We start from the raw sequence: 63,044 nt of genomic DNA, 5'->3' as shown, positions 1-63,044 counted from the left end.
ACATACATACACACGAACATGGACATACACATACAAACATGGACACACACACTTACACAAAGACAAAGACACACATTACGATGCAAGCGCTACAGCCGCAGCCATCACTGACCCTGAATTTGAAAGGTTGCAACTTTTAGTCGCATCTGCGGGTGTTCGTGTGTCAAAGCGTCGCAGCGCTGGGGAGCATCAGGAGGCCCATGGGAAGAAGAAGTTCGCCTCCGCAAGTCAACTTTATCGATCGAGAAGGCATTCAGAATTTTCTGCGTGCTGTCAGACGCTTCAGTCTCACCCTCTCGCAGGGAGCTAGCGGTAAACCCCAGCTCTTCCAGAGACGCTATCAGAGACTCCTCAGTTACCTGCATGCTCGCAAATGCGCGCGATCCCAGCAAAGTCTGTTTGTGCCTCTACCCCCCCCCCCCGTTTCTCGCCTCATTCGCGGCGCAGGCGGGCAGTGCAGTGTCCAACGGAGGAGCTGCAACGCCAGCCATCAAGTGTACGTACCTCCGGAGCGCAGTAAACAGAGACCTTATGCTCATCCAAGGCTACACGCGCCGAATAGACCCCCTCACGCTGCCCAAGTGCCTTTTCGATGGTGTCCACGCACCCGCCACACGTTATTCCCTCCACTCGCAGCACCACAAAATGCGTCATGCTTGGTAACTGTGTTACTGCTCAGGACTACTGGGAAGGAACGGCGGGGAGAGGCAGCGGGCAAGAAAGGTGGGACCTGCGAACCTGCACACGGAGTGTTCTCGGCTGTATATCCACTCCCGTGCACCGCGAAACAGGACGACAGCAAAGCCTATTAAAGGAAGCCTGGCGCGGGTGCCTCATAGGTGTTTCCCACTATATGCGCGGCAAATGTGGCAGAAAATCCCGACCTCTACAGAGCAGGCGATCTGCGCATGAGGAAGAAGAATACACGTGCACGCGCGCGCGAGAAAAATATGTCCCGCCGAAAGCGGCTCTTCTTCTGCCTTTCTAGTAGCCAAGAGACACGTTCTCATGTTTTATATGGGAAATTTCGGTGAAGTGCGCGAGAAAGAAGGCGAAGGCTGCAAGTCCTCGCAGCGGCGGCTGCTGAGCGGACACCCTCTATACACACCACACCGCCTCACAGCCACTGTTGCACTGCTCTGTTCAACAGCGCAGCGGCGCAGTCGAGCCGCTGTTGCACTAATGCAAGATCGCTTCTACTCCAGGCAACAGAAAGAAAATGTCAATAAGAATTTTTCTCTAGTTTTTCTAGCAGCAGAACACCGAGATCTAGACCCCGAACCACGCGCTTCCATCATGGACGCGTGCCCCACTGCAGCCGGCAGTCTGCAAGTCGTGTACCCTAAACCAGTGTTAACGCAACAGGCATCCTGCTGTTTGTCTTTGTTTTTCTGTTTAAAATCAACGCCCAGATATGCACACATGGCGCTTCGAGAGAAGTGCCGCTAGCAGCAACGTCTGAACCACAATTCAACACTAGCCTAGCAAAAAGACAGCCCCTCACCAGGTGCCTCGAACCCCAGCAGGCGGAAACAGTTCAATGCACAGTCCACAGCTCTTGAAACACAGAAGATAACCCGCTTCCTTTCTCCAAACCGGCTCCGTTACTTCAACTCGCAGAGCCTTCCTTGCTCATGGACCAGCACATGGAAAGGACTGCGCCGGGAGAGGCTTGCTGACCGCCTCTCTTCTTGCCTTAGGCTCCCTTCTCCGCCCTTATCAGCATCGGCGCTTTCACTGGCGGAGAATAATCCTCCATCCAGAATTACGGCAACCACACGAATAGACGACCTCCAAGGCAGTAGCTGCAGCAGCGGCTACTGCTGCCCCCAGGCGTCGATGCAGGCTGCATACTTGCATGGACTCTCTCCGTTCATTCTACGCCGTGCACTTTTGAAATGCTGTACTTCCAATGAATAACGAAAGGCTTGGAGGTCTTGAAGGGCCTCTTCGGGAGTTCCTGCGACACTGGAATCTCTACAAGAAGACACAGCAAGAAATCAACGAATTCGTGCAGAGCCTCGTTAGCCAGGTTGCTGACCGCAAGTGAGCTGCAAGCAGTCATATCCCACCCCTCCCCATGTGCGCACTTGTGGAAATCCGATCTCGGAGGTGCTGGGAAAGCACTACTCGGCAGTCGTAGGATGGCGGAGGAGTCTGCCTCAACTCGTGCTGCTGTCTGCTCCGCATCAGCATCTGCATGCATGTGTGCAGCAAGCCGATTGCGGTGCTTGCTGCCCTCAGATACTTGGAGGGAGAGTACATACAGACGCTTCTGCAAGATGCAGAGGTATGCATCGCATTGCCGCTGGAGCGTCGTGACGCAGCTGCCGATCCTGCTGCTGCTGGGAAGGCATGCAAGGCACACTGGGAGCTGGGGGGGCATGCCCGCCCTTCTTGTTGGCAGTGCATGCGTGTACAGCGTTTCGCTTCACACCTTCCTCTCGGAAGCTCTTGCCTTAATGCGTTTTCATTGCAGCAGAAACAACTCGCACTTAACAACACGACTGCCGCAGCTTGCTCCAGCTGCAGCCGCTGCTGAAGGCATTGCCCACTCTCCCCATGTGTCTTCTACCTTCTTCTGCCGGTGGCTGCTTGTGTTGCTGCAGCTGCACACGCGCTGTCTGACGGCCTACAACTGCCGTCTTCTTCAGCAGCAAGCGACTTTGGAGCGCATGCACATGCAGCTGGTGCGTTGACGCTGCAAGAAAAGCAGCGGGGACTGTTCTCTTTCCTAGTAAACTTCATCATCAAGGCTCAGAGCCGCATCTTCTCGCTGCTTTCGTGTCGTTGTTGCGTTCAGGAGAGCCTTGTTTCAGGGATGTATGAAGCTGCCCTGACGTGTAGAGCTTTTTCCTCTAGCAGGGGAAGTGCTGCAAGTGCTTGTGTTGCTGCCAACACAACATCGAGGGGGGAGCAGGATCTCTATGAGGCTGCTATGGCAGCAGCAGACGCAGGTTCTTAATCCCTCTTCTTACCCTCACCCCTCCAAAGCAGCCTCCACTGAACCTGCAGTCGCGCGCCGTGGCTGGAAAAGCAGAGATGTCTTGCGCGAACAAAGCGAAAAAGCGGTATCGACCCCCTCCCTTCCCCCCAATCATCCAATTCCCCCTTCTCACACACTGCATGCTGCTGCTCTGCCGATGTTGTTGTCTCTTCAGCTGGACTCCTGGAGATGGTTTCTACTGCATGCAAGCGGCAACTTGCGCTGCAGCAACGGCTTTTGTCAATTCTGGTAGGCCTGAAGCCTGCATCTGCAACCTTAGACTCTGAGAATTCTTCGGTTCGCTTCTTAGCCGCTGCCGCTAAGGCAGCTGTTTTTGTTTGCTTGCTGTCGCTGTGCAGCACGATCTGAAGCCTACAGACACCCGAGAAATGCAACGCTTCCTGCTACTCTTCAACACGCGACCTTGCGAGTATCCTCTCCAAAAAACAGGTGCGCTTCGTCTTTGTTCCAAGTCTTCAAGCTTTACGCATGTCATGACTTTTGCACACCCCTAAGACGCCTGCACACAGCCTCTCAGAATCCGCAGAGAGCTTTCTGGCATGGGATTTACGTTTTACTACGCCTTGGGAAAGGGTCAGCGTAATACGGAGTTGTTTCTACTCGTAAAAACACCTTCGCGTTTGCCGCTGCGGGATCTAAAACGGTACTGATAATGCTGCTGCGCTTGCTTATTTGCAGGGATGATTGCAGCCGCGGAGTCTTCCCTCAAGCTGCTCCTCGAGAAGCGGAAATAAGACCAACACCCCTTCACTCTTCCCCCTTCTTCTCCCGCTTTCCTCACGAGCAGCCGTCCCTCCGTCCACTAACTGCACTGCCAATGTGTTGCCCTTTTTTGCGTAATGTCGCTTTGCGACATCTCCGCTGCACTGCGGCCGTCCGAGACGCTGCATTTGCGATCTCAACGCTTGCCGCTTCCCTTTTGCCTTCGCTTCTTGATGCATGCATGCGCTCACCGTGCGATTATCTAGCTTTAATTCTGGCTTCTGTCCCTCTGAGGCATCTCTTTTGGGATAACGGGCAGCAGTAGACACTGATGTAGTCCGCAGAGCGCCGGCCCCTAGGCTCACCCTGATGCGCAGCTTGGGTGTCTGTACACTCCAGAGCTGCTGCGGATGCGACCCGCTTTACTGCTGTTTTGCACCTTCAAGCCCACTCACAGGGGGAACGCAATAGTTTTAAATGGACGCTTTTCTCCCTGGCAAACCTTGCGCTTTCGGTAGCTAGGCTAGCAAGTAGAACTGGGAATTCTTGCCGAGGCAGGAGAACCAGCTGCCTGGCCGTTCCAGAGGCCTCTTGCCGCGTTATGCGAAGTCTCTACCGTATCGCGCTGGTGATGCCGCACTCAAAGCGCGCCTCGACGTCGAGCAGCCGGTGTCTTCACATCGAAAAAAATGCCGCTCAAGAGTTTGCTTGTGCGAGACTACATGGGGGCTGGAGGAACTATGTTGCATCGTAGCCACGCTAATGGCACCACGCAGCAACAGCAGAGGCCATCAGGTGTGCCTTTACAGGACGGCAGCAGCTGCAAGCAGTGGGGAGGCTAATGGCGCGTAGTACCCTTTAAGAGGGATATCATGGTCTTACGGCGAGAGGTAGGCTCCTGGGAAAAACTTTATAACGCCCTTAGGCCCTGCCTACGTGAGTTGGACCAAAGCGCACCCTCGTTTGACTGTTTCAATCGCTATTGGTTGCAGTGTACAGCTCGTTTGACGCCGTGAGCACCAATGTCAAGTGCCAACCAGTATGGAATAAACCGTCATGGTGTGCAGCTGGCTGCGAAAGCTCGCAAGGTGTACCGAGCATGCAGCAGCGCGCACGCCGGCCGATCCTCTCCCCCGTGTTGAAGCCCTCAAGGGTGACAGCCGAAAGCAAGGGAAAGGAGTTCTAGGGGACAGGCACTTCCTCTACTAAATTAGTGTAATGAACTCTCTATTTAGTGTCGTCCCCTCCGGATAAAGACCCTAAATTGAGACTTCCAAGTGAGCTGGAGCGCAAATCCTCTCTATAGCTATATATAGATATATATCTCTCAACATACGCACGCGCATGTGTGTGTGTATGTGTATCTTTGCGTGTGTGCAGCACACACCAGGTCATCAGCATTTGAATAGCTCGACGCAAATGCCGATCTCGGCTTTAGGCTGCCGGCTGGAGGTGCAGAGGAACCTTTGGCAGGAGCCACTATGTACCCAGAGAGACGCTTTTCGCAATCCTTCTTTCCTTGCGCAGCGCCCTAGGGTAACAAAGGTTATGCGCCAGGAATCGATACAGACATTTGAGCACCTGATTGTGTATACTTGCATCCATGATGTTCACAGCGTCAACACGGCACATAGGCACATGATTGATAGGAGGCAGCTGCTGACAGGGTAGGTATGCGCGCAGACTGACGCCTCTGCAAAGGAAAACGCAGCAGCTCTGCATGCATGCAAGGGCAGCCACGACCAGATACTCTGCAGCCCATTTAAAAGGCACTCGATGAGGCGAGCCGATGCTACATGAAGGCTGCAGCTGCACAGAAAAACAGCTGTCTCGCTGCAGCCTTCCAAGTAGCAGCCTCATATATGCGACGCCACTCTATTCAGAGCGGGCCGAACGAACGTCCCCTACTGCCAGAAGCGAAATTCCCATACTCTGAGCTTTTTTTCCTATAAACTGCTCCCAAATAACTTTCGTGGCCGCCTGCAGCACACCCACATTCATACACAAACCAACACACTCGCAAACACACACAAACACATCATCGCACAATCACAGATAATCAAACATACAGACGCACAATTACATGCATACACACACAACTACATATAGACACACACACAATCACACACAATCACACACAATCACACACAATCACACATATGCACACATATGCACACAATCACACACAATCACACATGCACACAATCACACATATGCACACAATCACACATATGCACACAATCACACACAATCACAATCACACACACACAATCACAATCACACACAATCACACATATGCACACATTCACTTTAACAATCACACACTCTCCGAAACACACCTACGCACACACAAGTACACACATACACTCTAACACAAAAACATACCCAAAGACAGATGCACACCTTCCCGCCCAGTCACGTGGAAATGGGAAGGGAGTGTTTTGGTGCGCTGTGAGCGAGAGAAAGCAAAAGCACGGGGTAGTTGTTGAAGCGGATGGTGCAGTGGCTGTAATTAGTTACATCCGTATCCTGTAATAGCGAGCACAGAAACGTTGAGGAGTTAGGGAATGTAGGAAGTTTTTTCCAACTCACTTCCGTGAAAGACTGCCCAGGCTGAATTCTGGATCTCAGGATGGGCTTGTCTTTCCTTCCATCGAGCTCTAAGACGAAGCCTCTCCATGGGAGAAGGCATGTAAAATGCGTATCGGTATGTTCTGCAGCTGTGGCATCTGTTTCTCCTGCCTCCTGCTGCCGCAAGTGCAAGGATGTCAGCTTCTCTGAAGCTTCAAGCGCAGCACCTCGACTGTCTGGATCCATCATGCGAGTCTCCCCTAAACGTGCAAAGATACACATACATATACACACACATACATATATATATATACACTTGCATGCCCCTACATACACATACACATATATATATACACATATATATGTACACTTGCATGCCCCTACATACACATACACATATATATATATATATATATATATATATATATATATATATATATATATATACACTTGCATGCCCCTACATACACATACACATATATATATACATATATATATACACATATATATATACACCTGCATGCACATACATATACATACATATACACATGTATATTTATACCCACATACATTCCCTTGCATACCCATACATCCATATACATATACACACACATGTACATGCACATGCGTACATACGTACCCATACCCATGCATATACATGAGTCCTCTCAGCCTGAAAAAAAAGGCCTTGTCTGTACCGAAGCACATCAAGGTTCTCTGAATAAATCCTAGAGCTATAGATATTTTGTGGCGCCGATGTCTGTCTCAACGGGGAAGCAGAATGCTGCCTTGAGCTCTCGCTACAACTCCTGACTTCGAGGTCGCTTTTTACCTTCTCCCCTCAGGCAGCCTGCAGCATAGCCGCAATTTTGCGTGGCGTTCCGCATGCTGTGCCCTCTATCATGAACTAAGTCAGGCAGTCTTCACCTACTGAAGAAGCTGTCGAGAACGCCTTCTGGAGGGAGGGGAAAACGGTCCCTGGGGAGGTTGGCAGTGCAATGCAGGAGTGCCACAGTGCCGCAAGCGTTGGCGATCGTCTGCGGAAGAAGGCGCGCATAGCAGAATATCAGAAAGCAGCAGTGACCTCCTGCCTTTCGAGGAGGATCACAGCGAACTTGAGGAGGCAAAGCTGCATACGTCGGAGGACGGATAACTCGCGGCAGCGACAAGAATCGGCTCTAGGCACAGAGAACGAGGGGACCAGAAGATCGCATAGCAGGAGAGAGAGCACAACGCGTCAGAGAGGCTTTGCAGTTTTGAAAATAAAGAGAGCAATTGCAGGCTCCGGGGTTGCCTGCTGCAGCTTGCTGCTGGTCCTTGTGAGGCAAGTGAAGGGAAGCGCGTGGCTTGCGGGTAAGCTGAAACGGCGATTTTCGTCTTGCCTGTTTCATGAACCAGACTTCCTGACGGATGGCTTCGGCGTGCCGTAGCTGCTCCTCAGGCAAGGGCTCCAGGGATCGCTCCTCGGTGTCTGTCTCGCTCACGGAGAAAAGGAAGAGAAGCGCTACGGTGTCTGTACACTGCAGCATGTCGAATGCCCAAGGCTCGAGCGCAACAACGTACTCAAACTGCAGGAGAGAAGCTCCCTGAAAAGGGCCCCCCAAATCCGTCAGGTACGGTCCCAACACCTCCGGAGTGCCTTCAAGGGGCAGCCACCTCCTTGGCTTGTCAGACTGCGTCATGTTGCTGTTGCTGCTGTTGCTGCTGCTGCTGCTGTAGGGAGGAATTCGCGCTCTCTCTCTCTTTATGCGGCCCTACAAGTGCCCTAGATCAGGAGGGGAAGATAACAGGCTTTCCACGCGAACAAAGGACCTCCTCCTTCGGCTGAATACCGTTCAAGATTCGGGGAGCGCTCTCAAAGAAGCATGCATTCACGTGCACACCTACACATACACAGTTGCATGCGCACCTACACACACACATTTGCATGCACACATACGCGAAAAATTGCGCATGTCTTGCTGCAGACGCGAGGACTGGCACGCTGTCTCGAAGGACGGAGGATGACGCCATTCTCTTGAGAGGAGGAGGCGGAGGTTCCATCCAGCAAGGGCTGGAAGCCACATGGGGGTAATGTTATTACGGCACTTTTTGGCTTGAAACGCCTTCTCCTGCGAAGATAACAGCGTTTCCTGCAAGTTTTATCGGCTTCGTGCCTCGCAGCAGCAACAACACCGCGCGGGAGAGGAGGGAGGCGCTGTCAAGCGCGGGTGTCTGTACAGCGCGAGTGACAACCATCAGCACTCCCTCCGTGCCAAGAGGCCGCACCGGCAACGCGCACAGCAGCAAAAATAACGCTTCAATGCGGATTTTCGTGCGATTCTGCTGCTGCAGTGGTCCCCCGCTAGCCGCACCGGACGAAGGGGGAGCAAGCGGCTGTTGCCACAGCAGCTCTGGATGCCGTCCCTTCACAGCGGCAGCGGCTGCGGCTCAAAACAGCTGCTTGCACGTTGACGAGCAGCGGCAGCAGACGGTAGGCCACTTGAAACAGCATCTGCTGCGCTTGCTGCATAGAGGAGTCTTCAGCGGTAATGCGCCTGCCATCGCCAGCAACTGCCCCCCCCGCGAGCCGGTTGAGGGAGAAGATGGAAGCGCGAAGAGATGCAGCCTGCTGCAGCTACGTCTGCAAGGATTCATGCTCCCCGATGAGCAGCCTCTCGCAGTCATTCGTGACGGAGACGTTGTGACTGCCTGTCTGCACAACCTCAACGTCACCACTCACGGCACTCCACGGCAGGCTGACCTCCTCCAGCAAGAAGAGCTGACTCCTTCCAAACACAAGCTCGTCGGGAGGGCGTCTGATGTACAGCGCAAGAGGCAGAGATCTGCTGCTGCAGAAAAATCACCGGCTGTGCCTTCTGGAGAAGGCTCTAGAACTGCTGCGAACGCGACAGCCGCTACCAGCAGAAGAAGCAGCAGCAGTAGCAGCAGCAGTAGCAGCAGCGATGATGAAGGCAGAAATACTTTTTTTGTCTCTCCTTCGAAGCCTGTCCGCAAGGAAGCAGCAGCGGCATCAACAGGCAAGCATGTGCAGTATTTGCGTCCTGGGCATATTATCCTCGGCAGCAGCAGCAGCAGCAGCAGCAGCAGTGAGACGGAGAGTGAAGGAATTGAAGGATGCGGGAGACTTAATTTGCGGCGAGAGCAGAAACAGCCGCCACTCTCCTCAAAGCAGCAGCAGCAGCAGCAGCACCGCCTATGTGCTGGACCTCTCCCGTTGCCGCTGCAGCGTCTACAGCGCCAGCAGCAACAAAAGCAAGTCGTAGCGGCTTCTGCAGCAGACGCTGCAGCAGACACCACTGGAGCAGCAGCAGACACCACTGGAGCAGCAGCAGACACCACTGGAGTTGCCACAGCGGCTGCGCAAGGCGCTACGACTGTCGCAGAAGCTTTTCGTGCGTGGCAGGGGCCCCTCTGTGCTTCTTTAGAGGGGAAGTGGCTCAAGGCGCAGCTGCTCCTGCTGCAGCAGGGAGTGCCACAGCTCTCACCGCAGCAGATCTTCCGCGTGCTGCAGGTGGACGTACAGCGCAGCCGAGTGCTCCTGCAGCCAGCTGCATCGGGAGATTTTTCTCAGGGCGGAAAGGGCAGACACGGCAGGCAGCAGCAGCAGCAGCGCCGCTGGAGAGACTGGACTGAACTCACTGCCACCCACCTCCTGCCTCATGACGCAGAAGACCTCGAGCAGCAGCAGCAGCAGCAGCAGCAGCAGCAGCAGCAGCAGCAAAGCAGGCAGCTCGATCAGAGGCCGCCACTGGACCCCACACCACCCAGTGGAGAGAGCAGCAGCAACAGCAGCAGTGGAGAGAGCAGCAGCAACAAGGGTAAGGCTACTCCTACGACAAATGGGAAAAACGGCGGCACAAGTGCTGCCCAGTATAGGCCTCTACGGGAGCTGCGTGCTGCGGCAGCTGCTGCAGCAACTGGTTCTGCAACAGAGAAATCTTCCCGAGGCATCAAAGAACCGTCGAGAAACGGGGTGAAGGACGGCAGCACCGTCGCTGGAGGTACAGTATCGGAAGGGGGGGTGTCTTTGGGGGGAGGAGGAGCAGCAGCAGCAGCACAGACAGCAGCACAAACAGCAGCAGAAACAGCAGCACAGACAGCAACACAAACAGCAGCACAAACAGCAACACAAACAGCAACACAGACAGCAGCACAAACAGCTCCAAAGGAGGGGACCCCTGCAACTCCCATTACTAGCATCGACGCTAAGTCGGGAGGCGCAACAGCATGTAAGGCGGAAATTCGCGCGTGGGTGTCTACAGCCTTGCTGCATATGGAGGGGGGGGAGAGGCTTCAGCGGCAGCTATTAGTGACAACAGGTCCTTTAGGAACGCTGCAGCTCCCTGGCAGCGATCTGTGGCTGCAAGAAAAGCCACAGCATGTCGCACGTTGGCGAGAGGCAGTGCAGCAAGAGCAGCAGCAGAAGAAGCGGCAGAAGGGGGGCGTTGATCAGGTGGACGTACAGCAGCAGCCGGGGTCGGTGGAAGCTGCAGCAGCAGCCGCTGCAGCGGCTGCTGCTGGGGATGCAGCACAGGATGCCCTCCCTTTGTCTGCATGCAGTGACGTGCTCCCCCCGGAGCTTGTGACAGCTGCCGAGAAGCTGCTTCAGCAGCGGCTGTCTCAGCTGCGCGCGGCAGTGCGACGTCAGGTAGATTGGTATTTCTCTCCTAGCAACTGGAAGCAAGATCACTACTTGCGAGATCAGGCTGTGGTGTATCCCCCCTCCACGGAAGGCAGAGAAGGAGGCGGAAGAGGGCGAGAGGGCTCGCAGCCTCTCGGCGAGAAAAAATTGGCAGTTCCTCTGCAGCTAGTGCTAGGATTTCCTAGACTGCAGCGGCTCACTCGAGATGCTGCATTTGTGGTCGCGTGTTTGCAAGGGGGCGGGGGGGGGCTGAAACACGTGGAGGTCAGTGGTCCCTCAAACGACCTTCTCTTGCGGAAGGAGGGAGAGAGGGGAGCGTGACACGTCGATCAACGAGCCAGCCACCCTTTAGAGGGCTGGTCGTGCTTCGCTAGCCTCTAGCGAGGTAGCGCGCTTCTTTCTCGTCTCCCCAGCAGTCGTTTTCGCTCGCAAACGCGAGCTCAGGGATCAAACTCACTGGCTAGCTACAGTCTGGCCCCCAGATAGCCACGGCGAAGAGTGTGTGAGGAGCTGCCGCGGTTTGTGAGCGGCAGCCGCGGATACAGCGAAGCAGGCACCAAGTGGTCGTCTGCTTGCGTCGTAACTTGTTCACTTGGTCTGAGAGAAACGTCTAGGCACGTTCCGAAGTCTCGCCTGCGTGAGGCTTCTAGGGTGTATGAGGCTGTACATGCTCCACGGCGTGTTGCTCTGCGATGGCGAGTAGAGAGGCAGTCTTGAGCGCCTGCAGTGGGAATAGGCTAAGCAGGGGCCTTCCCCGACACTCACTGGCTCTGCTATGCTGACACTGTCTCGCCTTGCTCGGCTGTGCTGACACTGTCTCGCCTTGCTCGGCTGTGCTGACACTGTCTCGCCTTGCTCTGCTGTGCTGACACTGTCTCGCCTTGCTCTGCTGTGCTGACACCCTCTCGCCTTGCTCGGCTGTGCTGTGGGGGGTGAGGGAGCGGTGTTGTCTGACAGGTTCGAGTTAGTTGTGTGGCTGTTTAGTCATGCAATTGGCTATGGAGTTCCTTCACTTTGCAAATAGTCGTGTGAGGTATCTTGATTTTGCAACTAGGTGCACAGTTCCTCAGTCTTGCGGAGTCTGGAGAAGGGCCCCCCGCAGTTTCTGGCAAAGCGTAGTGGGCACCTCCTTTCGAGGTTTTTGTTGCCCCCCGCAATGAATCCTCCGAGCTGTCAGTAACGCATGCATGCATTTTTTCTGCCTCTAGGCCCCTTCTTTGCGCATTTTTTTAAAGCCGTAAGAAGCGCCGCCCTAGAGACAGCTCACGGGGAGGGGTTTTCTTCGAGGGGCAAACTCCTGTGCCCAGCTCCCTGGTATCCCAAGGCTGCTAAGGGCCCCCTTTCTAGCAATTGCTATGAGAGGCTTACACGGATCTTCAGGGAAAGTCTCTAAGGCCTTAGCTTTCCTCGGGTTAGGGTCGACTGCTGCTTTGCTGCCCCTATGCTAAGTGAGCTGCGACAAAAGACGACATCCGCAACAGTTGCCGCTCGCAACGCACACCCCTTCGTTCGCCGCTGTATAAAGGCACGACCGAACACCTGGATATTCTACACCAGAAGGCGCTGTAATAGAAGAAATTACAATCGAATCAGCGTCGATTTACGCTGGAGGGGGCCTTCTACGCAGTCCGCTGGTTCATGGCAGACGTCGTGTCGCCCCACAGTGTACAGGCACACCGGGCAGGAAGGCAGGGGGCCCCCCTTCCTGCGTGCACCGCAAGGGACTTTTTCTGCAGTGCATGCGCTGAAAATATATTCCATTTTCCTAGAAAAAACCTTTAAGTGTTTTTAATTCCAAAAAGGGGCGGATCTGTCCCTTTTGTGCCGAAGTGCCCCCCTGCTTACGTATATACATATATATTCGTACGCGCCTCTGCGGAAAGGACTGGATTTCTTGGGGGGCTCATCACTTGGCACTCGACCGCGGAAGCCTTACCTCTCGACTTTGCGTGTGTTTTTGCGAGTTTCTTTTTGGTGAAAGCACGCAAGCAATGAGCGCCTAACCAGCGGAGGGCCGTTTAGCTGCTGCATGCTGCCCGCTTCGGCTGTGACTCGACGAGCGCACTGCGCAGCGGTGTGCAGCTTTGCATCGTAGGATTTTCAAAGGCGACGAGAAGGAGAATGCGGGCAAGCAGAAAGGCTAAGTGGAGGAAGACGCCGATCTCAGCCGCTGAGAAGCTGCTAGATGAGGCCCCCCTTCGGGAGAGGGCTCAAGAGCTCGACCGTAACAATCAGCTTTTTCAGATTGATACGCAGGGTACGTCAGCCACATCTGCGTCCGATGGATAATGCCTCTAATGCGCGTCCCTTCGCCCTTGGCTTGCCAACTGGAAGCCGACGATGATTTGCTGAGTCGTGCTCAGAAGCACGCGAGGCGCCTCCTACCCTCCTTGCACAGAAGAGAGCAGGCATTCTTCGAGAGCAGCCATTCTTCGAGAGCAGCCATTCTTCGAGAGCAGCCATTCTTCTTGCAGCGTGCTGCTGTTGTTACCCTCGCGAATGCTCTTTATTGCAGGAACGGAAGAGACCCTTCATCTCTCCCAGGCAGCGCGGCGGCTGCTGCAGCGACGCCAGCTCCTCGTTGGTAGTGACGGCAAAAGCGGCAGCAGCAAGAAAGTGCTGCTTGATGTAGCTACACAGGCGCACAAGCAGCAGCTTCTGCGGGTTCTAAAGGGGCGCAAGCAGAGGCTAGAGGCTGAAGCAGCCAAGCGCAAGGTACCTACCGTCTCCTTGGAAGCCCTCTATGCTTCAGACGCTCTATCTTGCTACTTTCGAAAGCTCTGCCTTTCTTTCTCTCGATATATGCATATCATATGTGCATCTAGCGAGCGAGGGTAGAGAAGGCGGCGACGACCCTGTTTCGCAGGAGCAGTCTACGTTGCGAGCTCGAGCAGCAAGCGTGAAGCCTTTTGGCTGGCGTCGAATGCGATGCGATGCAGCGTGCGGCAGCGGCAGAAGGGGTGACAGATATTTGGGAAGATACACCGCTCGAGCTCCCGTCAAGTGGTGAGCAAGGGGTCCCCAGTTTGTTGCAAGACGGTATCAAACTTTCGCGCATGGGGGCATCCTAGAAGAGCATTCTTGGTTTCCCGTGCGTTATAGATTTACTTGTGTATATAAATGTGCGTACATACACCACTCGCCGGATATGTATGGCTGGCTGCTGCGTTCCTGCACAGCCTGCCTTTCTTCTCATGCCTGCCTTTCTTCTCATGCCTGCCTTTCTGCTTCAGGAGAAGGCTTGTCGAAAGCAGAGAGACAGAGGGAAAAGAAACGCCGCCGCTGCACACTCGAGACTCTTCGCTCGCTTGTTCCTGCAGTGGTGCTGCCAGAAGCGGGCATTTCTTACAACCCCTCTTCAGAAACTCAGCAAAAACAGCTGATTGCTGCTGCGGCGACGGCAGTGTTGCAGCAGCATGAAGGGCGCTCTCTGCAGGCAGTGCTGCGCAGCCACGCGCAGACTGAAGTCGAGCAGTTGCAGCAGCAAGAGCAGCTGTTGTTGAGCGAACAGGATCCGTTGAAGGCTCTGAAGCGTAAGCAGCCAGTGACAGCTGCACTGCTGCAACATGTGAGTCATGAGGCTTTAGAAGGCCTCTCGGAGCTCGACAAGCAGCGGGTACGTCGCCGCCTCTTAGAGTCTTCTCGCCTCCTGTTTGCATGCATCTTGATCTTCTTGCTTGGAGGGAAACAGCTGTCAGACGTGCTGACTCTGAGCGCGAGGCTCAAAGGAGCTGCCGAAAAGAAGGCCACACCTAAAATAAAAAGGCGGAGAAAAATCGACGTGGCTGTGCGCGCGTCAGCAGCAGGCCCTTTATTTTATTTCCAACGGTGTGCTGACATAATATGCTGCGTGTGTGCTGCTGCTATAATGCTGCCTGTGTGCGTGTGTAGATGTTTATGGAATTAGCTGTGAAGGGCAGGCTGTCTGCGCAGGAGGAGGGCGAGGCAACAGCAGCAGCAGAAGAAGGAGACGAGCTCTCGGATAATGATCTGGGAAAGGAAGCTGCTTCGAAGCGTGCGTTGTTAGTCCTCTGATGGTGACGCTTCGGGTGTAGCCTTGAGCATTCAGAACGGAGGTTCAGGGTGCACATGGCCGTATTGGCACGTTGTTGCTTTCAGAGTCGAAGAAAAAGACGCGCACGGAACGCAATCGCCAGCGGCGGCACCAACAACAACTGCGCTCTGTGAGTCGTCGCATGCTACAAAGACGAGATTTTTTCGGAGGAAGGAAGGGAAGGGGAGAGAGAGGAGGACAGAACGCTTTGTTTGGCGTAGAAGGAGATTTTTTCCAGGCGTCTTTTGGTGCTGCGTGTGTGATCCTGTGCAGGCTGCAGTGAAGCAGCAGGGAAAGGCGCTAAGGAAGTCTATTGATGCGTTGCCGCAGCTGCTGCAGCAGCTGCAAGAGCAGAGCCTCCAGCAGAAAGAGGCGCGAGCTAAAAGGTGGGTGTTTCATCTCGTTGTTCTCTGGGATTGTCGGCTTCTCGCGTGCTCGACAGGATGTTGAGAGGGCAGTCTCCTAGAGGCGTCTCTGAGCATTCTGCACTGTTGTCTTTGGCAAGGCGACCCTTGCAGAGATGTCTCTCTCTTTCTACAAGGCACGCGGCAGAGGAGCACGCAGGCAAAGACGCGCGAGTTGTTTGACCATTAGACGCATGCCGTATATATCTCGAACGGCGTTGTGGCAGCTGCAGCAGAGATTTCATAGCGACGCGCAGCGTTCCGAGTCTCTCTCTCTCTGCTTCAGGGAGGCGGGAGTAGAAGCCAAGAAGGCTGCTGCGAGGAAAGGAGTCGTTGCTTTCAAGATCGGACGAGTCAGCGAAGTTGCAGAGCTTTCCCCTTGTATCCTGTGGTCTTGCGGCCTTTTTGCGTGTGCGACACGGAGTAAAACCTGCAGTTAGTGGCATGTTGTTTTGCGATTTTCGCGATGCAGAAACGGTTTGTAGGAGGATCTGCTGACGCAGCTGTGCCTGGGGAGGTGACGGGCTCTCTGCGCACCACTCTGGTGAGCAAGCCCGCACGCTGAGTGCTGCAGCCTCTGTGGGTGTCTGTCTTTTGGCTGTATCTTTTCTGTCTGCTCTGCGCACCCAACAGCAGCGCTGTCTGTTGAAGACGCTTCCGTGTTGTTGTGTGGGGGGAGGCAGTCACATACGTTGCTTTTTTTTGAAAAAAATGCAGTGTTTGCAGCGGATATCCCTTGCTTCTGCTGCTCCCGCAGGTACACGGCGCTGCAGCGGCTGCAGCAGATCGCCTTGCCTCCTTCCATCGCAGAGCTATGCTAGAGCTTCCTGCAGAGCTAACTGCAGCGCATGCGACTAGGATCAAGAAACAGGTGCGCAGGGTTGCAAATAGTCGGCGGATTGTCAAAGCAAAGGAGAAGGGAATACACGCTGTATAGACACTTCAAAGGGCGGTCCGGGATGAGGAGGGCCTTTTCGAACGCACCCGCGATGACTCTGGGAAGCGCATTGAGGGGGCCCACTCACTAGTCTGCATGCATACCCGACGAGTCTTACACATAACTCGCTGCTTCTGGCACTGCATCACGCGGAGCTTCTGAGACAGCAGTGCCGGGGTGTATCCTGCATCGAGAGCCCTCGATATGGCATGGGGTGCCACCACGGACTGAGGCAAAAGCTGAGTAGTATGAAGCAGGGAGAAGCCTCAAAAACTGTACATGTCTGAACTCGCCGAGCCCTCTCTTCTCCGTATTTCGGGATACCCCTACGGCATAAAGGGAGAAAGAGAGGAAGAGACAGACTGCAGAAGGCGCCGAGGCAGCCTAGAGCAAGAGGCGCCACCAGGAAGCAGAACCCCACTTAGCTAGCAGCGCAGCGAGCATTCCCAGAAAGTAAGGGGGCAAGCAGAATACGTTAGCCGTAGAGGGTGCAACAAGGTGGATAGCCATGGCACAAAGGCACTCTACAAAAGGGGACGAATGAGTGGAGCCGCCACATTGTGCAACTTTCGGCTATTCTTCAGCCTGACAAGGCATTTCGGCTTCCAGGAGTGGGGAGGCGGGGGGAGAAGACGAGCAACGTAACGAGTCTTCAGTATGCATGTAAGAGGCTTGAGAGGCGAGTACTCTATGCATAGCTGTCAGAGGGTTGTGTGCATACAGCTAAAGAGGCCTTCCTCGTAGCGCTGCAGCCTTCGGTCTCGAGGTTCTTGTAATGCTGTCCTCTAGGCTTCCCCAGGGAGGCGCCAAGCGGCACACATACACACCACAAAACTTCATAGCAAGTTAGTCAACGCCCTCTTACCATAGACACTCCCCACGCTCCATGCGCTAGCTGGGACCTCGAGCTGTCGTGACAGGAGGGGAGCTGCTAGAAAGAGTCACAAGGTGCACTTTCTGGGAACGCTGACCGTTCCCCGCTGGGTGTGCAGCACACCCCGCATCTAGCGCATGTGTCTGTAACATTTATTGCATGCGAGTGAGTTCAACGTTGCTGTGCGGTAAAACCACTTGCAGGACCGAGACGCTTGGTCAGTTCTCTATTTTTGTTTCTTTGTGAAGTGTGACTTGTGTGGCAGAAACTGTCTATTCCGTCGAGTGGCTTTTGTTCCGTTTCACGAATCAACTGCCCTTGCTGCCAATAGGGAGCCTAGGAAATTGTTTAAGACCTGCCTGACTGCCTTCCCCCCATCCAGCACCAGCCACAACAGGGGCAGTAGCACAAGTTACAGTAGCTAGAGAAACAGTACCTACGGTTCGTCGGGCATGCACCCGAAAAAAGTGCGCTGGTACAGCTGGAGGTTCTCGTTGTCGCGGCATTGGTGAGATGTGCTCTCCGAGTGTGTCGGAGCCAGTCTTGGATACAGCCCGTTTCAGGGTGCTGCCGCACCTTCCCAACGGGCCTAAAGGAACAGTCTCCTCACTTTGAGATCAATTGTTCGGTAGCTATCCCTCCGTAGAGACACCCCAGCACGCTAGGCAATGCAGACTACAGGCAGGCACCGCCTTTTGGCTTTGCACACTGTGTGCGCCCAGGCGCTCTCAGAGATGCGTATCAGGGTCTTATGGGCCCAAGGGGGGATTCAGAAGCGTTGAGAAGAGCATTTGATCCAAGATTTCAAGTTTATAAATGCCAGATTCCCCGCAGAACTCGCTTCTTCCGGCCCGAGTTGAAGCCTCGCTGGGGGGCCCCTTGGTTGTGGCAACCCCGCGGGGGGCCCCCCCGCCGTCCTCCCCCCCGACCATCGCCTGGCGTGCCTTGCTTGGTGCCTCGCACGGCGAATACTACATAGGAAAACTCCAAATTAACATCAAGTAATATGGTAGGAAGCAGAGAAGCAGAGCACTTTGCGTGCCTGTCTGTACACCCCGGCTGCAGTCGAAGGCGCTTGGTCTCGAAGGGTGATAAACCCGCTGGCTTTGACGCCTTAGTTCCTCCTTTTTGCATTTTCCTCGGGGTACCCTCTGCCTAAACAGCTCCGAATGGATCTTCTTCTCCCTGTAGAGGACCCCAAAGCTTACACAGGGGTTCCTTGATCTCTCTTTCTTGCCGCTGACCCCCTTCCTGCGCGCCGTTTTCGCACGAGAAACATGGAGTCACCGGCGTCGGCAAAGATCCCTGACAAGGGGCAATGCGTAGCGCAGTGTAGCGACGCTTCGGCGAGCCGCTTTGATGCTGCCAGCACCCTGGAGAAGGGATCTTCACGCATCCCCGCAGCCTTTCTCCCCCTACACCCTAGTACCACCACTCCTGCGTCTATCCCCTCCCCCCCCTCCGCGGAGAGCTACCTGCAGTCTCTCTTTAGGAAGAACATGTGCTGCAAGCTCTGGTTCACTGCTACCAGGAGGCATACACTGCCCCTGCTGCACACTGTCACGGAGCTGCTGCGACTGGCACTTACGGAGCAGAGGGAGGAACTCAACGCGCACATCCCTACAGACATCCTCGAGATGCTTGCAGCGCATGCCCGTCGCTCCTGCTGCGTTGCAAATCATAAGCTCTTCTGGCCATATCCCCCGACACTCATCAAAGCCAATGCCAACCTACGAGTCAGCCACCTCCCCTCGCTGCCTTCCTGCTGCTAAATCACCACAATCTTCCCGTAATAACACGCAAAGTCGCACTGTCGAACGAGGGGGCCTTTCCCCTTCTCACACACACAAGGCGCCCCTTATGAGACCAGTGTTCATCCGGATGCCAACAGTACCCACCTCGAGCCGCGTGATGCAACTGAGCATAAAAAGCTGCCACTGCTCAAGAAGGCGAGGCGAGAGATGGAATAGGATAGGGTAGCATACCCCTCGAGTAGCGAATATAACACCTCTGGCTGCATAAGTTCGAGAGAAAGAGATAGATAAATAGATAGATAAATAGAGACAGATTTACATATATATATATATATATATATATATATATATATATATATACATAGAGAGAGAGAACGTTTAGGGGCAAGGGAAGCTAGAGCTTGGGGTGTGAACTGATTTTTCTGCAATATGTTCTGTCGCATTTGGAGGGGAAAAGGGGGTTGTGTTTTGTGTGTGTGTTTTTTTTTTCAATAGGTATTAGCCGTGGCACAGTGTATGGGTGATATTGTCGTCCAGCGCTCAGTGCAGCTTCATTGGGGGCTTAATCTGTCTCCCTTTACCAAGGCTGAGAGCAGCAACTGTGCAGGCAGCTGTTTCTCTCGCCTTTGTCCTCTCTGCATTGATGCCTTGGTGTGTGGAGCTCAGAGTGCGATCCTCCAGAAGACGCTGAGACGCATTATTGCCGTAAGCCGCAGTGTCTCTTTGGGGTGGCTTGCAAGCAAGCCACCCCAAAGAGGCGCTCAGCTAGCTCTCCTCTAGAGGACTGTAGGGCTTTTGTTAGGTTGCTATGAGGCAACAGAGACAGAGAGAAAGAGAAGCAGAGACAGAGAGACAGAGAAAGAGAAGCAGAGACAGAGAGACAGAGGCGTGTTGTGCAGAAGTCGGTTGGAAAGTGTGTTTTGTTGTGTTTAAAGGCCAGGTGCCCTTCTGGAGGCTCTGACAGTTTTTATGGATGCTGCTGCACACATGCAACTGAAGAGACGTCGGGAGGGTGTTTGCGCTTTGGAGCTTCTTTCTGTTTAGCCGTGCATCTTGCGAGTTTATGCGGCTTGGCGCGGATGCATGCGCTGTCTTTGTAGGAGAAGAGGCGCTGCAAGGGCAGTAAAGCTTCCGTCTGTTGGGGGTATCACAAAAGCGGTTCTCTTGCAGCTGAGGAGATTGGACTTGAGCCTTTAAGAGACGAGCCGGAGCTTCCAATGCGTATTAAACGAGGCAGGTTGTCAGATGTGATGGCTGCTAACTCCCACTGCGACAGTCGGGAAAGCAGCAAAGCACATGTCAGACTGAATGCCTCCTATGCGTGTTGAACGAGGCAGGTTGTCAGATGCGATGGCTGCTTTTCCCACTGCTCCTGCAGCAGAAGCAGCGAAAGCACCTGTCACACTGCATGACCGTTTGTGTGCAAGGCTTGCGGACGGAGGCTTCTAAGTCTGCTGCTGCCCTCCTGCTCTCACCTCTCTGTCTGTGTGCGCTCTTAAGAGGCGCGCAAGGTGTCGTCGCGCTGTCTGTCTATGGGTTTCTTCAGGCAAATGCTGCTTGGAGCGGCACTTGAAAAAGAGTGCCTCTAAAGAAAGCATTTTGAAGGAGGGGAAGCTCGGCGAAGAGACTGCCCCAAAAGACAGCACGTTCTCGGGAGGCGTGAGTGATTTTAACGTAGCGTTTGCAGCAACAACTCTCGAATTCTGGAGCGCGCTAGAGGCTAAAGGGGGTTTCTTGTCTACGGGATCTTGTATGGGTGTGTGTAGAGAGAAAGAGAGAGGTATTTTCGACGCTTTGTGAGCTGTGCTAGGCAAGGGGCGTTGCTGCCCTGTAGGCGTTGCCGTCTTGGCGCGTTGAGTAAATGAGCAGAAAAAAGCAGCTGAGGGCCCTTTAACGAGCCATGCTATTTGTACCTCTTTAGAAGGGGAGAGCGCTGCAGTTAGGCGAGAGGGAAGGGGGTTTAGTGTCGGAGGGGGGAAGAAAAAGAAGAAGCGTTTTTTTTTGATGGACCCTTGCTGGATGCCTTTGGCGGTTGTGTTTCTTCTTGCGGCATATATATATATATGTATGTATATCTCTTTCTCTCTGCTCCCAAGAGAGAGACTTTTTGTGTGCCATTGATGGAGTATGTATCTTCTGTGAATCTGCAGGCAGCGGCTTCCGCTGCTGTGCGCGCCGTGAGTTCTCCAGAAAACAGTCTCTCGCGATCGTCTTCAGAGACTGCGAGCAGGGGAGGTGCCGCTCAGCCTGCTCGGGAGTGTTTGAGAAGCCTTTCTCCAAAGGAGCCCTTCGACGCCTCCAAGAGCAACCTCGAGAAGGATACTGCGCAGTTTGCGCATTTGGGGTGGGGACGGCAGTTCGACTGGCACGAAGTATTTGGAGTTCATCGCGTCGATTTGTGTGAGGAAATGTGGCCCCTGGTGACGTGGGGAAGTCGCAGCAGCTGCGGCGATTTGCCGCAGACGCTGACGCAGCTGTTGCGCCAAGACACCCGCTGCACGTGTGGGGTGGCTCAGAAGGAGGAACGCGCGAGGAGAGAGGCTAAGCTGTCGCGACTGCATCAAATTATCGACCATCTGGAGGCAGCCGTTGGAAAATCCCGAGGAGACTCGCATAGGCGTGCAGACGGGCAGCCGCGAAGCGGTGACGCGCGGCAAAAAATGCAGCCAGAAGCAGAGTCTCCGCTCGAGAAGGCTCCTGAGGAGCCGCACCTGCAGCTGCCACAAGGGGCACGACAGCTCCTCGAGGGAGGAGGAGGGGGCTGCCTCCGAAATCTCGGCGAAAGGCGGGTCGGTGCAGCTGCAGGGGTGTCTTGTGGGAAGAGGGGGGAGAAGGGGAAGGCTTCTGAAGCTTCTTGGCTAGTTAGAGAAGACGAAACGCCATCAACGGATGCCTCAGCGACTATGAGGTCGTTCGCGCAGAGCTTCCGAGGCAAGCAGGCTGCAAGAGGGGGGCCAGATGTGCATCGAGACAGCCGTGTGGGAGAAGGAGGGGGGGGGCAAGCCGTCTCTTCTTCGGCGCGCCAACTAGACGAAGCGCGCTGCAGAATCGAGAAAAAGGAATGTCTCCGTCTGCATCCCTGCAGCGCTCTCGTTTCAACAAGGGGCCCTTTGGGGGGAGGGGGCACTGGAGAGTCTTGTTGCCGCGAAGGATCCGCTGAGACGCGATGTCACCGCTCTCGACTTGAGCACTCGCATGCAACTTCTTCTCGACAGCCACCACGCGATGCACGCTTAAAAGGCCTCCCTTCGATCAAGCGGGAGGAGGCTTGTGAGAGCGCGACGCCTTCGTCTTCTTCTGACGCACCGGGGTCAGATGCGCACTGCCTCCGCTTAGTTCGCACTGCAGATCCCCGCCGTTTGAGGCTTTCTTCCGTCTGCTGCAGCGTCGACACGCCGTGGTATGACTGCCTGGAGGAGCACTTGGCTGTGGGGGCACGCTCGCGAAGCAACAGCAGCAGCAGCAGCAGCAGCAGCAGCAGCAAGGCGCTGTCGCAGTTCGAGGGGCCCCCCAGGCAGCGCTCGACATGCGGTGCTGCTGGGCGTCGTAGACATTTGCTGCATTCTGCACGGTCGCATGCGCGGAAAAAATCCTCTCTGAGTGCGAGAAACGCTGCAATCGTGCAAGGCTACGGGATCTCCCGGAGGGAGTCTTGCTGCCAAACAGCCACTCGCAAGGAGGCGTCGAAGGGCATGCGGAGAGAAAGGCTCACCGCTGACGAGATCCTCGAAGGCTGCAGACACCCGCGCAAGGCACGCGCCGCCGAAGGGGCGCTAGACAGACTTCAAGGAAGACCTCTCGAGCTGAAAAAGAAGAAGCAGACACTCAAGAAAGCTCCAAGAGTGCCTGGCGTGTGGCTGCGTCTAGCGCGCCAAGCGGAAGCTCTCGAGGAACCAGTGGCAGTTGCAGAATTTCAACGCATGTGGCCTCTTTTTGTGCGCCTCCCGGGGGCCCCCGGAGGTGGGGAGGCCCCTGTGCTGCTGCTGGGATTCTTCGTTGAAGGCTTCCACATGCCAATTCCGAGGCAGGCTGATCTTGAGGCTTGCCTCGACACAGTTGTAGATCTGGCTGTTGGACGTCTGAAGAGCTCGGAAGGAAACGTTTTCGCAACAGGAGAGAGCTTCGCGACAGACGCACCATCGCCACCACACGAGTCTCCTCCTTCTCCTGCTGCTGCTCCTGCTGCTCCTGCTGCTGCTGCTCCTGCTACTGCTACTGCTACTGCTGCTGCTGCTCTCGCGGCAGGGTCGAAGGCGCGTCGTTCTTGTTGCCAACAAGCGAGGGCCCTTGCGGAGAAGGCTCAAACGCCTACTGCTGAGGGGAGCAGCCTCGGAGTGTCTGCGGAACGTTTCTTGGAGGCAGGGATTTGCGCGCAAGAAAAAGCGCCTCAACTTGCAGCCAGAGGCGTTTGCCGCGCAAGCCCAGTCACGACCCTCTCTCCAGTGAACCTGCTGCCCTCTACGTCTGCGAGAGGGGAAGACGGTGTGGCTGTCTCTAGTTCTCTGCGCGACGTGGACGAGGACGCTTGGAAGGCGAGCAGCGCTGCCGCGTACGCCTCCTCGCGTGGCGAGACGTCTGCAGAGGCTTCTGCAGTGACGGGGTGGGAAGGGGGGGGGACGGCACTCAGCTCTGCTCGTATCCAGACTCCCCAGAGCCTTGAGGAGAAAACGCGTTTGACTCCGGAGAAGGCCAATTCAACGCGCAGCGCTCAGTTATTCCCCCTTTTAGGAGGCAAGGGGGCACGTGCAGGCTCACAAGACTTGGGGATAAGCGCGGAGGAGTCGGCAGAAGCGGGCAGACAGAGTGCAGGAGGCCTCTTGCCATGCTCTTCGGAGACTGCCCTTCTTGGGAACCACCCAGCAGCAAAGGGCTCCCCCGTCGAGTGCGCGTTCAGCAAGGCGCTTCGCAGAAGCCTCCTCCTTCTCCCTCCCGATCGTAGCGGGAAAGACACTGGAGGCGCCGTGGAAAAGGCCGCATCAGGAGTCAGCAGAGCCTTAGACGCTTCAGATCGAGAGGCATCTCGCGAGGCAGCTTCTTGTCGCAAGCGTTCTCGCGAGAGCGACAGGGGAGGCTGCCGCGCCACAAACGCGTCGTGCAAACTCCCAGAGAGGGGAAACGCTTTGCGGCAGGCTGTCTGCGCTCCGAGCTCCGCTGCCTCTGAGTCGGCTGTCGCTCTCGCCCAGATGTCGCTGACGAGGCAGCGTGCCGCCTCGCCTCGCAGGAATCCTAGGTCGTCTCCCCGACGCAGACAGAGCAACTCGCAACACCTGCCCCTGAAGCGGCAGCTGCGGATGCCTTTCGCATGCAGCCACAGTCCAGCCTGCGCGATCCAAAGCCCCGAGAGCTCCCCCGTCACCCGGGGGGCCCTGGGGCCCCTCATGGAGGCCCCTAAGGGACGACACCTCGAAACGCTGAGCGTCGACGCGATGCTCCAGCAGCAGCTGCAGAAGGCACAGCGGCGTGTTTCCAGACTGCAGGCTCGCCTGCGTGAGCACTTGCAGAAGCATTTGCTGCTGCTTTCGCCGCAAGAAGAGCGCCTGAGGAGTTTCTCTCGAGGCGTCGGCGAAGTCAAGCTCGAGGAGCCGTGTCTTGTCGGTGGCCTCTCCAGGAAAGGGTACTTTCTCAGGGCCCCTCGGGGGCCCCTGAGGGGCCCCTCCCTTTCAGAGACGGAGGCGATGAGAGCGACGCGCGACACGTTGGAGGAGCTCTGCAAGGCCAAAAAGGCCCCTAAATATCCTCCTCCTGACATGCGGCGCAACAGATGGAGGTGGCTGGAAGCCTCCCCCGAGAGGGCAGCGCCTGGATCCGAGCGCAGTTTTGCAGAGGCCTCTCTGCAGCTTCCCCTTGCGGAAGGCGAAAGGGGCTGTCTCCGCGCGAAGCTGAGGAGAAGCGCATGCGCGGATCGCGCCTCCCCAGCCTCTGCGGTTCGCCAGTCCAACAGCTCTGGAGTGCTGGGGGGCCCCCTGAGACTGGCAACGCTGGACGCTCCCCATGTCGGCTTGCCTGCGAAGGTTGCCTCCCCACTCCCAGAGAGCGCTGTGGAATCTGGATGCTGCTGTGCATGCAATGCAGAGACAACAGCGCCTTCTTCGGAGCCTCTTAAGGCCGCCAGAGAAGAGCCCATAACTGCCCCTCTTCTCGCTCAGGAGATCCTTCTGGAGGGGCCCCCCAAAGGGCCCCCCAAAGGGCCCCCCAAAGGGCCCCCCGCTGCTGCAGGGAAGTCTCCCCCTCTTGTTGCCGTCGATCGAGGGCTTGAGACACCAACGACGGAGGCTTTCGCAGCTGGGCTCGCGGCAAACGGGTTGCTTGGCTTGATCACGCAGACGCATCCAAAGACAGCATCTTCCAAGGCACTTCTGGAAGAACGAATGCTTCAGCAGGAGGGAGGGCAGCTGCAGTCTCAAGGGGCGTTGGAGCTGGAAAGCCGAAAGCCCGCTTTCTCTGGTTGCGGTGCGTTGCCTGGTGCATCCGATGCAGCCACAGCAGCAGGAATGTCGCGCACGACGACTACTTCTGCTGCTGCTGCTACTGTTACAGTTGCGGGGGAGATAGAACGTCGTGGAACTGGGAATGCCGTCTCGCCCCCAATTTTTCCCTTTATGAACGCCAAGACACCGATGACGTCAGAACCAGGGGGTGATTCTCAAGAGGTGAAAGCCGCAGAGGGAGAGGGCCTTATCGAATCCCCTAGACACGACGACAACACGCCCGATGATGCTTCTCATGCAGCAGCTTCGGCTGCGCGTGGCGGCTGCGGGGAGTTCGCGAAGAAGGCCGTTGCCGTTGTTGTCGCCGATTCAGCGGATACTCAGAGAGCGGCTGCTCACGCCAAGGATGCGACGGGGACGGAGAAGCCTGGCGCATCGGAAGCGGTCGTACCGAGGGCGGGAGAAAGCAGCACAGTGCAAGGCGGTGCTGCTGCTTGCAGCGCTGTCGCGTTGGCAGCAACGCCGGAAGCAGCATCGGGAGGAGGATCAGAAGCGAGCTATAGGTGCTTCTCCCCGCGTACAGAGGCTCAGGGCGTGCGGCAAGAAATCTCAGCTCCCCATTCTGCAGCAGCGGAGGCGAGCCAAGCTGCAGCTCGTTCTGCATGTCGCTGCGCTCCGGCTGCTTCTAATGAACGCTGCAGTCCATTGCAGTGGTGTCTGCGGACTCGAAGGGCCTCTCTGTTGAATCGCACGGACGCGAATGGAGGGGGGGCCCCCCAGGGGCCCCCCTCGTCGAGAAGCGCGCCGTCTCCCGAGAAAACGGGCAAGGGAAAGTCTCTCGTTATGCGAAGCTTGTCGAGGATACGGGGTGAAGCTCTGAGAGAGCTTCCCCTGAGAAAGCGTCGGCGGTTGTCTTGCGTGTCAGTGTCAACGAACGATCCAAAGCATCCTCCAGCTGCAGTATCTGGAGCCACTGTTTCTCCTGCGAAAGGCGTGCACGACGATCTCAAGCGCTCAAAAGGGCCCTGCCAGAGCAGACAGGGAGCCACACTGCGCAAACCGCATTTACCCGCTGCTGCTGCCGCTGCTGCTAAAGGGGCCTGCGCATCGACTGCTCCTCCTCCGATATGCGCCGTGCATAGCGCAGGCTCTAGCAGTCCAGATGCGGAGTATTTGGAGGATTTGCTTGGCCGTCTGCGGTTCGTCATGCACCAGCTGTGGCCATGGAGGGCTTCACGGACGCACAATTGGGGTCGAAAACTCGACGGAAAACCCTTCACCCCGGAAATGGCGGTACAGGTCAGTTTCTGATGTGTCGAATACGCTTTGCGTAGCTGCAGCAGCATTTACAGCAGCAGCATTTACAGTAGCAGCATTTACAGTAGCAGCATTTACAGTAGCAGCATTTACAGCAGTAGCATATACAGCAACAGCATTTGCAGCAGCAGCATTCACAGCGGCAACATGTACGGCAGCAGAGAAACAACAGCGTAGGATGTCGATGCAGGCCGTCCTTTCTCCCGCGGTGTGCGTGACAGCGCCAGGCACGCCGTGGAGCCTCGCAGTGTGTTCTGAGGCTGCGTAAAAGAGCGAAGCGTAGCGTTGGTTGTTGTCGAGGACTGCTTGGCGCGTGCGTGCGGCTTGCTCAGGCGATGCGCGAGGGCTTCATTCCGTATGTAACAACAAACTTTGCGTCAACATGTGGCCGCGAGCCCGTGCTGCGGCATTTGGACATGTCTGTACCGGGACGAGAAAACATCCCCTTTCTGGGGTTCAACACGAAACACAGGGAAGTTTTAGGAGCCGGAATAGGTCACAGCTTCCTCTATTATTCTATATTCCCCGGCAGCACCTTCCCCATGCACTGCGAGCAAGGAGGGCTCGGTGCCTTCAACGCTGTAGTAGGCGTGCTAAAAAAGCAGGTTAAAAGGGCACTTGAAAGAGGCTGCTGAAAGCTGCATTGTTCCTCGGTAGCTGCCGCAATGATGGGGCTGTTCAAGTTTCCACGGCACTCCAGATGCCCGTATCCCGCCCCATGAGTAAGAGCCCCGACGACGAGCATTACGCTGAACACCCCTGAAGGTCGGAGACGTGCCTCAGAGTAGAGCCCGCGAAAAGGCTCAGAAAAATCCCTGCCTCACAGGGCTTCTTGCTGAAATGCGCGCGAGCGAATCACTTGAGAGGCCCCCTACGAGAAATCCGGTCGTGCTGCTTCAAATTGCATGAGGCGGATTCCTTCCACGGGGTGCTCATAGCGGTAGGAACTCCTCAAAGTAGAGGCCGCGTCAGTTGGAAACTGATGTGCAGAAACGACTCTGACCAAGCGCCTGAGGTCCTCCCTGCATGCGCCGCTCCTTGCATACTTTTCCATACGCTCGCCCCCAGCCCTGTGCAAGCTTATTTGTATTCAAGATACATATATATGTGTGTGTACTAGGTGTACATGTGGATGTGGATATATATACATATATATATTCCGCATATATATATATATAGATGTGCTCAATGTCTGTTCTTCAGTGTATATGTATGCAGTTGGCTTACACAAACGATCGGGTACACAATTGTTGTATATGTATATGCATTCGGAGCTATACAGATACGCCTATGAAGTTTATATGATTATGTATACCGAGGGCCCACAGACAGAGAGGTATTTCCTATTGGGACTGCTTCTCAAGGTAAGATTCTCCGGGGTCCTCTGGTTTGTTGCGCCTCGCCCCTTGGTCAGCCGGCGCAAAAATGGGGGAAAGAAGCATCTCTCTTACGGGCTTTCTCATGCGTTTCCCTTGAGACAGTTGTATGTAATACTGTCTGCATCAGGTGTCCAGAAGGGGCCTACCAGGGCATAGTGCCGTTAGCATGGCACTCGGCGATTGACTTGGCATGCCCTATCCTCCTACTATAGGCGGGTGATGAACGAACTTCTGCCGCATGTGCAGAAAAGGATGTGCTGCAACATGCGTGGCTTCACTGAAGCCCTATGGGGACTCACCGTGGTGTTGGTATTCTGGTTCTGACTTCCAAACCCCTTGCAGGATACGTCTTGCCTCAGCGCCAGACTGCGACCGCAGCCTGGGTGTGCTTTGGCTCAAGGGGAATACAAGACGTGTTTATTCATGGTCCCTACGCAACTGCTTTGAGAGAGCCGGCTTGCCTGAGTGCAGTTCTATCTGATGAGGCAAGTTTGTCGCTGCGCTGCAAGTGTCCGTGAGGGCCCTATAGAGAGGCCCCAATGTACCTCTAGGGGCGCGCATGTGCTTGCTGATTATACCTATATATAAATATATACACGTACATGTGTGTAGCCGTCCATCTGGATGCACAGATATGCATGTGAGCATGTACTTGGATCAGCATGCTGGATCTACACGGAGTCTCCCCTGCTCTGAGGGCCTCAGAACCATTGCTTTATCGTATTTCTCTCTCCCCTCTCACTGTCATTGTGGTGCACGTACATGAGTAGATGTATAGCGATGCCTACAGAGGTGGTCCTTCTCCACAGTAAGGGGAAAGCATGTTTGAGAGTTGCATTAAACCACGATATGCCTAGTGGGAAAGGTCCTGCAATTGTAGATTTTCCTGTGCAGGAGGTATGCCCAATAAAGAACTAAAAATTCATTAAATGTAGACTTTAGCTTTCAACTGTTCTCTCTTTGCACAACGCGGGTGCCCCAGCATTGTAGTGATGTGAGCTGCTTGTCATTTTGCCAAATTACTGAGTGCAGCTGCGTGCGCAAGCTGAGAGTACTCAGAAGGCAAACGTATTAGAGGCCCTGTTGCCTGCCCTCCCCTTCAGCTGGGAATCATGTGGCATGATATAACTAGAAAACAAAGCGTTCTCGAGGCAGTTCGTAGTAACCTCTTTGCAGCTTTCTGTGGAAAACAGTGGAGGATCTGTGCGCAGGAACCTCAGACCCGAGACGCTTGCAAGTGGTAACAATTAGGCTATACCCAGCCGGAACTCGTTCATAGGGGTTGAGGCGCAGTAGCACAACAGTTCAGCGTGTCATGTTTTCTGCTCTTCTCTAAATTCGAGTATGCTCCATCAGCAATTACCAGGGAATGTACCTCGGTAGATTTGCGTGAAAATATGCACCGAAAAACTGGCTCAACTAAAGCATTAATTATACACATCAAGGTCTAAAAAGGAAGTGATGTGAAGGCTGTAATAATTCAATAAAATAACTCGTGGTTCCATGGTAATCCTACAGAAAAAACCGTGTCTTCACACACTCGCAGCTTCTGGGCGTTGAAACTCTAACCAAGCGTCTTCGCGAAAATTTGGGCATTTCCTTGGGCTTCGTACCTCTATTTTATGTGCCTCACCTCTCCCTCATGTCACTGCTGTTTTATACCGCTGCTGTCTGGTTCCTCTAATCCCTCATGCATTGCAGCGCCAGCTGTACAACCTTCCGCCTTTATCTTCAGTATCCGCTCAACTGGAGTGGCTCGACTTCCACTGCGCTATAGCACACTGCGCTGTGCATGATTTCGGCTCGCGAACGTCGCAAGTGGCGGCGTAAAATGTTTGCCCCCACAGTTGGGGTGTACCCTACTGCGGGTTCCAATGCTTGAAACAGCTGTTGTAAGCTGTCTTCTTCCTTCCACTTCCGTGCGGACATTGTAAAAAATGCGCTTTCGAAACACGATCGCTTGTTTTTGTTATGATGGGGATGATATTGCGCTTGAAATGATACATTGGATCATCGACCGAGTTAACCAGCTAGATCACAGCTGACTTCGGCTGTTGAGGAATTCGAAGCTAGATAAGCCGCAAAACTTTCTAGTACACTGGCTATTGGCAGCTGAAAATTAGCAGACTATTGACTCGTCTTTTTGCTTTTTGATTTTTTATCCATTGCGGAGTACAGTTAGCTTGATACAACAAGACGCCGTTCTGTGTGGATACGCGCTGGGCGCTGTGTAACGAGCTGTGAACGCACAAAATGTTTTGGTGATGTAGCTATACGTACGACAGTGCCTCCTCTCCCCTGCATTCGGACGTATGGGAAGCATGGGCAGGGAAAGCAGAGAGTTCTCTTGAACAAAGACTCGGTAACTTCATACTGCATGTCCTTTGAGTCCGGCGTTCAAAATCTTCATACGGAGATCTCCGACAACGTTACAAACCCAAGACAGAAGGCTACAAAATCTCTTTTTGCAATTGCCCCGTAAGATTTTAGCATTTTGGGGAAAAGGCAGCTACACTTTTCGTTTGCGCATCCATTGAGCACTCACAGCAATCGCTCTCGGTCTTAAGTAGCGCGTTAGCGCATATATGCACCGCCACCACGAGCGTTCCTCAGCTAATGAATTCAATATTCTCTGAACCGCTTGTTCAACCAGAGCAGAGAACTAATCAACCAAGTTTCGTTACATACTAATGTTGAAGTACAGAAGGCGCACGTACAGCTTGGCCAGATACATGTGACGCTGAGGGTCTTCATAGAGACCATAAGGGAAGATCCGCTGGGACTGTGGGCCAATCCATCTGCTTTCTAGCTACACAGATGGTGGAAGTTTCCTCTTGACGATAGGAGGAGCCAAAAATGCACGAAAGGCTTCAGAGGGAGTTTCTGGTGCTTTTAGCAAGCAGCGCAATCCTCCACCATCCCCTTAACACAGAGTGCCCCACGCGAGGGTCGAAGAGGCCAAACGCAGGGTATTAACCATGGCATATGCGGATCGGGGTGGGTGTTTTTGCACTGTGGCCCCCAGTAGTTTAGTGCACCGGATTGCAACAAAACCTCTCGGCGTGATTGGAAGGTATCCCGATCATGCGAGCGATGCGGTGCCAGCGCAGGCAAGTCACATTGGGTTACCCATACCCTTTGATTGAACGTGTGCTGGCTTTTCCATGACCTTCAAGAGCTCGTCTTACCCGCTATTATGACCGCGCACTGGACGGGGTGGCTAATCTTGCGTGTAAGATGCAATGCTCTCCCAAGTTCCGACCACCCCAGCCTCTTCAGCTTAATAGTGCGAAGACAAAGGCATCGGCTTCCAACGCCCACCTAAAGGGTTTTGCTGTGCTAATGCAGGGTACTGCTGTTGGGGCCCCCGACCGCTGCTCGGGGGGCCCCTGGGGAGGAGGGTTGCGGCAACAAGTTCCTCAGGGGGAAAGACACATCAGAAATGTTCTCTCCAGGTGTTCTGTTCGTATACAGGAAAGGATCTAGCCACTTTAAGGCGCGAGAAACTCCCCCTGCCTGCATACAGCTCTCCCACACCTGCCGTATTCCCTTTCTCCAGCAGCCGCTACCGACCCGCGCAAAGGACGGCAACATTCGCGAAAAACTCTTGACTCTTGTTCTTTGCACTTTTCTCCTAGCAAAGAAGAAAACCTTCTGAAGTGACTAGGCTCCCTTCCCCCCCCCCCCAAAAAACAGCGACGACAGGAGCTTCGGTGCAGTCCTCCGCTACTGCAGTCCTTCATCACGTATTCCTTAATGCAACAAGGGTAGAGGTTCGTCCGCTATGGCTGGCACCACTCTGCACTGCTGCCGGGGAACATCTGTAGCTGCTGCTGCCTCAACAGCGGCGTCGGAAGAAACGAAGGCATCCAGTACAGCGGTCGTATGTAGCACATAAACCACAGCACAGAACGTGACTTTATGGGACTGAGGAGGGAGAGGCGATGCTGAGGAAGCAGTGCCAGTTTCCACTTGCTGCAACAGCAACAGCAGAAACTGTGACAGTGCACGAGCAGCAAAAGCCGCCTCCCGCTGCAGCAAGCACAGAAGAGGGGGCCTTTTTTCAAGGTCACCCCGGTGAGGGGCGTTGCCCCTCTGGCGAGAGCTCCTCAAGACCAGTGGACGCGCCTCCGCCAAGGAACTGCAGCAGTCTAACGCAGCCTCAAGAGAACTTGCAGCAGCAGTTCTTAGCGTCCCTCGCGGGTGCAACCCAAGAAGATGCGGCAGGCGCTGCTGCCGTGTCTCTCACGCGCCTGCTAATCACAAAACTGCTCCCCCAAGGCTCCACAAGGGACGGAGATCGCTCCCTCAGACACAATCGGGCCCCGCAACCTGCGGCGAATTCCCTTCAACGCCTTCAGCAAAAGCAGCAAAAGCAGCAGCAGCAGATGTATGAGTGCCAACCTGTGCCTCTACCTCGCTGGCTTGCCTCTTCCCCTGGATTCTCGCGCCTCCGAGACAGCCAGCAGGAGAGCGGAACCCGCATATCGGCGTGTGCAGTGGCAAGCGACTGTCGAGCTGCCCTCGGATTCTGCAACGGCGTGCTGCTGCTGGTGCCTCTACCGGCGCGTGAGCGTGAGGAGAAGCTCAAGGAGCAGGAGGCTGCAGCAGCAGCGCTCTCGAGAGAGAGCTGCTCTCCTTCTTCCCAGCACATGAGCTCTCCGCAACAAGCTGTATGGGTACTACAAGGCCATGACGCTGAAATAACGGATGTCAGTGTTGCACCTCGATCGCTTCTTGCTTCGGCGGGTCTGACGGGGTGTGTGCTGATACACGTTTTGCCCGCCTGCAGCAGCAGCAGTAACTCGAGTAGCGCCTCCAGCAAGAAGCGCGGTTCAGGAAAGACTCCTGCGGCTGGAGCAGCGGAAGCAGGGGGATTCGTGGCTGTGGGCCCCACGCTGTCTCTGCAGTACACCCACCCCGTCCTCTCCGTCTCGCTTTCTCCAGATTGCAGTCTGTCGCACTTCCCCGCCGCGGCTGCGCTTCTTTCCGACGCGCAGGCTGCACGAGCTTCTCTCCAAGGCTGTGCAGCTGCAGTTCGCGGAGGAACGGTGGCGAGCTTCCCAGGAGGCCCCTCCTTCTCTCGTCTCCGCCAGTTTCACGCCTCGACGAGTGCACCAGCAAGCAGTTTGCACCAGCGAGAGGGTGGACTGCGCTCCGTGTGTGCAGTGGGGTGTATGAACGGCAGCCTGCTGCTCCACACGAGGGGCTTCTATGCAGAGCGCGACGTGCTCCTGCAGCAGGGGGATGCTCCTATATGCTGCTGTCGATGGCGAGGCTCCCTCCTCGCATGGGGAACGACTTCAGGCAGCGTTCATGTCTTTCACGTAAGCAGCAAGCAGAAGGTTTGCTGCTTGCAAAGACCTTTGGGAACGGCGGCAGCGGCAGGCACTGCAGCAGCGAGCGAGACGGCTGCACCGCCTCGCAGCGCGTCTCTCCTGCAGTGGGTGCAAGACGACCTCTTGGCGGTAGCGTGGGAGACTGAGGTGCAGCTGCTGCGCATCGTCTCGTCTGAAGATCCGCAGCCGCTGACAGGCGTGGATGCAGCGGGCGCGACAGCCTCGGCGTTTCGATGTGGGCATGTCATCAGCACCGTGGATTTGAAAGGCAGCAGCGTGCGCGGTGTCTTCCCCAGTCCGGAGCTGCCTTCTGCCCTTCAGCCAGCCTTGTGTCTTCTCAAGCTCGAGCGTGCTGCTGCATCTGCCGTCGCTGGTGGTAGTTGCGCGGTTGTGGCATCGAAAGATTCGGCAGAAGAAGCTGTCGTGTGGCTGCTGCTAGTCTCTTGCGGCAGGGGTTGCGTTGTGTCGCATCAACGCCTGAGGCTGCCTTTCTCGGCAGCGCCATCGAGGCAACGCGTTGTTGCAGAGCCAGACAGAGCAGAGAAGAGAGAAGACGCAGAGCGAGGCTCACACACTTCCAAATACGCAGACTTCCTTGTGGCCCCTATGGCTGAAGGGGGAGGCTGCATCCTGTGCTGTGGAGCTGATGTATTCGCAGTAAGACGTATTCAGGTTGCTAATGTGCAGCCGATGGTGCTGGTCGTGTGTGTCTTCGTGTGTGTGTCTTCGTGTGTGTGTCTTCGTGTGTGTGTCTGCGTGTGTGTGTCTTCGTGTGTGTGTCTTTGTGTGTGTGTCTTTGTGTGTGTGTCTTCGTGTGTGTGTCTTCGTGTGTGTGTCTTCGTGTGTGTGTCTTTGTGTGTGTGTCTGCATGTGTGTGTGTCTTTGTGTGTGTGTCTGCGTGTGTGTGTCTGTGTGTGTGTGTCTGTGTGTTTAATAGATCGCTGAGGGAGAGGGTGGGGAAGATTAGTGTAATAATAGTGGCAGTTGGTGCTGCCTCGGGGTCGGCGCGTGACGAAAGCCTTTTGTTGATTTTGTGCTGCTGCGCTGTTCTCTCTCCTTAATCCAGCTTCGACCTCGAGATGCTCAGGATAAAGTGCAGTGGTTGCTGCAGCAGCAGCCTCTCACGCTCAACGTCGAGCTCGCCCTCTCCACTGCCATGTTGGTGTCAGACGAATTTGCGACAGCAACGAGTCTGCAAGCGGTGCGGCTGCTGTTGCAGCAGCAGCAGCGAGAAGCTGCAGCGGCGTTGCTTCCCCGCTTGGTGCTGCAGCGGGATGCGGACTGGATGGATTTGCTATGCCTTTTCGCTGAGCACAAGGCGCTTGCGCCGTTCGCATGCCAGCTCGTTGCTGCTGCCGCTGCAGAAGGAGCGCCAGCGTCGACTGCAGAGGGCTCAAGAGCAGCGACGACGGCAGGAGAGTGCGCAGCCGCAAGACGGACGGCTTTCCAGCCGCCAGTGGCGTTGTACCTTGAGCTGCTGCAACTGCTCCTGAGGGATGCGTCAGCTGATTTGCGCGAGCGTTTCCGGCGAGAGAGGATACAAGAGCAGTCGGAGGGGAGCATGCAGCTACAAGAGCAGAGCGCGCGTCCGCCTCTGCAAGGGGATGGAGCTGCGGAAGCAGCAGCCTTTCTGCGATGCCTGGCTGCGTTTCCGCCGCTTCCCGCAGCAGCTAGCGTAGAGCTGCTGCAGTGCCTCCTGCAGCTGCCCCTCTTGTGCCGCCTTTCGCAGTGGGGCGTTGACGCTGCGTCTCAGGAGACACCGCAGCAAGCGCATGCGCGCTTGCTGCGGCGGCTGCAGCAGCGAGAGCAGAGACGGCCTCTTCAGGAGCCTCACGGCACGCACGAAGGCGGCAGCGTGTGGGATTCGCCTTTGTACGAGCCATTACTTAGGGCGTGCGCTGTCTTGGCTCACAGACTGCGGCTGTTTTGCTGCTCAGCGCATGCGCTGCTCCTGCTGCAGTCCCCGCGCGCAGCGGTGTATATCCACCGCGTGCTGATGAGCCCGAAAGATGCAATCTCTCCCTGCGTCTCGGAGCCACAAGGAGCTGCCATCGCTGCAGAAGCAGACAAAAGGAGCGTCACAGCCCCCTCCAACGAATTCGAAGAAGAGAACAATCGGATATTGCCAACTCCGGAGAGTGCTGCCGCGGCTCTCGCGGCAGCCGTTCCGAGTATGTCGCTGCAGCTGCTGCAGCTGCAAGCCGCAGACGCGTTGACTCTCTTGTGCTTGCGTCCCCATCCCGCTAAGCCGTGGCTATGCGAGGCGAATTCTGCGCGCGACGCTGGTGAAAGCGACAACAGTTGCTCCAGCAGCAGCGGCTTTCGCCACCGGAGCAAAAATCCTGGCAGAGGCGCTCTGGTATTTCCTCCAGAGGATGTCGTTCCGCATCTCCTGTGCGCCCAAGCGTTGCTGCATCTCTATTTGAAGGCTGCCTACTCGGCGTGCCCAGCAGCAGTAGCGTGTCTCTCATTGTTGCAGGTGCGTCTGCTTCCCCTCTGTCAGAGTGGAGGCAAAAATGCGGCTCACGGTACATGCGACACCCTTCGCTCTCTCCTGAAGAGGGGGAACGGGGGAAAAAGCGGATTTTCTGCGGTGTCTGCGCTTCTCTCGCGCACATGCTTCGAATGCAACTTGGCTGCTGCGTCTGTTGGCTCCCGCTGCAGGTGAAGTTGTACCTCTCCCTCGAACCTCATTTGCTGCTGACCTTCCTCCGCTCAGCAGACGGCAGCTACGATTACGAAGAGGCCTATAACCTGCTGCTGCAGGAGGGAGGCGAGGCGCCACACCTGCAAGAGCAACGGCAGCAGCATGCTGTTTCCTTTGGGCCTGACGCTGCTGCAGATGCAGACGCTCTCCAACCTCTGAACGATGCTCCTCAGGAGCTGGAAGGTTTCCAACCTTCTGCAAGAGCTGTTGATGCACAAGCAGCAGCAACACAAGCAGCAGCAACACAAGCAGCAGCAACAACACAAGCAAAAGCAACACAAGCAGCAGCAGCAACACAAGCAGCAGCAATTCGAGCGACAGCAACAACACAAGCAGCAGCAACACAAGCAGCAGCAACACAAGCAGCAGCAACACAAGGAGCAGCAATTCGAGCAACAGCAACACAAGCAGCAGCAGCACAAGGAGCAGCAGCAACACAAGGAGCAGCAGCAACATCAGCAGCAGCAACACAAGGAGCAGCAGCAACACAAGCAACAGCAACAACACAAGCAGCAGCAATTCGAGCGACAGCAACACAAGGAGCAGCAGCAACACAAGCAGCAGCAACATCAGCAGCAGCAACATCAGCAGCAGCAACACAAGGAGCAGCAGCAACACAAGGAGCAGCAGCTGCATCAGAACAGATGCTGCAGCACTTGCAAGTTTGCTTCGCTTCTCTTGGTCCGGAGACACCCCGAGCTGCTGCGTTTTTGCTGCAGCGCCAAGGTCGATTGGAAGAGGCGTTGCTGCTTTTGCTGCTGCGTTGCAATGACGTGGAAGCAGCAGTTCAAGTAGCAGAAAGCACCCAGTTAGCGGCAGCTGCGCTGCGACATCCCCCGCATGCCCAAGAGCAGCGGCAGCAGCACTCCGCAGAAGCTGCTGCCAATGAAGGAGGTCTCTGGAAACTTATCGTCTCCGTTTGCAGCTCTAATCCGCCTCTCCTTGTAGCCTTGCTTCACGCTTTAGACAGAGCTCCTGCTCTGTCATCACTTCATCTTCATGTCAGCAAGGGAGGGGCCGCTGCCAAGGATAGAGCGGCAAAAAGAGCAAGCACCACAGAGGCGCTTAATCCCGTTAGCAGCAGCGACAGCAGCAGTACGGTACTCTCTCGTTGGTGTCTACTTCCTCTCTCTTTAGGTCAGCAATTACTGCAGTTGGCTCCTGGCTCTGTGCAGCACCTGCTGCCAGCAATTGAACGCCGTGTTGCGCTGCTGCTGCAGCAGCAGCAGCAGCTGCTGGAAGTCTGCCAAGCAGCCTGTGAGTGCGTGCAAGCCGAAAAGGCGATTTTGGAGTGGGAACTCTTCCTCCGCAGACGCAGAGGCGTAACTGTTCGTTGCGGCAGCAAAAGCAGCAAGAGCAGCAGTGTAGACGCAGGCGTTGTAGACAAGGGGCAGCTGAAGCTGCTTATCGAGCGTTCATCCGTTTCCTCCGCAGAGCTGCAGGAGCAGCTCAAGGCAGCACGCTGTGCAGCTGCGAGGGAGGAGAAGCTTCCCTTGCAAGTGTGGTCGGGGTACTGCAGTTCCCCTATCAGTATTCCGCCGAGTGCTAAGGGGGCTTATTCTGCATCGGGAGTCTCTGGCGCGTTGCAGTGCCGCAGCCACCTTGCGCCGCGTGCGCTAAGGTCTGCAGAAGCAGCTGCTGCTGCACCGGGGGATAGGAGGGCAGCCACAGGAAGGCGCTTGGCTAGCTGTTGCGTCATCTGCAACAAGCCGCTAGCTGCTGCGCCAGGGCAGCGCACCGAGTTCTGGCTGCTGCCTCAAGGAGGAGCAGCAGCAGCTACATGGGGCGGAGAATCCTCGGCGCCGACTATATCGGCGAGCACGACGCCGCGTGCAACTACACCGAGGAACGCGACAGCAGGCGCAGCAGACACACGAGCAGCAGCCGGCTGGGTCAGCCAATTGAGAACAAAAACGGCAACTGGAGAGATTTCCATTCCAGGAGAGGCCTTAGTGAGTGACGACGATTTGAGACGGGCGGAGGAGCAGGGGTGCCAGCAGAAGGAAAAGGAGAAGATAGTGGTCTTTTGGTGCGGGCACTGCATGCACAGTACTTGCTGTCAGCGCAGCTGTACTCCTGCTAGGGGGAACGAGGCGGGGGAGGCTACTGACTTGCCCGTAACGCTGCGTTGCTCTCTGTGTGCCTTCGCTACTTCTGCCGCCTGGCGAGGCGCTTGGCGCCGTGTGGGGAGTTGGGGAGACGGGCTAGAACTCGCTCCCCTGCAGCTCCCCACAACACACAGCAAGCCAACAAAAAAAACGGCAGTCGGGGGGGGGCACTCCAGTGCACTCCAGCAACAGCTGGAGGCGTAGCCTGTGCAGACAATTCAGGATATGGCGGATCCAGAGGTCATGCAGTCTGAGCTGCTGTCACAGAAACAGCCTGTGATGCTGCTGTCGTGCAACTCAGCACTCCTTGCATGTCGTGGGGGCACAAGGGTCACCCCGAGTGCAGCGTGCCAGGGCCAAGTGCCCCCCTTGGGACGCCTTGAACTCGTGTCTGCTCAAACGCGATTTTTAGTTTGTTTCTCACGCTCTCGAACGAACCGCGAACACTGCCTCTATCTATCGATCCCTGATAGTGCTCCCCAGAACGGCCCAAGGGCATGTGGGCACACACGGCGAAACGACCTCCTAATTGCTGCCCTGTTAAGGCACAGAAGGCTGCACCCGATGCCGATATAGTTCAGTCGATGACGCCCACGGTGTACACCTCGCGATGCAGTCCTTCCAAACGCCGTTCGCGGCGAAATGGGGCATTCGCAGTGTTCGGCGGTGTGATAATGCTAAAATGTTTCTGTCACGCGAACAAATACACATGCCTTCACGTGAGGAAAGCAGATCGAAGAGCAGCATGCGCAGGAAAACTCCGTGTTACACCGGCAAGAACCAACCCTCCGTCGAGTTGCCTCCGTCACCACTGACGCCGTGGGGCAGGTGAAGTTCTAGGCTGGCAGTGATTTGAACGGGGAAAACGCGGCTACTGTTATGACCCCAGCTATTTCAAGAAAATAGAACGCGCTAAAACCCCGAAAGAACCTCAGAAAAAGCAAAGAAGAAAGCCGACGACGGGGCTCGAACCCGCGACCACGAGGTTAAGAGCCTCGCGCTCTACCGACTGAGCTACATCGGCGATTGTGGAGGGTCCGAGGTCTCTATGCATCGAGAGTAGGAAAATAATGACAGTCTAAGTGTTTTAGATACCTATCGCATAATAAGGCGCTACCCAATAAAGTATGCACTTCTGTAAGATGCAGCTTGACTGCCTAGGATATCCTCCCAGAGGCGAGATGTGCTCGTGTCCTCTTAGTGCTGTAGCCGCTTGTGGGACCCCACACCACAAGGTGCACGCAATTCAAAACGCAGAGAGTTTGTGTTTGGTTCTTATCCAATAGCTTTCATGAGGTGGTGAATAATGAATGTGGCGTTCGATGGACTGCAAGTTCAAAGGACGCACATGACTTCCATCTCGCAATCATTTCGCTTGGAAACCGGTGAAGAATAATTTGTGCACGTTAAAAGAAAAGGATAAGCAGCCACTTGGGCCTCGAAATAACACTTATGACGCATTATTCTTCCTGTTAGCACCCGCTATTCATTATTCCCAAAAACAATGATATATTATTGGGTTCAGCATCTAAATGTGTCTGTCAGCGCTACCTACATGTTATAGCCATCCACATGAAGTTTGCAGCACTGTGCCATCATCGTTACATTAATGGCAACATGACGCGACCCGGCTAACCCTGCAGCATCAGAAGGTCGTTGTGGCAATCGAGAGTCTTACGCACTGAACCCGAGAGTCTTAAGTACTTAACTCTTTCCAGGCTGGAAGCGCTGCTGTGTTTACTTCACTTTGGCAGACCACACCACCAAGTAACAATAAACGATATGCTTGAGCCGAAGCCTGGCGGGCAGCTGGCGTTCTCAAGATAGCACCAAAGTAAACGTGGAGGGCCGATTCCAAGAATATTTCGTGGGTTCTAAGAAATCCAAATGTTTCTCGGGTGTCTCATAGAGGGGTCATGGTGGGCGCATCTCATGTTCAAGTTGATGCGTACACTAATATCGCAGGCTTGTGTATACTAAGAACGAGTTTATGCATACGCATGGCGGCATATACATCTGTTTAGACCCCGATGCACCTCATAGTTGCTCCTTCAGAGTTGTTGAAACAGATAGGTTTACGTCACGTATCAGGGATTGTACATAATATATCCAAGGGCAAGTGCCCAGACTGCATTCCGTATACTAGCGCTTTCACTCATGACCTCCGTAAATTACATCGCTCCAATGAGGAATGACACATCGTCACGTATCCTGGATTCAAGCACCATATCTTTGCCTGGCGAAGACAACGCGGTAAACAGCTACGCTGTTCTATTGAAGGTCCTTCGTCGACTAGAGTTTTTCTCTATTCCTTAGATAGAAATTGAGAAGCCTGGATTAGATACTGTATTCTAGCATGCAGGAAAGAGACTTACAGCCACGCATGACATGGCCACACCTCAAGCATCGTGATTTGCATCCTCCACTAAAATACTTGGAGGCCACTGACAGTGGGTAACCTTATCAAGCCCGCTTGCGCGATTCTTGTAGACGCAAGCAGCCTTACTTCAGTGTTGTAGCGTAGCGCTGCATCCGGAGTGGCTCATGCCTTCGCTGGTGTTTTGTGCCAGGTGTCGTGACATAGTGTGTTCTAGAGGAGCCAGAAAAAGCAGTTTTCTACCACGAATCGCTTGAGCAGTGTCGAGCGTCAGCGCGAAATTTGTCTGCTTAGTAGCGTAGCGTATGACAGCAGTATCGATTCATCATATGATGCGCAATCTAGGGATTTTCTTTATTAGGGCTGGAAAGTACACATCCTTGTTGTAGCGTTCATCGTCCTTCATCACACCCCTCTTCCTGCAGCATCCGCGAAGCATACTTTTGCTGTGTGTGGCATCATATTACTATTTGTCTCTCGTCTTTGTAGCCCTCTATCTCTCTGTTCGCTCCAGAATCTGAACCTCTGCCTACCTACCTGCGCGGGTGTCTGTTATCTCTGACAGTGCCCAGCGATTGCACTTCTGAAGCGCATAGAGCACTTAGCTAGAAAGAGGAACGTTGCAGCTCCCTACTTTCTCTCGCTGTCCACTAAAGCCCCATCCAAAACTTGAGCTGTTGGTAGCACACGTATCCATAACTAAGAATGGTGCTGTAGCGGAGCAGAAGACGTCAAAATCGCCGTTTCTAGAGCTTGTACCCAGAGGTTCTTTCATTGTATTTGCTTGCTATTCCTGGCGGCGCCTTCATCGAATGCTCTATCGACTCCGCTTCGGCTCTGCTATTTTCAGCTCTCCCCAGGCCCCACTAGACTAATACCGAGTCATAGAAAGCGCTTTGTTCGCTGCGCTGCTTTAGAATCCTCAATCGGCCTTTGCCAACCCTTTGAGACTGCTGCCACCAACCGACCACACAGTTCCGCCTCCGCCGCCTCCTCGCCCTCACGCCGCTTCATGAGATCGCGTTGATTTTTATTCATGCCACAGTCCCATGTGCCCCCTCAGTGTGACTGCCTGCGGTGTCTCTTCCCTCCCCCCGCCATCTCTTGAGCTGAAATTGCCCATCTAGCCAACTAGCGGTGTCTAAGGCGACTTTAGACGCACACACACGAGGGCAGCAAGAGCCACACCAACGGCTAAAAAGCATCGTGTTCTTCGTCAATCACTAGCGCGTTTGTGCCAAAGGAGCGCCTCTAGTCGGCTCAGGGTTTTCCAGCTGGCTTTTACCCCTGAGCGTCACGCGGGCTGTCCTTCTGGCTTGAGCCACGCTGGCAAACACACCTCCCCAAACCACCCTCTGTCCATACACTCCGCATACAGACACAGACGTACACACATACACACAGAGACACAGAGACAGCGACCCTTGTAGCACCTGCAGCACCGCTGAAGCGCTCGCTTGTAACCGCGTATTCGCAGGAGGTGACCTTCCTTTCCAGACACAGACGTAGAGGCGCCTCCCTAGCGAGGAGGACAGCCTGGCTGTCTGTAAGTCTGCACTGGTCGGGCTAGAGCAGCTGCGCCCACGAACGCTGCATGTCTGCTGGTACTGCTACTGCCACTGCTTGCAACTGGTCTGCTTCCCCTAGAGAGGGCGGTCGGCTGCAAGAGCATCCGCCGACGTCTCTGGATTTCACGCAGATTCGAGCGAAGCAGCTTGGCAATGGAAAGCAGTACATGTCCGTTCAGGAGAGGACGCGCAGAGGTCACCCCATCAGCCACTGTCACGGCGATTACCTCGAGGTACAACGAATCCGAAGCGGACCCTCCTGCATTCGAGGGGGGTGTATCCTCAACAGCCCTTACAGCGGGTGCTGCGGCGGAAAGTCTCAAGATGAGATACTCCCTCGCACGGCCTTCTCCGCGAGACAGCCACACCTCCGCAACAACACGACGTTGTTGCTGCTGCTGCTGAGCGGTCTGCTGTCGCGGCTGAAAAGCCCCCTCCCTGCTGCACTGCTCCTGCCGTCCAGACTCCTGCTTTCCAAGGGCCTGCTGCTGCTCAGTGTATGGACGCCAGTGCGAGGTGACGCAAAACGGCAGCAGCTCCCATCTCAGTGGTCGGCGCAGTATTACGCCTACCATGGGTGGCGCTGGTGATACTGCAGTTGCCGCTGTTGCTGTTTTCTGCGCTGCAGCAACCAGCCGAACAGGCGGCTTCCCTGATTGCGGCTGCAATGGACTTAGCAGCTCCTTTTGCAGCGAGAGCAGCAGAGCAGCACACGTGTCGATATCAGACGGGCTGTCGCACTCAAGGGGTACTCGTGCCGCAGCGACAGCGAATCCCCTGCTCTTGTCGTGCACTAATTCGTAAGTTTGTTGGAGTTGCTGAGCCCGTTTTTCTCGTTGCAGCTCCCCGCCGGAGAGGATGTCGTGGACTGCCCTGTACACCTCAGCCTGCTCCGCCTGCTGGTCGGCGTCTGGCGACATGTGCTGCTGCATCTGCTGCTGCTGGAGTCGGTGCAGTAGGAAGCGCACATGCGCGTCGGGGGGCTGCATGAGGAAAGAGGGAGCTGCAGTAGGAAGTGCAAGGCCGTCTTTGTGAACCCTATGGACGACGACTACGGCAAGAAGGGCGGCTGCAGCCGCTGCTCCTACCGTTGCCAACGATCTCCTCCGAAGAGCGCTGAGGATGGAGTTCCCTGCTGCTGTAGCGCTGAGCAGCAGCAAGCTGATCCGATCTTCGCTCCCTTGTGGCTTGCGCACCCGGAGAGGCCTGCGTCACTGAGCTGCCGCGAAGACGCTGCCGCCCTTGCTGCTGCTCAAGAGCTGCAGCTCAGACGGCGGCGTAAAGAGGAGCATCAGAAACAGCAGCACCGCCGCCATGCAGACGGCGGAAGGCCGAAGGCTGCTGCCGTACAGGCGTCCCCCCCTCCCGCCTTCCATCGTTTCAGTGCTGCACCTGAAGTAGAAGTAGAAGTAGTAGACAGCCGCGGCAGCAATCGCCAGCTGTATTTTTATTTCATAAATGAAAGAAGCTGCGCCCGAGCAGCAGCACCACACCCGAGAAGCGAGCGCAGTGCACCCGCCCTTCTCCCGCTGTACCTACAGTCCCCCGGAACCATCGACGTGGGGGCCCCCCTCCTTCGCGAAGGAGGGGGGGCCCCCCACCCCCATACGTCGCGCTGCTGCTCCTGAACGGAAATAAATGGCGAAAAAACACAAAAAACATCAATAGCCATGCGCAGCTTGAGAGGCGAACGTGTGCGACGCCATCTTCTCCATTGCTGGGAATCCTAATGCGCTCCACAGAGGCAGACGTTCGACTTCTTTCGCCGCTACACCGCCACAAGTCGGACGCCGCCTAACTGACGCCATGCGCCTGAGGGGCCCTCTAGGGGCCCCTTAGGCGCATGCGCGCTCGCCGAAACTGCGCATTCCCATCAAGAATAGCATCATCGCTCTGCACCCTGCAGCTGCTGTACACAGCTCCTGTACGCAGCCTGACCCCCCGTTTCTCCACTCAAAGGCCAGGAGCGGTGCAAGCAAGCGTCGCAAGAAGTAGAACCATACAGAGCAGCCGCTGGCAGTCGAGCAAGGAGCTCTCCAGGATGGAGTTGGCAAGCCGTGGACTGCGACTGCAAGAGGGCTGCTCTTCACAGACACGCCTGCTGAGCAGGTTGCACTGGTGCTGCTGTCGAGAGCAGCGGCAAAACAACTTTCTTCTGCCTCCCACGGACGGTCCCTCTGCGCTGAAAGGCGGCATCCTCTTCAAGCAGCCATACTCCTGCTTCCGTAGCTGCCTGGGGTACAGCAGGAGCGGAAGAACTGCCGAGAAGAAGATGCTGCTGCTGCTGTCGCACAGGCGTGGCTCCAACTTGCAGCCGCAGTCGCGTCTGATGCTGCGCGGTTCTGCTGTTGCTGCATTCAGCACGCAAATACGCAACAGTCGTGGCAGCAGCAAGAGCAGCAGGACCAACGAGAGGAGCAGCAGAAACAACAAGAGCAGTAGCAGCAGCAGCAAACAGCAAACACGAAAGCACAAGCGCGTTTCCATGGAACGGCCGATACGCAACCCTTTGCATCCATCAGCAGCCACAGTTTCGATCAACTCTGCGGCTGCAGCAGGTACCGATCTCATCAAGTCTGGATCTCTGTACACCCCAGAGAGCGCTGATGCGAGACTCCTTGCAGCAACTGCCTGCCTGTGCAGACTGTATGCCTTAACGAAGGATGCGCAGCTCATGGAGAGGTAAGACTCCGCATGCTACGGCGTCTCTGAGCGATCCTCAGAATCCTTTGCTTTGCCCTGCCTTGCCCAAAGTGTCTCCTTTCTTTGGCTCCAGAGGATCGCGGCAGCAACGCATGCAAAGGATGTGCCTTTGTTGTCTGCAGGTATGCGCGTCGGGGGTTACTCCTGGTGCAACGTAGCACTCCAAAACAGCAGTCTTTGCTGCTGCATGCGCTATCCAAGTCCGTCCTTGTGCCGCAGCGCAACACAGAGATCAGCGAGAGCAGCTCGACGATCTCCTTGCCCTTCTTGGTGCTCTTGGCTTTGGCTTCGCGTTCTGCTGCTGCCTCAGGGGGACTGCTCCCCCGCTGCAACCCTCAGGATTTAGCGCTGCTGATGCATGCGCATACGCGCATATTTGCGGCGTATGTACAGCAGGAGCAGCAGGTCCTTGCGCAGCTCGATTACCAGAGAGAGCGGCTGCAGCGGCGGGAGCGGCAGCTGCTCCTGGAGGGGCAGAACGGAGCAGCAAGACGGCGGCAAAGAGACACCCAGAAACGCAAAGAAGGCCATGTCACGGAGCTGAGAAGTGAGCAGGAGGAGCGGCTGCAGCAGGAGGAGCGGCTGCAGCAGGAGGAACGGGAGGAAAAACGGCGAGAGGAGCAGCGCTTAATCCATCAAGGGCTCTACGGGGAGCCAGGGGAGGCAGACAGCGAGTTGCTTGACGCCGCGTCTGCTTATCCAGTGGCTGCTCTGGCATTCGTGCAGCAGCTAACCGAGGAAATTCCCCACAAGCTCCGCTATTTTGAGCAGCAGCAGCTTTGTTCCAGCAGCAGCAGCTGCGTGGTGCTGCTTCGCTCGTTGCTGCTTCCAGCGGCAGCAGCTGCTGCTGCACCAGTCCTTCTGACTTCCGCCAGTAGCACCCTTGCGCTCAGCAAACCATCCGTTGCTGCGGAGCTCCCTGCTGCCGCTGCTGTTCTCCGCTGCATGCCCTTGCTGCTCATGGATATGCAGCAACACGCCTTGGAGCTGCTGCCGTATCTTGACGGGAGGGGCGTTGCCTCGCTGACGCAATCCTTTGCCGCCGCTGCGGCACTAGGCGCCCCAAGAGACAGTCGCAGCAGAACAACAAATTCCTTGTATCACTACGCTATGGTGTCTCTGGCGGATAGAGCGCTGGAATTGTACCGAAAGCAGCAGCTCATGCAGCAGCAGCTCTTCCTGGTTACGCACGCACTAGCGGTTGGGCGTGTCTCGCACCCAGAAGCCTTGCAAGTGACTGCTGCTGCTGCGGCTGCTGCTCAAGGAGCAGGCGAGAGCAGCAGCTATGTAGAGGCTGCAGAAGCAGGAGAGCTCAAGGGATACCAGGAAAGCAGCAGCGTCAGCTTGCGCTTGCTGCTCACGACGTGCGTCCAAAGTGGTGCCAATTGCTCGGAAACTCTGCGGGAGGAGGCTGAGCGGCGGGTGATTCAGGTATGGCAGAATCAGCAGCAGCAGGAGCAACCTCAGGGAGATGATGCCTGTCTAGGCAGGGAAAAGCTGCTGCTCCTCGCGAAGGCCCTTCAGCTGCTCTATCGCGTGCCGAACTGCAGCGCCGCATTGGCTGCTGCAGCCTCTGAGCAGTTGTTAGAGGTGTTGCACCATGTGCAACATCAGCAGCAGCAGCTAGCGAGTACCAGCAGTAGCACATCCCTTGCCTGTCTCAGCCCGCAGCTGCTGACGATAATTGTGCAAGCGGTTTGCGCGATTCAGGAAAGGTTCTCACCAGCAGTCGAACTGCAGCAGCAGGAAACTGAAGCAATAATAGAGGCAGGCGTCCTGAATACCCCGCACAGCACGACGCCAGCTGAGCAAGCGGAGGGAAGTACGGCAGCATCAACTACAGAAATGAGTCCGGAGTCGAGGACTACAGAAGTGCTGTTGCATGCAACGGTGCCGCCCTCTTCTGTGCGAGGCATGATGACAAGTGCACAAACAAAAGCTCTTTCGCCCTCACCAGAGGCAGCAGAAAAGATAGCTACATGTCTGTTTGAACTACCCGTTCTCGTCTCTCGGCAAATGCTGAGGTGTCTGCATGCGTTTTCTATTGAGGCTGTCGTCACGGTGCTCTTGCCAGTTTTGCTGATGCAGAAGTACATGCGCGATGCTGTCAAATCCAACCCCACGCTGCAGCAGCAAAGGGGTTGGCTTCAGCAACAACAGCAGCTCTTGCTCTTGAACCACAAGATGTTTTCTTTCGTCGATGGCGCTGTTGGTAAAATGCAGCCGCTGCATGTTGCCCTGGTGGCTAGAGCTGTTGCTGCCGAGGCAGTGGAACACGCAGAGCAGCAGCAACTACGGCAACAACTACAGCAGCAGCAACTACAGCAGCAGCAACAACAGCAGCAGCAACAACAGCAGCAGAATGTGAGCCCTGACAGGCAGCAGCTCCTGAGGCGGTTGCTGCGGCGCATGCGAGTCACCATTAGCCAGCAGCGACAGAATGAGTGTCTTGCCACCAAGGCAGCACTGCAGGAACTCGTGGAGGGCGGCTTACTGCAGCAGCATTCTGGCTGCAGCAGCGACTTCGCTGGCAGTAACTTCGCTGCAGCACCACAGCCAAAAGACCTGAGGGTATATCACGCCTTGCTGCATGCAGTGAACCTGCGTTTGGCGGAGCTTGCTGCCCAGCAACACCAGCGAGGGGGGAACGAAATAGGTGGTCCTGCTGTCTTTGCAGCACTGCCTGGCGAGGCACCCCTTTCCCCAGCAGCTGTACTGCGTCGGATGCGGCAGCAGCAGCTCCTCCCGACAGACGATCGCCAGGAAGAAACGCACGTGCAGTTCAGAGACTCGCTGGAGGAACTCGCCGCGCGGACAGACGCACAGCTGCAGCAGCTACAGCAGCAGCAGCTACAGCAGCAGCAGCTGTTGGGTGGGAGTGCTCCACCCCAAAGCAAAGGCAACAGCGGCAGTGCGTCTGTTGCGGAGCTTTTGGCCAAAGATAGCTGTGGTTTGCAGCGTCTAGAGGAGGAGGAGCAGCAGCAGCCTTCCCATCCATGGCACCAGCCACCGCTGCACACGCAACAGGAGGCAGGCGTTGCAGGAGGGAAAGCGCAGCGGGAAACTGGTCGACAGCCCAGAGGGAGACGAAAGCGTGCAGCTCATCAGCAGCTGCTGCGGCAAGACGACGATGAGGCCCCGCCTCCCATAGGGGCAGCAACAGCAGCAGAAACAGAAGATCTAATAGGAGACAGCCGATTGATCGTGCGGAGTGGGGTGTTGCAGGCAGAACTCCAGCGGAGGGGGGAGTGTCTATCTGCACTGCCGTTTGTCGACTTTGATGGCCAGCCGCACAGCCGAGGGTAGCAAGTGCCGACTCTGAGAGCCACCTTTCGTGTAGCGTTCGGTAAGTATGCGTAGCTGGCTGTGCCATTCTTGAAGTCCCTTTCGGCAGTTCTCTTGTGACTACAGAGAGGGCCTATTCTGTAGCTCTCAGCAGCGCAACACCGAGGTCTAAAGGCTCTGTGGGTGACGCACACGCATGCACTTGAAAGAAAAAGCGCGGCACTGCAAAATGTCTGCATTTTTCGTTCTTGTGCCACCCCAATCTCCGGCGATTTTTGCTTCCGCTGACTTTTTACCGCCATCATGCTTCAATCGAAACAGCCGTGCTGCAGAGAGCCTTATAAAGGCTGCTGCCGGCCAGGAATGGACAAGCTCGGCGTCCTTGCAATGAGGCGTCTGTGCTGCCCCGGAGGAGCGTTTATGCCATCTTAGTAGGAAAATGCGGAAACCTCGCTTGTGTAACAGAAAGCCAGCTGCGTTGCAGCCACAGCTAAGGATTGTTGCTGCTGCTGTACCAGCTGTAGCCTTTGCAGCTGCATGTTCATGAACTCGAGCGAAAATACTAGCAATTGTGGTCGACGTATCCGCAAGAGCAACGCGTGCTGAAGTTACTAGTTAGCGAGAGAATAAGCACCGGATGTGGTAGACCGACCAGTGTACGAGGGGCCAGCAGGCCATGGGGAAGAGGTCAAAGAGTATACAGACAGTAGAGAGCAACCTTAAGGGGGAAGAGATTAAAAAGTGCAGCCTTAGTTGCTTCTGCATGCGTATGCACAGATGCCTGTAGAACCGGACATGCTGAATCAGCTGAGGCTCCAGCAGCAACAACAACAGCAGTCGTACAGCAGCAACACCGAAGAAAGGACGGCACTCAGCACCCGTGTAGTACACCCACAGGCTGCTGGATGGCAGAGGGGGTCGTTGCTGCAGCAGAACAAGGGAGAGGCACAGGGAGGCAGTTGCTCTTAGAGAAGTGCAAGCAGCACCGAGGAGGGAAGGAGAGCAGCTGAAAGACACATGCCGCTGCAGAATTCGTCACACGCTAAACTGGGCAACGGTGTTGCAAGAGAGGAGTCGACTAGACAGAGGCACAGGAGTCAGAAAAGGCTGTCTTTAACAGCTGTTTACTACCACCTCGCGGGGGGAGGTATCAAGTGCTTACGCACACAGTGCTTCGCTGCAACAGACGTGAGGGCAGAAGAAGCTCAAGACGGGATGAGTAGAAGGAGGAAGAAGCAGTTGCATATTGCTGGGGTACAACATCAACAGCATAGATCACCTGCAGATTCAGCTGGATTCGCCAGTGGCAGAAAGCTCCCGTTAGCTTCTTCATGTCCCGCACAGTCTGCAGCCTGCGGCCAAAGCATCGAGTCGGGTGTATCTACGTATTCCAAATTCTTGAACTCTTCTCCCCATCGACATCCCCTTCATGACTGGCGTTGCAGACACACCTTTTATGGCTGCTGTCTGCCTTGTTAGTGCTCTTAAAACTGTTTTCTGCAGGCACCATTCATAGCTTACCAGGCAAAGCTCGTGGGGTGGCCTAGTCTTAGAGCCTCCTCCGCGACCTTCATGGCGCTCGAAATGAAGCCTTCCATCGTATGGCTCTTTCCACACTTTATTGTTGGCTGTGTGCCTCCTGCCGCCTATTGTTGATTTTTTCGTGGCGTTGTCTTGAAAACTGCCTGCTACACATCGCCAGCTGGACCTGCCAGCTCAGTCTTAAGTGGAACTACTCGTCCGTATGATGCTTGCTTTGCAGTTTCACTTCTTTAGTAGGCTGCGCCCTCTCTCTCTTTCCTCTCTCTGTGTCACTTGTCCTCTCTTTTCGTCGCCATATCGGCCTCCATCCTGAGCACTGAATCCGTCAGGCAGGCAGACAATGGGAGCCTCTCTCGCTCTCTCGAAGCCTGCATGAAGCTTCCTCTTCTCGCTAGAAGGCCGTTCAGTCCCCCCGTCTGCCTTCTTCTGCCCTGTAGACCACGTTAACCTCTGGCACCCTCCTTCTGCTTCTCTTCCGTCGCCTTTTCTTCCTCTCACGCCGTACAGCTCGTGCTCCCTGGTTGCGTGTGTCTGTGTGTTCCTTCCTCCCTCCCCTTGTCGGGGTCGTTCATTCCACCGGCTGTCGATCGATGTCTTTCTCGAGCTCCTGTGCGACTGCCCCTTATGCCGCCGTCTCGATCTCTCCCAAAATGTTATCCGTGCAGAGACACGCGCTTTTTGTAGCCGCGCATGTGCTCAAGCTGCAGCCGTTGCTCTTTGCACTGTGCGCCCTTCGGAATTTGCTGGTAGTGCTCCGTACATAGGGGCGGTGTCGCGCAGCGAACTCTGGGATGACGCGAAGGCGATCCGACAGCATAGAGGTGCACAAGATAAATACTGTATCGTTAAAACGCTTTCTGACTTTGTTTCAATGGCTCGCTCTGAGATGTGTCTGGAGATGGCTGCTTTCCGAGCATGCAGCCGAACTGCGGCAGCAGCTGCTGGGGCAGGACCCTCTTGAAACACGTGGCAAGAACCAACCAGCAGGAAGGAGAGGGAAGATCTTCTACAAAAAAACAGCGAGTTTCTTGATTTTTGTGTTCCTGCCCTCTTTTTGTGCACTCGGCTGTGCCGCTTCCTACGCGTAAACCTCCAGAAATACGGGCTTTCAGTAGGACTCGACGCTCGTTCAAAACCCCCATCCCTTTTATGATGCGGTTTGTGCGTTACACGCAATTTGGGTGCACGAAATGACATAGATCCTGGCGTGGAGGAGGGCTGTGGCGTGCAGCGGATTCAACGAGCCAGGCTGTACGAAGCCGCGTTGCAGTAAAACAGTTGCGGCAAGACAGATTGCAGCCCTCCCCCATTCGCTGGTGCTGATGCAACAGCAGCAGCAGCTGCTGCTGCTATTGTTTTGTGAAGCCAATGACCAATCCCTGCTATATTTGGGGGGTGGAAACTCCACTGCCTGTGGGTATCCCTTGGGCTGGCAGCTACCGCTGCGCCTCCTGCAATGGGAAGCAAGAAAAGCAACGCCTCTTGGGTATTGATCTTCCGCCGAGTCATCATGTTTCCCTGTACGCGCACTTGTCTGCCGATGTGCTTCTGCTGCAGCAGCTACAGCGGCTGCTGCTGCTGCCGCTGCGATGCCAGCTGCTGTTGGGGTGTTGCTGCTGCTGCTTCTGACCGTGTTCGCGCCGCTGTTGAGCTAAGGGTTTCAGAACCTTCCCTGACGCCTCTGCTGTCTTTGCTACTGCAGCGAAATTCGGCCAAGAGAATTGCTGATCTGGAATACAAGTCCTCCTGATGTGCCCTCCGTGGTGGGAGACACAACGGGAGATCCTGCAGTCATTACAACACACGCATCAGCAGAAGCGGCTGTACAAAAGGCTGAGGCGGAGGCGGCAGCGGCAGCTCGAGGACGTCTGCTTGCAAGAGTGCAGCTGTTGCAGAGGCTTAATGTTGCTACAGCTGCAGCGTGTGCCTTTGCTGATGGCGGCTCTTCCAGATCCGTGGAAGCAAGCGGGAGCAGAGCAAGCATTGTTCTTGTTGCCTTTCTAGACGGAAAACAGCAGATTTTATGCCTTCGCATACATTTTCGCGTAGGCTGTTTCACAGCTGCTGCTACGCGGGAACGCCACGGCCTACAGCTGGATGAGGATGCACCTGTGACGGGTGTCTATACAGCCTGTCTCTGTTGGTGCCTGGATGACGGCGGAGCCGCAGTTGCAGGAAGAACCAGTGCTTTTCCTCGCATAAAGAGGCGAAGAGGCTTGAATTCTGAAGCCACTTCAGTGTCAGATGAAAACACGCACACTTCTCCTGGAAAGCTGCAGCTTTCCATCCTCGATGCAGAACGTGCCCTGCTGCATCGGGGAGCTGCGGCAGCGCCGCTGCTGCTGTGTTTCCCCGCAGTTTCGGGGAGTCTGGATCGTGGGATGCTTGCTGCGTGCTGTTGTGGCAGCAGCAGAAGTGCTAAGGAGGGATGCTGCCCGCTTCACTCCAGCGGCGGGGGCATGCAAAGGGAGGAACCAGAGGCAGCAGCGCACTCTGGCGTTTCCAGTAAGGCGTCTCTTTGGGAAAGCAATGGTTGCGTGTTTTGCGCAGATGACGCCGCAATGCGGGATGCTGACTCGCAAGCCTCAAAACTTGTTGTAGGGAGAACCCCCTCGAGTGCTGCTCCACCCCTAAGGGTGCAAGAACTGGTGGTTTACCTCCCGCATGCGCTTCAGGAGAAAGGCGCCTCGCGAAGCGATCCGCGATTTCCCACCTGCGCTTTGCGGTGCTTGGGGAGCAGCCCTTCTTCTGTCTCTGGCTCGTTCGCGAGGATAGCAGCAACTGCTGCTCTGCTTCCTCGCGCAGTGTCTGCTGCTGCTGCTTCCCTCCCTTTCTGGCTGGCGGCACCGAAGGGGCAGCAGCGGCAGCAGCATCTCCGCCACGAGGAGTCGCTGGCGATCGTTGCGATTGCACCCGTCCATCAGACGAGGCTGCGAGTCTTTTGTGCGTTTTGCGTGCTGCGACGGAGCTGCGGAGACACTGCAGCTACCCGTGCAGCTGCATGCAGGAGTCTCGAGGAGACGCAAGGCGCGTGGCTGCTTCTGTTGAGGCTTCCAGAGGGCAACCCCACTGTTACAACACTTGATGCAGTGCCTCTGGAAGGCGTGCTCGCGCCGACCTCCGCAGCAGCAGGAGCAGCAGAAGACTTAGCTGCCGCATTGTGGATTAGCCCTTGCGGCAGCAGCGGCTGTTTGCTTGTTTCGCCTCGAACGCTGCTGCGTCTTTCCTTCTACACAGGTCCTAGGATGCGTCTGGCAATCAGTAGACGTTTCGTGTTGCCTGCAAGGGTGGCGGCAGCCGCAGCTGCAGCCTGCGCTCAGTGGACAGAGCCACGAGGGTTCTTTTCCGACAGCACGTTGTGGCTAGCTGCTCCCCAGCAGGCTGAGCAGCAGCTTTCGGGGGATGTGCTGGCTGTGCAGGTGCCAGGAGAGGGCCCTCTCCTTCTGCCGGAAGTCTGCCTCCTGCCCCAGCAGCTGCAGCAGCAGTGGCGCCGCTTTCTGTGCTGCACGCTGCTGATGAGCCCTCCCCCCTCCATGGTGACTGCTGCGGGAGAAAGCAGCAACGCGCCTCCGCAGACACTGGAGAGAGAGGTTCAGCTGCTGCTGCTGCGCGTGGCGTCACGCTGCGTCAGACTCATGGGGAAGGGGATGTTGTGTCGCGCGCTGATGCATGCCCTGCAGCCGTGTGGTAATCTACCAGCCGACGCTGACGCTGGCGAAGGCGATGACGAGACGGAAAGCACTACTTCCTCCAGCTGTGAGAGCTCTAGCTACTACACGGGCTGCAGCGTGGCTTCGGAGACTTCCTCGAGCGCTTCTTCCGTGAGCAACAGCTGGAGAGTTTCTCCGCAAGACGGCGTCAGCTGTTCGAGTGCACATCTAGTTTCCCGTGTGGGGATGCTCTTCTTCGCCAGCAGCTGCTGCTCCAGAGATCTCGCGTCGTTGCAGCAGGCAGTCGGCAAGGCTAAGGCGGCAGAGGGGGAGTGGGAAGTTGTCTTGCTGCAACGTGTGTTGTGGGAGCTCACCAAGCGGGCAGCTTCGGCTAATGCTGGAGTGGCAGAGAAGGATACGGATTCAAGAGACGTGCCAGCAAAGGAAAGCTGGAAGGCGCAGACTCCTGCTGCATCCGCTGCTGAGATGTTTCGAGCCGCCGTCAGTGCTTCCGTGGCTTTGACGCTGTGGCTAGCTCACCACCAACAAATCGAACGACAACAAGTGCTGCCGCTGCAGCTAGGAGCATCCGAGGTGTGGGGTGCTTTTTTTCTGAAGCAACAACAAGCTCTCATGAGAAGAAGATGTTGCTCAACAGACGTCTGCACAGCAGCAGCTTCTGCTGCTACAGCAGCAGTTTCTGCTGCTACAGCAGCAGCAGGAACTGTTTCTTGCGCCACTGCGGCATGCAGTTCTGATGCTGCTGCAGCAGTTTCTGCTGCTGCAGCAGCATCAGAACTGCATGCCGCAGTGGAGTCTTGGCCTTCTGCTGCTGCCTTCCCGCCCGTGCCTCAGCAGCAAACGGCGCAGCAGCACGACGCTCACCACTCTTGCGCGCATGCGGAGCAGCAGCCGCCATGTCTATTTGCCAGGGATGCGGCCTGTGCAGCTCTACTCCTGGTGCGCCCGTCCGGTGTAACTACAGCAGTGCATCCTCGCCTTCAACCTTCCGAGCGAATGCTGATGCAGCTCCAACCGCTTGTAGCTGCTTCGCAACAGTACCTGTTGCAGCGCCTCCTGCCGCGGGAAAAGTTTCTTATGGACTTCTTCCTGGCAGCCAGTCAAGAGAGGAGGCAACACGCTTCGCGGAAACTGCTGCTGCTGGATCACCTTCAGCGCCAGCAGGAAGCGGAGAGCGGCCAGCAGAAGCGTCTGCTTAACGACCCTATTTCCATTCTTTGCAGCCGTCTGCTGCGTCGGGGAGGCACTTTCTCTGCGTTTCTTCACAGCTGCAGCGCCAACATGGAGGCCGTTCAAGCACGAGCGCAGGTGCAAGTGCAGCAGCACCTGCGGCAGCAAGAACGGCAGCTGCTCGATGTGCTGCAGCAGCTACTGCGGCTTTCTCCCTCCTCGCGATGGCGACACCTGCTAGTTGGGGCACTGCAGCAGCAGCTGAGAATGCACGAAGTCGGAAGCGTCGTGGCTGCTGCGTCTTCTACAGCAGCCGCATTCGGCCCAACGGGGGGATGCGAGGCATTTGCTGCATACAGCGCCTTTGTTGAACAAATGTGCAGCAAGGCGCTCAGCGAGTGCAGCCACTGCGTCACTGAGCGTCGTATTAAAGCGGGCACTGCCAATGGCGGCGCTTTGCAGGAGCAGCAGCAAGAGCAAGAGCAGCAAGAGCAGCAAGAGCAGCAAGAGCAGCAAGAGCAGCAGCAAGAGCAAGAGCAGCAAGAGCAAGAGCAGCAAGAGCAAGAGCAGCAGCAAGAGCAGCTCTTGCTGCTGCCCCTGCAAAATTCTCCGCGGCTTCCAACGGCCCCTCTACCCGCTGCAGCGAAAATCGTTCGCACATTTTGCCCTCCTCCGAGTGAAGGGAGCACCCAGCTGCTGCAGCGCGAGAGAGGTTTCCGGGGAGATGCTCCTGGCAGCACTTCTGAAGAATGTGCTGCTGCCGTGAGGATGTGTTTCCTCCCCTTCCTGTTACCCTTAGGATGGAGAGACTGGTCCTGTTGCGACTCGGTGGACGTACAGCCGGCTCACCAGAGGCAGCAACAGCACCAGCCACAGCGACCACAGCAGCGAACGTCGCGAAGCTGCTCGCTCATGCGCTTCGCTGCAGGAGCAGAATGCTCCACTCGAGCAGACGCGATCGTAGGAGAGCTCTTGGAGAAGGGCCTCTCTTGGCAGCTGGCACGAAAGCAAGAGCAGCTCGATAACAGCTCCCTTCTCGAGACTGAGCTGCTGCAGGATGCACGTGAAATCGTGAGTCTTACGCGCGAAAGCATGCGCTGCTATTGCCGCAGCAGGAGCTGCTGTGTTGCTGCTGCATGCAGAGGCATTCCAAAGGCTGCGATTTTCTGTCTTGACTGCGCAGGCCTGTTGGTTCAGAGGGCTGTGTGCGGCTTTTCGAGACGGCAGTGCTGCTTTCGAGCCGTCGCCTTTCTTCTCCACAGCAACGCACGCGTTATCCTGCGATGGCAGCAACAGACGAGGCGTCTCGATGGCGCCGCTGCTGCTGCAGCACTGGCAGCAACAGCAGCAAGACGGTCGCTTTGGCTTCAGCGCGGCATGCGCCTTGCTGAAGACTCTCACGACGACGTCTCCCGCTGCTGCGCCTCGCGCAGAGGTGAGCTTTGTCAGACTGCCGGCTGTGAGCATGCATGCGTTGCTGCTGCTTCTGCTGCCGCCGTGGCGCGTTTCGCTCGCAGCGCACACCCCACGAGCTCCTTGGTCGTGGCTGTTTTTTTCACGCAGGTCGAGGAGGCGTGGTTGTTGCAATCTCCGCACAAGCCGTTCCTCAAGAGGGAGCTGCAGATGATGCGTCTCTCGCTGCGACTTTGGCTGGTGCTCCAGCCTCTGAAGCGCAGTTCGGGAGCCTTCGTAGACATCCAAGAAGGAGCTGCGTCAGCAGCAGCGAGAAGTGAAGAAGCCTTGCGCATTCTGCGCGAATGCGTTGACTTGTATCTTGACCATGCAGCGTTTCAAGGAGGAGCACGCACAGAAGCTGCTGGCTACGCCCAACGCGCGGAGCTCTGGCTCCTCCTCGCACAACAAGCCGCCGCTTTCTCTCCCCACCTCGTCCTTCTTCCAGTGCATCGATACCACCATCTTGCAAGCGACCCTCGTGCTGCTGCTGCTGCTGCCGCTGCCGCTGCCACCGACGTCGTGGGGCCCTCGCTTCGAACCGAGTTGCTGCAACTTGCCGCTGAGGCAGCAGCAGCAGCAGCAGCAGCAGCAGCAGCAGCAGCAGCAGCAGAGCAGCCTGCTCCAGCAGCTCTCCGCGATCTCGTGCAGCAAACGCGACGTCGTGTGGCAGCGGCTTTCGTGGAGGATGGCTGTATCCGGCAGGCGCTTCAGCAGCTGCAGGCGTTGCACGAATGCGAGGATGCGGCGGGGAGAGGTCTGGTGGTGCTCTTGCTGTTGCGGCTGATGCTGAAGTCGCGAGTGCTGCTCTTGAAGGAGGGAAGCGCAGCAGGAGCCCACGCCGCGAGAAGCGGCGTGGGCGCCGCTCCCACCGCGTGTTGGTGTCACGCCTCCTCGAGTTGTGCAGCTGCGAAAGCAAAAGGGGAAGCACCTCGACGTCCATCCCTCTCCGCAGCGGAGCGCAACGCTGCAACAAGCGCAGCACTGGCAGAAGCAGAAGCAGCAGCCGCAGAAGCAGCGCGCTATGGGGCCGTTGACGCGCTCTCGATTTGCCGCGCGGCTGCCGCTGCGGCGAGAGCTGGAGGCAGTTCTTCTGCAGCGGCAGCAGTAGCTAAAGCTGTAGCTGCTGCAGTTGTTGAAGCAGCAGCCTCGCTGCAGCTCTCTGCCGTATCCGCTGCCTGTGCAGCTGCCGGAGTGCAGGCACAGCGGCTGCTGCATCGTGTGGCGCTGTGGCAAGACTGCCCAGTCGGAGTGTCGCGGGCAGCTGCAATGGTGCGTCTGACCTTTTTTTCGCAAGTCTGAGTGCTGCAGTCCTTGTCTGACGTTCTGCTGCTTGCTGCTTTGCTGACTTGTTGACGCTGCTCACAACGGGCTGATCAGTGGGTGGTCAGCTCATTTGCTTTTGCAGTTCAAGTTGTGTGTGCGAATTTTCGTAGCTTCTGCTGGAATGGCAGCAAGAAACAGGCGCTGTAGAGGCTGCCGCGCGCCTCTGCCTGCTGCAGGCAGCCGCTATCTGGTGCGTTGGTAGTTTTTATCCGCATGGTTGCTGTTTGTGGATGTGGTGTATCCTCTGGAGTGAGGAAGGTCCTTTCTGTGACGTCGGCGCGTGCTGTTTTGTTTCAGGCTGCAACTCGTCTCTCTGCTGCCACAGCAGCAACAGGAGCAGCAGCAACAACGGCGACAGCAACAGTTGGAAGCAGACGTCTTGGGCTGTTTTCCGCAGTGGTTGCTTCAGGCTGTTGCGGCGTTGCAGCAGGAGTTTGCAGCCTCGCAGCACTGGCACTGCATGCAGCGTTGCCAGCTGGAGGGGGACGCAGAGCCGGAAGCGCAGCTGCAAAAACTGCAGCAGCTGCTGCCGTTCATATCGCCTATTTTCGCTGAAAACGCCACAGTCCAGCAAAAGCACAAGGCGCTAAATGCAGCAGCAGCAACTCTACTGCCAGATCTTCCCCCAGTGCCAGAGCAGCAGCAGGAAGGCGAAGAGCAGAAACAGGCAGAAGGGCAGCAGATGCAGCTCTGTCTCGCCCTTTCTCGTGTTGCAACTTTGAGCGAACGCTGCGCAGAGTTGTTGCAACAAGTGCCAGGGTGTGTGCTCACTGTGCCCCCCATGCTTCCGCTGCTGCTCTTGCCGCTTGACTCTGGCGGAGCTGTGCGCTTGCCTCAGGTTCTGCTGCTTCGCGCACACGTCTGTCAGCCTGTCACTCCCCTGTCCTCGCCAACGACACAGCCGCGGCTAGAGGAAAATCGGGGGAGCGCTAATTCCGCGCGCTGTCTAGCCGCGTCGAATCAACACCTGCTTGCTGCCTTCCCCCCTCAGAAGCACCGACTAGAGCGGCAGAGCCAGGTGGATCGCATGCAGTCACTGGACGTGGATGAAAAGGAGCAAGAAGCTCTAAGTGGCCCTCAGGAGACGCTGGAGAGGATATCCGTCTCGACTGTATGTGTTGCGTGGCACTCCAATCCGAATTTCGTTTTCGCCTTGATACTTCTTCGGTCCGTGCACCTACAAGCTCCGGCACTCCGCCTGCACTGGAGGGCCGCTGGCTGCTTGCCTTTGCTGCTGCTGCATGCAGAGCTCTGACGCCAACGACTGCAGCGAAGGGGGAGAGGAAAGTATCGTTCTCCCCTTGGTGGAGGATCAGCGCGTGCAGCAAAGCTGCACCGTCTCCGCTGTCACTGCGAAGCGGATTGCAGCGTTGGCGCGGTGCGTGAAGGCTGCAAAACTTCAGTTGGACAGACATGCACAGCGTGAAAGCCTCATGTTTTCTGCACCGCCCTTGCCTGCTGCAGCTCCTAAAGGAGTCAATCTACTCGCACTGCTGTTTTTTTCTTTCGCAACTGTAATTACAGGGCACAAGGCATCCTCGCCTCTCTGGATGGAGCAGCCTTCTCACCGCTGTTACCCCCCGCAGAGACTGCAGCTCGCCTTGTGAGTTGCGCCGGCTGCACATGCCACCCTTCCCGTTCTCCCTCTCCTCCATGCCGTCCTGCGTCACTGTTTACGAAGGCTGGTCGCGAAGGAGGTGGCAGATTGCCTGCACATCACGCCGCCGCCGTCCTCCGTGGAGCTGCCTGCGTTGAAACGTGCTTCATTTGGTGCCTCTAAGCTCTCTGCTGGCGATGTGGCTTTGTTTCGAGCAGGCCTTCTGGGGGGAGCTCGCTGCTGCAGTGCGCTTGTGCAACATTTGTTCGCTGAGTCTTCTTGGCGCGTTTCATGCCTTCGTCTATTGCGCCATAAGGGCCGCTATGCAGGTATGCTCGACTTCTCTCTCTCTGTCTCTCATCTCCGCATCTTGTCAGCGTGTTTCGCAGTCATTTGAGCCGGCTACTTTCGTGCAGAGAGGGGTCATGCACAGAGCTGAGCAGCTGGGGGCATCCCGCGTGTTGGATTTTTCCGACTTGTGCTGCGTTTGAGCCGTATTTGTACGGGTATGTGTTTTGAACGACCTGCATCACTCGGTAGACGCCTCATGCACTCTCCCGATTAAGCGGATTTTCACTGCCTTACTGCTGCAGAAGGGAGAAGATCTTCAGCAGCCGCATGGGCAGTACCAGGCGCATCAAGCAGAGGAGAATCGATGGAATCAGCTGCTCGAGCAGTTGGACAGCCACTGGAAGCGTCTGAAGCACCTCTCGCAGCGTCGCAAGCATGATGCATCCCCTGCTGAGAATGGCTCTGCATCATCAGCTGCAGCAACCGCCGCTGCAGCGGGAGAAGTCGCGAACTCTCAGCGCCTCTTTGCCACACTGCAGCAACAGCTGCAGTCTCTCGCCTTTATGCTAGGCCCGCAGTGCATTCCCCCCCGCGTTGTGCGTCCGTCTGCTGACCTTTCTGGAAGTGCAAAACAAACGCGCCTTGCAATTCTCAAAAGCCACTCTGCCTGTTTCGCATGTGCCTGTGCTACATGCTGGAAGGGCACCCTGCCACCCAGGCCTATGCGTTTTCTCGTTCTAAGGAACTGATAAACTCTTTTTTGCCTCCTGACGCGTGGAGAATGTGCCTTGTCAAAGCTGTCTGGGTGGCTCCATGCTCCGTTGTTGTGAACTGCAGCTGACGTTCTTACAGGAAAAGCTGAACGAGGAGTCAGGGAGTCTTTCGCGATTGCCCGACCTCCTGTTGCACGGCCGGCTGGAAGCAGCAGTGGCTCTGGTAGAGACGCAAGTAGCAGCAGTCACATCGACGGTTGACAGCAAGGAAACGGATACAATGACGCGCTGCGAAGTATCACGGGAAATTAAGCTGCAGGCGGCCACACTCGCTCAGGTATCCTACGTTTCAGTTGAAGGCATTCATCTGTGCAAAAGATAACACGAGTTGGTCTTCACGTTGCTGCTGAGCTGCTGTGTGCAAGTTTCCTATGCCTGTCTGTCTGATTTAAGCGCGTGCACTGTCTTCTTTTTGCCCTGCAAATCTCTGCCACAGTAGCTGCTTGCCCTGGATGCATCATGGCATGGAGTCTTTGTTGAGTGTTGCGTTGCTGCATGCATTGTTGTGACTTGTGCTGTGTTGCGCTCGTTGCAGCTGCAAGCAGCAGTAGCTGTCCAGCGGCCCTTGCTCCTGCCACGCCTAGAGAACGCCCTCCTCACCGCAGTAAGTTTTGAGTCGATGGTCTTGGAGGCGATGCTTTGGTGATGACTGGCACTCTCGTGCATTTATACATATAATGCAAATCGTAGTGCCTTTCCTCTTTAATCGAACGTGTTTTCAGGGAGACCTTGTATGCGCTGGTGGTGCTGGTGGCTCTGAGTGCGCTTCCCTGGAACAAGCATGGAGGCGGCCATTTGCTGCTGATGAAGGGCATACATCGAGGAAGATTTAGGGGGGTCTGGATTGCTAGGGCAAGTTCATGAGCCTAAAATACATCAAGCAGACGCGCTTATCGGAACTGCAGGTAGTCAGTCGACGGACGCTAATGCTTTGAGGTTGGTTGGCGAATGACTGTAGCAGGTCTATACCGAACCGCAACACGCCAATATGGAGTCCGTTCAATCTACCACTGTGTCACCTCAGCGCATCCATCCGTTTCTGTCATGTTCCTCACAAAGGACATGACAGACATTTCTTCATGTCCGATAACATTTCGGTACCCCATTCCATTTTCCGACATTGGCCCTTCCTATCTCCTAGCTGCTGCCACATTGTTGTAGAACAAGCTAGTGCCAGTGTCTTAGCTCCCGATGAAGAGAAAAACGTGTGTCACTTGCCTATTCAACACAGCACTGTGGCATCTTCGAAGTGCGGGCACAGAAGCTTTTGGGCTCATGCAGTATTTCGCATTGGATGTTCGCATCTGATACCCTAGAAATGCCTTGCAAAGACACTACCTGACACTCTCCCCTAAGAATAAAAACAGCAGAGAGCTGACAATGTTGGCATTGCATCCAGCGGCATCGAGAGGTGTCAGCGTCCGTCTGAGGGACAGGAGACGTGCTGTTAAGCCGGACAACGCAAATAGGAAAGCAGGAGGCAATGCGCCGTTGGAAATATTAAAATTAGTCTACTCTCCGGTCACTTGCTCTTCTGGCAGAAAAGCCTGAACTTTATTTCAAATTCCGCAGGAAGCTACTCTATCACAATGCTTCCATACTAAAATTGCATTCAAGAGCTGTGCGAGCATATTTATTTTTTCATAGCCCTAGATAAAACCCTATAATGTAGATTGTCTATTCATAGGCATTACCAGTCTGGTGGACGGCAAGGGTATTAGGGCAAGAAAGCGCAGTAGCCCATGAGTAGAGGATCTGCTGGAGCGGAACGATTAAACAAGAGGTAATTAGGGTTCCCCTTGGCCAAAGAGCTGCCTTTTAAAGCCGCCATTCAAGAGAACACAAGAATATACAATTGCATAAAAATGTATGAGAAGTCTAGGCTAAGATCCCTTCATTGGTGGAAGCCTCCGCTCTATCAAGACGGGGAGCGCTGCATCACGTTTCGAAACCAGTGCTCATAAAGCGTGTCAGTCTAATTCCTGATGGTGTACCGACACAGTCAGCAGTGTGGCGCCTAGGCACTTTGGTCGGAGAACAGACGATACGGCATAAAACCGCCACTGGTGCTGCCAAACACGGCGCGTCTGGGCCTCAAACTTGCCCATTTCCCCCCGGCGCAAAGCTGTGCTGGGGATTAGATGGGAGCTTGCTTCGCGTACGAAGTGCAACGAAAGCTTCTCTCCGGCGGCAAAAGTTCTATGCCATGATGGATCTCGATCCAAGCGAGGCAGCAGTGAGGCGTTTGTACAGACAACAGAAGGGGTTACTTGTACGCCAGCTATCACCTTGTTTAAGAGGGAAGTACCTCAGATACTGGCTAATGCAAACGGATCAATAATAAGTTTGATGGCGTATGGGACCAGGAGGAGGCTTTGTGGTGAATGTGCCAGCGTTGCTGAGAGGCTGTGGCTCGTACATTGCAGTGATATAGAACCAGGTGCATCTTCTGATGCCACCAACACAAACTTACTTTCGCTCTTTTACTATGCAATGATTCGGGCTTGTTGCAGCGAGTCGAATACGAAGGGTATAGAGTGGTGTGACAGAACGCTTAGCCAATGTGGTAGCGCAAATTGTGAGGAAGTCATTGGTGCCAAAATTCAGTCGCTGGGTGAAAATACGGGAACACCATTGACGAAATGGCGAGCAATGACCATGTGTCGGGTACTCGAAGTGGTTTTATGAGTGGATGCTTCCGTCATCAAGTAGAACACTGGGCGGGAGTGGTGCAGCACTGTTGGATTCTTACTCGAGACAAACGTCAATGGTGAAACTGAACACTTGGGAGGCACGAATTTGGCTTAAAGAGCAAAATACCCTAGCTAGAAAACAGAAGAGGGGCATCTTGTAAAGGCGGAACAGGCCATTGCACTTTATAGGATAATGTGATGAACACATTGCAAAAGACTTCCCCAGCGATCCAAGCACTAAAAGCTGGAAGGGTCTCTGCAGCAAATGCAAGGGCTTAAGGCTTGGCCCAAGAGGAACCTATTCCACAAGAAAGGGGTAAACGTAGCACTCAAACTCACCTTTGGCACTTGGGGAAATGTAGGGTGTACA

The 63,044-nt window shown here is 55.7% G+C and overlaps 7 protein-coding genes and 1 non-coding gene across 8 annotated transcripts; 5 read left to right on the top strand and 3 right to left on the bottom strand.

Moving 5' to 3' along the window:
• Positions 1–5,584: 5,584 nt before the first annotated feature.
• LOC113147031 lies at positions 5,585–8,293 on the bottom strand. The gene is made up of 5 exons (XM_026336143.1): positions 8,220–8,293; positions 7,968–8,045; positions 7,474–7,936; positions 7,231–7,317; positions 5,585–5,689 (listed from the first exon to the last, which is right to left on the bottom strand). Exons 1-5 carry the CDS (start codon positions 8,291–8,293, stop codon positions 5,585–5,587), a joined length of 807 nt encoding a protein of 268 aa, XP_026191928.1.
• A 289-nt stretch (positions 8,294–8,582) lies between these two features.
• Positions 8,583–11,246, top strand: LOC34621703 (AF4/FMR2 family member 4). The gene is made up of 3 exons (XM_026336142.1): positions 8,583–9,536; positions 9,687–10,334; positions 10,428–11,246. The coding sequence occupies exons 1-3, from the start codon at positions 8,583–8,585 to the stop codon at positions 11,244–11,246; spliced, it is 2,421 nt and encodes an 806-aa protein (XP_026191927.1).
• Positions 11,247–13,046: 1,800 nt separating this feature from the next.
• On the top strand, positions 13,047–16,320 carry LOC34621704 (plectin). Its single transcript, XM_026336140.1, has 10 exons — positions 13,047–13,182; positions 13,441–13,679; positions 13,759–13,885; positions 14,159–14,541; positions 14,817–14,940; positions 15,045–15,109; positions 15,253–15,369; positions 15,674–15,736; positions 15,856–15,927; positions 16,141–16,320. Exons 1-10 carry the CDS (start codon positions 13,047–13,049, stop codon positions 16,318–16,320), a joined length of 1,506 nt encoding a protein of 501 aa, XP_026191925.1.
• A 4,748-nt stretch (positions 16,321–21,068) lies between these two features.
• LOC113147030 lies at positions 21,069–26,961 on the top strand. The gene is made up of 8 exons (XM_026336139.1): positions 21,069–21,387; positions 21,799–22,382; positions 22,701–22,898; positions 22,929–23,081; positions 23,244–25,002; positions 25,147–25,842; positions 25,981–26,675; positions 26,866–26,961. The coding sequence occupies exons 1-8, from the start codon at positions 21,069–21,071 to the stop codon at positions 26,959–26,961; spliced, it is 4,500 nt and encodes a 1,499-aa protein (XP_026191924.1).
• Positions 26,962–28,359: 1,398 nt separating this feature from the next.
• Positions 28,360–39,289, top strand: LOC34621706. Its single transcript, XM_026336138.1, has 9 exons — positions 28,360–28,557; positions 32,251–34,068; positions 34,478–35,939; positions 37,085–37,218; positions 37,708–38,108; positions 38,288–38,474; positions 38,700–38,822; positions 38,959–39,050; positions 39,154–39,289. Exons 1-9 carry the CDS (start codon positions 28,360–28,362, stop codon positions 39,287–39,289), a joined length of 4,551 nt encoding a protein of 1,516 aa, XP_026191923.1.
• On the bottom strand, positions 39,178–39,250 carry Trnak-cuu. Its single transcript has one exon. It is a non-coding gene; the product is annotated as a tRNA-Lys (tRNA).
• A 2,833-nt stretch (positions 39,290–42,122) lies between the features above and the next one.
• Positions 42,123–46,970, bottom strand: LOC113147029. Its single transcript, XM_026336137.1, has 2 exons — positions 46,626–46,970; positions 42,123–43,358 (listed from the first exon to the last, which is right to left on the bottom strand). Exons 1-2 carry the CDS (start codon positions 46,968–46,970, stop codon positions 42,123–42,125), a joined length of 1,581 nt encoding a protein of 526 aa, XP_026191922.1.
• A 250-nt stretch (positions 46,971–47,220) lies between these two features.
• On the top strand, positions 47,221–60,814 carry LOC34623450 (the record flags this gene model as incomplete). The annotated part of the gene is given in 18 exon segments (XM_026336136.1): positions 47,221–47,238; positions 51,175–51,221; positions 51,404–52,426; positions 52,670–53,989; positions 54,098–54,864; positions 54,902–55,071; positions 55,074–55,106; positions 55,245–55,613; positions 55,833–57,239; positions 57,431–57,510; positions 57,618–58,431; positions 58,568–58,698; positions 58,845–58,923; positions 59,136–59,246; positions 59,634–59,804; positions 60,046–60,258; positions 60,517–60,585; positions 60,704–60,814. Coding segments are annotated over 18 exon segments (6,933 nt in total), but the record flags the coding sequence as incomplete, so codon positions are not given.
• Between the last annotated feature and the right edge of the window lie 2,230 nt (positions 60,815–63,044).

The sequence above is a fragment of the Cyclospora cayetanensis genome, unplaced genomic scaffold (genome assembly GCF_002999335.1).
Source record: "Cyclospora cayetanensis isolate NF1_C8 unplaced genomic scaffold, CcayRef3 CcayRef3_contig_94, whole genome shotgun sequence".
In the NCBI taxonomy this organism is placed as follows: domain Eukaryota; phylum Apicomplexa; class Conoidasida; order Eucoccidiorida; family Eimeriidae; genus Cyclospora; species Cyclospora cayetanensis.
The sequence above is the reverse complement of the archived record's forward strand: the minus strand, read 5'-3'. Positions and strand labels throughout refer to the sequence as shown.

Excerpts from the sequence above, each read along its gene's own strand:
- LOC113147031 (XM_026336143.1), bottom strand. The coding sequence starts at position 8,293 with ATGGCGTCATCCTCCGTCCTTCGAGACAGCGTGCCAGTCCTCGCGTCT. Across the intron at positions 8,046-8,219 it reads AGACATGCGCAATTTTTCGC|GGCACTTGTAGGGCCGCATA; the intron begins GTATGTGTGCAT and ends CTCCTGATCTAG. Across the intron at positions 7,318-7,473 it reads TGCGATCTTCTGGTCCCCTC|ACGATCGCCAACGCTTGCGG; the intron begins GTTCTCTGTGCC and ends CTTCTTCCGCAG.
- LOC34621703 (XM_026336142.1), top strand. The coding sequence starts at position 8,583 with ATGCGGATTTTCGTGCGATTCTGCTGCTGCAGTGGTCCCCCGCTAGCC. Across the intron at positions 9,537-9,686 it reads AGCGCCAGCAGCAACAAAAG|GGGCCCCTCTGTGCTTCTTT; the intron begins CAAGTCGTAGCG and ends CGTGCGTGGCAG. Across the intron at positions 10,335-10,427 it reads GGGGAGGAGGAGCAGCAGCA|ACAGCAGCACAAACAGCTCC; the intron begins GCAGCACAGACA and ends ACAGCAACACAG.
- LOC34621704 (XM_026336140.1), top strand. The coding sequence starts at position 13,047 with ATGCGGGCAAGCAGAAAGGCTAAGTGGAGGAAGACGCCGATCTCAGCC. Across the intron at positions 13,886-14,158 it reads GTGCGGCAGCGGCAGAAGGG|GAGAAGGCTTGTCGAAAGCA; the intron begins GTGACAGATATT and ends TTTCTGCTTCAG. Across the intron at positions 14,542-14,816 it reads CGGAGCTCGACAAGCAGCGG|ATGTTTATGGAATTAGCTGT; the intron begins GTACGTCGCCGC and ends GTGCGTGTGTAG.
- LOC113147030 (XM_026336139.1), top strand. The coding sequence starts at position 21,069 with ATGGAGTATGTATCTTCTGTGAATCTGCAGGCAGCGGCTTCCGCTGCT. Across the intron at positions 22,383-22,700 it reads AGGAGCACTTGGCTGTGGGG|GCACGCGCCGCCGAAGGGGC; the intron begins GCACGCTCGCGA and ends CACCCGCGCAAG. Across the intron at positions 26,676-26,865 it reads CCCCGGAAATGGCGGTACAG|CGTAGGATGTCGATGCAGGC; the intron begins GTCAGTTTCTGA and ends GAGAAACAACAG.
- LOC34621706 (XM_026336138.1), top strand. The coding sequence starts at position 28,360 with ATGGGGACTCACCGTGGTGTTGGTATTCTGGTTCTGACTTCCAAACCC. Across the intron at positions 34,069-34,477 it reads GTGGAGCTGATGTATTCGCA|CTTCGACCTCGAGATGCTCA; the intron begins GTAAGACGTATT and ends TCCTTAATCCAG. Across the intron at positions 39,051-39,153 it reads GTCACCACTGACGCCGTGGG|AACCTCAGAAAAAGCAAAGA; the intron begins GCAGGTGAAGTT and ends AAACCCCGAAAG.
- LOC113147029 (XM_026336137.1), bottom strand. The coding sequence starts at position 46,970 with ATGTACTTCTGCATCAGCAAAACTGGCAAGAGCACCGTGACGACAGCC. Across the intron at positions 43,359-46,625 it reads CTGCCTCTATTATTGCTTCA|CCACAAGGGAGCGAAGATCG; the intron begins GTTTCCTGCTGC and ends CGGGTGCGCAAG.